This window comes from Gobius niger (genome assembly GCF_951799975.1).
Source record: "Gobius niger genome assembly, chromosome: 18".
Taxonomy (NCBI): Eukaryota; Metazoa; Chordata; class Actinopteri; order Gobiiformes; family Gobiidae; genus Gobius; species Gobius niger.
This window is the reverse complement of record NC_136869.1, coordinates 27,233,185-27,298,306: the sequence shown is the minus strand read 5'-3', so window position 1 is coordinate 27,298,306 and position 65,122 is coordinate 27,233,185. Positions and strand designations below refer to the sequence as shown.

Below are 65,122 nucleotides of genomic sequence, written 5' to 3'. Positions count from 1 at the left end.
CTTCTACAAATCTCATTAGCGAGGCTTGTGTGGGTGTAAGAACAGGGTCTCTGCCCTTGACAGTGACCCTGGACCTGGACATGAGCCGGGTCGACTGCTCCTGCTTTAACGGATCTTTGTTCTGCTGAACTGACTCGTTGGTGCTTTGTTTTCCCCTCATCAAAAACAAGTGTTTCCTTGATCTAGCATATATTAGTCAGCCTTCTTTAGCAGAGTCCTAGTTACAGATCGATAATACACCTCTGGACAGGACACTGCCATGATAATCCATGGAGCTAATATCCTGCTTCAGTGGCAACGTCTGTCTTGTTTCCCTCTACTCACAAACTCAGGTCAGCGAATGAATGCGAGTCGTACGATTGTGATTTTCCTTAATTTAATTTGATAATTGACTTTTGTTTCAAGGTTCTGTATTTTCATGATGATTTTGTTCTTTCTTTTATTTCCTTGCCTTTTCTCCACTGTTCCATGTAGTATTTCTGTGGAATGAAAACGTGGGATAGAATTCCTTGGCAGGAGTACTGTTTGGAAGAAGTCTCCTTGGATGTTTCTTAAGCAGCTGTGGTGTGTATCATTGTCTCACTCGTTGACACTTTGGCCGGGGGCCCATGCAAGGGCCAAAGGTGTGAATGTGATGTGGGAGATTTGGGCTTCATTGCAGTTTGAGCTCTTAGCTATGTTGTAATGTTGTTTTCTCATGAAAAACATACCTGGACTTGTTCTGTATGTTAAGGCTAAGGTGGACGTCCACACACATTGCACCAGCCCCTATGGCTCGTCCTGCAGGTGGTGGGTCCACAGAAGGACGGCCTCACGATTCTAACGGGACTGTTGGTCTCTCATAAGGGACTTCTGAACCGCTCTATGTCTGACCCGTCACTTAGGACCTGTTTGCCATGGGAGACCCTACCAGGGGCACCAAGCCCCCGACAACAGAGCTCCAGGATGATTCGGGCGCTCAAACCCCTCCACCACGTTAAGGTGGCGGATCCAGGAGGAGGCTGAGGTGGACTTCATTGTCCCCATAGAGATATTGGCCCTCAACGTTTGACCCAACGTCTTAAAACATAAAAAATGGACAACAGTTTACGATGCTAAATTAAATGTGATCAGCTTCTCCAGAACTCAAATGTCTCTGTTCCACCTACTGATGTCACGAGGTGGCTCCCCCTTCAGGAGGGGAGGGGTAATAGAAATCATTCAAAGTCATTGGGTCATTTGTACCAAAAAATAATGCCTTAAATGTCATTTATAATCAATGATGTTTTATGTGGATGAACAATATGTGGACTGAACGATATTTTTCTTTTTCCCATGTCATTTTAATACATAAAAACCTTAATTTCCAGATCAGTCCAAAGTGATTAGATAAAGCCTAAATAATGCACAGTATGAGACCTTCAAACCAGAGCAGTTATGTTAGCTGCTCTGATCTAATGCCCGAGCCCACGCTCCTGTGGACCATAACCCTCATATTTGTCTCTGTGACCTCATGTTGGAGCTGCCGGGGCTTGCCTGGCTGTCGCCCTCTCTTCCCCCTCGTCCTGGTAATAACAGGTTGAGTGGAGGAGGCCGTCATGTAGACTGGCTGATGTCATGGTGCTGGTTGAGTCATATGAACATGAGGGTGAGAACAGCCCCGAGGTGCATGGCTTAGGGCAACGCTTTGTTTTGTTTTTTGTGTTGTACTAAGAGTTTGAGCCCAAATACTGCGCCCAAGCAGAAACATCGTGTCTAGTCTAGGCCTGCACAGTTAACAGTCATCTCATCGATATTGAGGTTTTAGCTACAGTGGGATCCTAACTGCAAAAGGCTGAGGTGTCTGTCTGGGTTGTGCCTCTGCCGTTTGAGTGATGGACAGGTTCACCAATCAGACTTATCGAGTCCGGCTTTCTTTGGCTGCTGGCCAATCAAAAGTGGCTACAGGAGAATAATGTTTGTCTACTCTGCAGTGCACTATAAACAAACACCATGTGTGTCTCGCGCTGTGCAAACTATTCTCAGCACTAGAAGCAAACGACGTCATGGAATGCTCATTTCATGGCAGTCAAAAAGCTGCGCCCCGCCTCTGATCGCTGTATGCATGTATTACGCCACATCTAATTGCAGCGTCTCTTGTAATCATGCAGCCCTACATCTAGGGCTGTGCAATTAATCGAAATTCGATTACGATTTTGATTACAACAGTAAACGATTACAAAATTAGCATAATCGCAAAAAATTGATTATAATTTTTATTTTATAAAAAAAAAAAAAAAAAAAAATCCTTTTTTTTTTTTTGCAAAGCAGAGCATTATTTCAGGTCGCTGGGATTATTTTCCCTTCGCTTTTCACGTGCCGTGGCTCATGCTTTTGCCTGACATAAAAACAAACGGCGCTGTGTGATGATCTCATCAGGCCGCGCTGCTCAGTTTGCTTGCGCAGGTGTGAGGGCTGGCCAGCAGGGGGCAAGTGTGAAACAGGGACCTCTCCTTAATCAAGGCGTACTTGAAATCATTTGTACTTTTATGACTGTTCAGAAAACAGAAAATGTAGTGTAGTGTTTTGATTAATAAATAAATAAAATAAAGATAGACTTTTTTTTTAAAGGCAACAAATAATCGTTTGAATAATCGTGATGTCAATTATGACACAAATAATCGTGATTATTATTTTTTCAATAATCGAGCAGCCCTACCGACATCTGTGCATACTTTCTGATATGCACTGGCCATAGATTTGTCCACCATTGTAGTATGTGGTTACATAGCCCTGGGATCATGGCTCAGGTCAGGCTAGTTTTGTAGCATTTTTGTGAAAGTGACCCTGCAAGTTTATATGTGACTATAAACTCGTCCTTGTGGAGAGACGGGATCCTACAAGTAAGTGAGGAGAGTTGGGAATGGGACCAAAGCTGACATTTTAATTTCTCGTTCTTTGATTGTAATCAGAAAGTCAGGTGTAGGGCCTTTAAGGTGAGGTTCACTGTCCCTGCAGAGAAGAAGGGCCTCTACACTTCTGGTTCTGGTTCGGCTGTGCAGAACATGTAACACCAAGGCCTGTTCTGTGGTGAAGCGTTGTGACCTTGGAAGTGCAGCATGTAGCTGTGACTGAAGAGCTAATCTGAGGTGTCCTGATTTAGCAGCAGTGAGTGGGGTCTGCTTCATGTCCCTGTGGGGGTGGGCTCGTCCTGGTGCTGTGGTCCGATAAGATACAGCCTCTGCATCTCACAGTCCTCAGCCTCGCAGAGATAACACTCTCCTTCTGCGACGTGGATGATGTTGGAAATCTGCTGATGGCAGGTGGACGCATGTCATTAGCTTTTCACAACGTTTCAACCGAAACTTTTCATACACAAAAAGCACAGTTTTTGAGTAATCCTGTTCAGGCTCAGGTGCCCAAAAGAAAATGACACAAATATATTACACTATTTCCCCCTCTCATATTTATGTCATTAATATGCAGCAATAGTCTGAACTTGATAACTAATTTATCAAGAACAAAGAAAAATAGCAAGTGCAAGCTAAAAAATAAAATTGGCTATTTGGTGGCAGGGTTTCCGCAGGGCATTAAAATAAATAAATACAAATTCATTTTCATCAATTAAAATAAATTTTGACCAAAATCAAGGCCCTAAAGGGACTATACGGGGTTTAAAAATGGTGAAACTAAGTATTTTCCTCCCCCTACATGTTCCAGCCATGCCTTAATGTGTAGAGTGAGCTCTGACCTGTTCACCACAACTGCCTCTAAAATCCTGCACTGTCACTCAGAAAGGTGTTACTTCGGGTCTGAAGTGCCGTCATGCACGAGCTTAATATAGTAGCTGCAGTTACACGTATGACCTGAGGTGGCAGTAGTGAGCATAATATGACCAACTTGTATCTAGTCTCTTTAAATGTGATTAAAAAGTAGAGGTCGATTGATAAATCGGGCCGATATTTTGGGATTTTACAATATTAGCTATCGGCCGATCTAGCACCGATTTAAAGCCGATATCTCCAGGACCAAAAGTGATAGAGACTCTGTTCATTGCATTAGAAAGAGCAAATTCAGGGCTTGAAAACGAGTCCTCCCACAGCTCCCTCAGAGAAACATGGTGATGAAAACTGGTTGGCTACAACTAAACCTCAGTCGATATGGACAAGCTGTGTGTCATTTTGAAGCTCAGAACCTCGAGAATCCAATCACTGAGTTAGTTTTAACCTCCACAATTATATATTTATTGCCATGCAAAATGCAACGACTAGCAACAGTAGGCTAATGCTAACGGCAGCATGCTAATGCTAACGGAAATATTCAAAGCTGGGACAGAAACTATGACTGAATCACCTAAAATAATAGGCCACTGCCAAGTATTTGTTTTGATTATAGACCAGACATTTGGAAAAATGAAAAAATTGGCCAAAAATATCGGCCGAGCACATCGGCATTGGCCAATAAAAATCCACAAAAATCGGCATTGGCTTAAAAAAAAAAACCTATATTGGTCGACCTCTATTAAAAAGCATTACACTGGATTCAAACTGGCATTAAATCTAAGTCTAAAACAGTTTCAGGTGCAGTTTTGGCTGAAATTGAGCACATTCTTCTGCTAATATGTTGCCTGTTTTGTCCAATTCTCTCTTCTCTGAGGAAATGTTTGAAAATCCTAAATGAAATACAGTATGTGTTGATCTTTTTTTCTGCATCTCATTTCTAGCATTAAAATATAGTATGTGGGTGTTCAAAACTGCATAAAAAGTGTAATGACGCATGAGTGAAAAAAAAACTTGACATGAGAAAAGACTTGGTAATTGACCCCCCATAATGAATGTGTTTTTTCCCATTCACCTGCAGCGTCTCCCCTTTAAAAGCTCCCAAAGTTAAATGTAGCAGTTTGTGGGACGGTTGAGCTTGAAATGCGCCTCTCTGCTCCTGACAGCAGTGAGGTAACAGTAAAAAGTTGGTAACTGCCTGGCGTGTCATGTGCCGGGCCCCTCCCTCTGCCTCTGTCCCGCTCCCTGTGCTCCTCCTCTGGGCTGAGATGAGTGGAATTTCTCATCTGGCCGACAGACTCTGAAGCCCTCTCCTCCTCCTCCTCCTCCTCCTCCTCCTCCTCCTCCTCGTCTCTCTCTCCTCTGCACCCCTGGCATCCCCTCTCCAGAGTGCGTGCAGCGGGTACAGGGGACAGCAGCAGCAGCAGCAGCTCCGCGGGACACTCCTCCTCTCCCTGCACCTCTCTCCGCTCGGGACGGGGCCTCGTTCGGATAATGAGCTTAGCCAGGACTTAGCAGCTTTTAGCCCCACAGTTTGGTTGTTGCTGTGATTAGCCTTTAGCACATAGCCTGGGACTGTACACGGGACTTGGCTGCTGAGAGAGAGCACTGCGGCTGAGGGGGGACTCCTGCCTTTGCTTTGCTCCCCTCCCTCCTCCTTTCCTCTGCACTCGGGGCGCTGACAAACCGCTTTTCCGGCTGCATCACCTCTGCGTCTGTCCCGTTGCGGAATTCCTCGGCAAAATGTATCAGAACCCGTGGATTTCCAGCTACCTGAGCCATGTGAAGTTGTGTGGCCAAGGTAAGGGCGTAGTGTCGGGGCAGAGGTGAGGGAGGGCACGCACCCAAAGCAATGACTAGGAAAGTTTTCTTCAATGTTCACTGCACAAAGGTCTCCTTGGGTTGCACCAATGGCTCGAAACTAATGAAACATGTTTTATAAATCTTCTGAAATGAAACATGGCATTAAAAATGGAGTGTTTGAGCTGTGACTTGCCGCTGCCTCTGCAAAGCCTGGTCCCAGTGCCTGCGTTGACTTTAGGGTTGTCTGCATATGCACTTTCACATACATCAGTTTCCCGATTGGGGTCCGAGTGGGGTCTTCCTGTAAGGTCCCAAGTAAGATTAAGATTAACCTTAACCTTAATCTCTCTGCACGGTCAAACAAAATTCCTGGACGACTGACAGAATACACACACGTCCGATTCTAGGTGATCTTCAGAAGACTCTTGGTACGTGTCCCGCTTGTGGGCTTCTTCAGAGGTTACTCAATGTTGCATTAATTTTGATTTGAGATCATTTCATCGATGCTTGATCTTGATCTAGTGCTTTGACGGTCAAACATTGCATGCGGCGGCACGTTGCTGATGAATGCGTCTGAACATCTGCAGGGTAGTGGCATGTGTACAGTTGCCTATCTACTGAGTGTTGACACTTATGGCAATCACAGTCCAAAGGTCCAATGTGGGACCTGACCTCTGCACCAGTCCTCAGCCACGGTCGGCGATTTCGCATCAAGCGGTTCACGGGAACAGGTCCTGAACCCCCGTCTCCTCGGCTTGTGTTCCGACAGTCGCCGGACAGAGGCGCAGGGGCTCAGTGACGTCATCAAACAAACCTAGTAGCATGTGTAGGCTCCAGATCGCACTTTTCATCACAGAAAATCCTAAATAGATGAGTGTGCAATGAGCAGCTTTAGGAGTTTACAGAAAACAAGGATTCACAGCGTTATGTCGCTTCTTTTCGTGATGCAGACAAAGCAAAGAGGAGCTTGCTGACCCAGTCTCAGTTCTCCCCTGACGAAAGGGGGGCTGGTGTGTCAAAGCACCAGGAACTGCAAAAGGCTCCTGCGCCTACTGTGGAGTAAGACAATAACTCCTGGTTTAAGGTTCTCTTTTAGCTTACATTTTATAGCAGTATTGCCAAAAACTGTGATTTGTGATGGGTTTAAAATGGATGTTGAGTTCAGAACCATTGGGATAGAATGCTACCTGTTGCAGTTTGTGGGAACTCCATTATTGACAATGTAGAGTTGTGAGGTGTGTGGGGGTGTCCCATCTGTCCACAGCCTAAAGCCCCCGCAGTGACACCGGTGTGTGTGTGTGTGTGTGTGTGTGTGTGTGTGTGTGTGTGAGGCAACTTTGTCAGTGACACACTTTAGTCTAATCCAAGACTCTGCTAATCCAGTTGGTCTGCGTGGACAGGTCTGCACATGCCTGTAGCGCTGACAGACTCGGCCACGACCGCTTCACTACAAGGCTCTGGATGGGAGTGATCTCTGTGTGAGTGTGTGTCTGTGCGGGAGTGTCTTCCTGCCGCTTGAAGCTGGCGCTGAGGTTCAAACTGAGTCTGGGGTGAATAGTGACTGCAGCAGGAGTAGGGCTGGGCACCGGTACATTTTTTCTTGATACCGGTACTTTAACAATACTTGTTTTTTTGATACGGATACATGAACAATGCCTATACTAAAATATTTGTCATCTAGAACCAGAAAACAGAACAATAATGAGTGGAAGATCTGCAAATGTTCAATCTTGGGTTCTTGTCTAATGTGTGTTGAACAATGGAGAAATTGTGGCAAAAATAAGGAATCAATTGGGGGGAAAAATGGGGGGAAATATGGAAAACATTAGTACTGGTAAAAAAAATTAGGCCAAATAATTGGGAAAACGAGAAGAAATTAGGGCAAAAATAAGACTAATTGCGTTTAAAAGAATGGGACAAACATATATTGGAGGAAATGTATAATTGAGCTGAAACAACCAAGTTATTTTTTGTCGGTCCCTGCTTCGGATGCTTTCATTTTTTGACACCAGTAGAACCTAAACTTTTTTCTGATCCCAGACTGGTATCATTTAATGTGACAAATATTTGAAATTAAAGGGTTTGCCCCGGGGCAGCCTTGGCTACCGCAGTGACCTTCTCCTTATTACTTCATGGTGGTGGGCTTCCCAGTTTCCCAGTGTGACTGTAGTTTCTACAGAGTTGCCAAGGTGCCGTGACATAATGTTGTTCCTTGTTTACCCGCGGCCTGCTGAGTTTACGGCCTCATTATGTGTGTCTCAGAGAGCAGGAATTCTCTTACTGTACCTCAGCAGAGGTCCAGGACAGAGAGGGCACTGAGGTCAGGCTTGTTCAGCCGTGACGCTCACATATTTACTGCTTCATACTAAACAAGTGAATGGAGATGAACTTCCCAAATGAAAAAGCCTCAATATCCAACACTAGGACTGCAAAATATGAGGGAACATCACAACCATCTGGATCTGGAGTGATCTCCTGCTGGTCCCAGAGTCAGGGCTAAACTCTGTGAAGCTGTCCAAAAGGTTGAGGAGAGTTGACTCCGTTTATGGATTAGTTTATGCTCTTTTCATCTGGTTATTTTGCTTTTCCTGTATGACAAAAATGAAAGTGAAATACCCTCCAGGGCCCACAGCCATTGGCACTGAGCTGTATAATGTAATAAACTCGCAGCAGCTGATTGAATTTCTTTCTTGAAGGTCGAGGCTAAATGTTTTTGTTTTTTTGTTTTGTTTTTTCTTCGGTGCAGGTCTTGGCAGTGATCCACACATCAGACTTGGCAACCACAGACTGCTGCAGAAGAGGGCTCTGAGGTGAAATGGCTGACCGCTACCCTTTTCCCTCTCAACAAGACTATCATTTTACTGTGCACATCTTCACTACTCAATCACATTTCGGTCTGAACAGTTAATCACCAAATGTTATTTTTTTTGCGATATTAGCTGATGCGAACCGTGTCAAAGCAGCCACGATATAAAGAAGCTACATCACTGAGGTCTACCGTCATTTTCATCCGTCATTTTCCAAATTTAGATCTATGTTAGTTCGGTTTGTAACGTTTTTAACTGATTTAGAAGATTTTGGCAACAAGGAACGTGAACATGACATCCAGTATCTGAGTGAAATCTGGGTTTTGTGCTACATAGATTTTTTTCCAATCACGATTTCGATTTTTCTGTCTTTCTGTTAAAACCAGCCCCAGCCTAGGGGCCACTTTACACTACATTTGTCATATTTTTTGGCATTTCTAAGAAGTACTCTTGTGTATAAATAATAAAAGTGCCAAGTCACGGAGCTGAACCAGATAAGGGATGAGGCTGTTTGGCTAATAAACACATTCATTTCTAGGATTATGCAAATAACTGCACACACCCTCCCTAACCACGCCCAAATCCTTCTGCATCTGTGTTCATGACCTTTTCTCAACTCCCGCCCCCCCCGCTCGAGAGTACAACACGTGACCTTGTGTACTGTGTATTTCCCATGTCTTGATGTTTTTGTGTATGTACTTTGCCTTAACTTTAAAGGGGCTAGATGCAAGTTTACCATTTTATACTCACTACTGCCACCTCAGGTCATATGTGTAACTGCACCTTCTATATTAAGCTCGTGCATGACGGCACTTCGGACCCGAATTAACACCTTTTTAAGTGACAATTCAGGTCAGAGCTCATTCTACACATTAGGACATGGCTGGAACATGTAGGGGAGGAAAATACTGAATTTTAAAATTTTTAAACTGTATAGTCCCTTTAGCCTGATTGTAATCTTGCATATCTTCGTGTTGTGAGTTGCCTTGTATGTGAAATGTGCGGTATAAATAAACTGGCCTTGCCTGTATATCACGTTTATAAATCATCACCAACACACGCTCGTTTGTAAGCACAGCTGACTGTGATTTTACATTCAGCACATTAAAATGGTCCTAAATCAGCTCCCAAAATACCAAATTTGTTGTTTACCAATGTTATTACACACATTTGCACCAAGGAGGGTGACTGGGCACTTGTAGTAGACCTGTCTGAATGTATTTAACTCCATGTATCTCAATGCAAACTCACTCAGTTCTAGAAGAGTATGGGAGGGGCTTTACCTGCAACACCTGCCTGGACTCTGGGCTGTCCCACATGTGTGCCTGACTTACAGATCTAAATATCAAACTTTTTCTGATTTAGTGATTTAGTTTTTTTTGTAATTTAGCTTAAACAGAATTACGAATAAACTCTTTGATTATCTTTATTTCCGATTTAGTAAAAACGTTAAAAACAATGATGGTAGCGTGTTGTCCCTTGTCCGCAGCCAGGTGTTTCTCACACACTCTGTTGTCTGTCCCTCAGCTTCCATCGAGAGTTCGGCTGTGAGGAGAAGGAGGCGGTGGTCAGGAGCCTCACGGATATCGACGTCAGTGTACTTGCCGCTCTGCCTAAAGGTCAGCCTCTGATCTCTGCATGTGCACAATAAAGTGGACTGACTGGCTTGAATTGGACTGAAGAAACGGCGCGTCTAAGGGAGGCGTCCCGGTGTGGGTTGGTCTGTGGTTTATCCTGAGGACGACCCGGCTGTTTTGGCGAACGATAGATTCAATTCCGGAAAAGCTACATCCAGAACATCGCTTATGGGGATCGTTTTCTAAATGGCCTGCCCCTGATATTGTGGATTGAACTCTTTGAATGTTAGCAGTGCTGTTTCCCAGGACTTTAGGGAGTTGTGTAAGAGGTGTGTTGGTGTCCAAAAGTCTCCAGCCTCCTGCACACTGGCTGCATCTGCTGCATTCCTCTGCGTCAGTGTGACTTACGGCTCCTCCTGCTGCTGGCTGTGGATGTGGCTAGGTTTTATAATAAATGAAAAAGTCGTCTTGGTTCTGCACAGCTAATTACAATCTGTTTCTTTGTGGTGGTGTAGTTTCCGAGCTGAGGAAACGCTTTGAAGGGATCCACACGAGTGTCAGTGACTGGGACATGAACAGGTACGGGCTCATTCACGTGAATGTTTCCTCACGTGCCAAGTCTGAGAGTGAGAATCTTTGCGCTGTGTTGCAGGAAGGAGCGAATCGCCCGGCGGCTGGAGGGGATCGAGAGTGTGGAGGTGCCCCCCGCCCTGCTGCCCAACCTGGTGGCCCACAGGCTGCTGGAGGAGGACACGCCCCGCTACACCCGCAGCTCCGAGGACAGCCCCCGCTACACCCGGACGTCTGACGGCACCACGCACTACAGCAAGGCTCCAGAGGACACGCCGCGCTACATGAGGATATCAGAGGACACTCCCGGACACATCGGCATGTCTGCCGACCCGCCAGAGGACACTCCTCACTACATCAGGACCTCCAGGGTCAGCAGCGCCCCAGAGGACACGCTCCACCACACCAGGACATCGGAGGAGACGTCCCGCTACAGCAGGGGTTCAGCGCCCCGGGAGCACAGTGCAGGTGAGGGGCAGTGTGGTGAACCGAAGGTAGTTAGAGACACCTCTGTGACCAGGCTGGTGAGATAGGCCCTTTGTGACGTCCCCTGGAGATAAGGAGAGTGTACGGGGGCACAGAGGAAACTAACATTTTCAATATCGGCGGAGACTGCGCAGAGACTTTTCCAGTCTTTTTTGTTGTCCCCAACTTGTGAGACGTTTCAGTGACATCCCTGCAATGTCTCAGAGACCTGACGGACACCACGGAGATCTTAGTCAGGGAGACCTCTCCGCAACTGAGAGAGACCCAGAGATGTCGCGGTGACATAATTTAGTGAGCCTGCAAGCAATCCGAGTCGCATTGAGGTCGCTGCGACTGCCACAAAGGTCTCCTCCAGTGAGATAGGCCCTTTAGGTAACTTTGGATCTTTGTAGCCTGTGTCTTGATCTACATCTGTTTCCATTGGTTACTGAAGTAAAGCAATAAAATACATACAAGTTTCCTACTAAATTATGGCCAACCAGGAGAATTTTGGCTGAAGTGTTGCATCTAAATTTTGAACTAACATGACATAAAACAACTGGTGGGTGTCAAGAGGTTTGTGACTGCAGGGTGCAGCAGAGCGAGGTCAGCCTACTGACAGGTCCAGCTGACTGAAGAACAGCTTCATTCACTGTGCTAACCTGTACACTCTGCAGGCTCCTCCCTGAAGACAGTGCAGTCAAGGCCTTCCCACACTGCAGTTTATGTTAAAGCCACACTGCGTAGAATTTTACCCAATAAAAACAAACGTGCTTTTGCTGTGAGCGGCTCAACTCTCCTAAGACATGACTATAACTTTACCGGGAGTGGGGACGTCTCCAACTCGTCTCCATGGAGATGTCGACTAAAGTTAGCAGAATTCGAGATTTAAAGGTTAGGTCCTCATCCAAATCCATTCTTTGATTACCCACTGCAGTAATGTCTGGAGCTGGTCCATTAGGAGCATGTTTTTTACTGATGGCAACAGTATAATCTAAAATGTTACGTGGTGTCCCTTTTAAAGTGGACACATAATGAAAAAAAAAAAAAGCTTTAAACCATGTTCTATTGTTATCCCCTTGTCAAAAACATACAGTACCTGGGGTAGTGTTTCACTCCATTCTCACTGTTTTGCATATAGTCCGATATTGTGTTTTAAAAGCCTGACCATACCCGTCTTCTGTTCCCCGTTCTGTCAGTGACTTTGCAGCGGTACAGCCAGGATCAGGATGGCCTGCAGCCGTCTGATCGGTCCCAGGCCCAGCCCCTGTCAGCCCCGTTGCACGCTCCCTCTGCGGGTCCCGAGCTGGAGTCCAAGGCCCAGCGCATCGCCCGATACAAGGCCGAGAGGAGGAGGCAGCTGGCAGAGCGCTACGGCATCTCCCTGGACCTGGATACTGAGACGGACTATACATCCCGCTACAGCCGCCGGAGAGAGGAGAGACCCAGCCAACCAACCCCCACCAGCCCCCAGGCAGGACGCACCGCCCCCCAGCTCAGCCACACACTCCCAGGTGGGATTAATCAATCAATCAATCAATGGTTTTGTACAGCCCAACATCACAACAGGAGTTGCCTCATAGAGCTTTAAGGCAATAAAAAGAACAATACGTGAATAATGAAGTATCCAGGCAAACATGATGTCCAAATAATTAGCAGCAGGTGGCGATGAGCGACGTGGGTGTCCCCGTCCTTAGACTCTCCTTGCACTCGTCCTTGATTACTGTTCAGGGCTGTGCGGCAGTGGCCATGTTCTCTCAACAATCAACTTCAGGTTTATGTATTAGACAGGAAATGCACAGTTTCCCGTCTGACATTTATCCTTCTCAGCCTCTGACATTCAGATTATCATCGTATCAATAGTGTGGTCCATGTCAGAGCACTACATTGGGGTGTCCATAGGTGGTCTCCACATCATTCACATAAAAAGTAGTGCATTGCGGAACTGTTTGTGCCGTAAATAATGAATTAACCCTCGTGTCGCCTTCGCGGGTCTTTTTGACCCGCTGTTATGTTCCGGGCATTTAGATGCAAGGTGACACAAGGGGGCGCTCTTCCAACCTTCTCAGTGTAAACGTGAGTTGACTTTCTTCAGACTTAGACTTTAGGTCAGACACCACGAGTGACAGTAACATGAGGCTAAATACAGTGAGCTCTTTGTTTCCAGTAAAAAGGCTGAGGCCTCATTGCTCTTCAGTCGCAGACTGAGAAGTGAAGAAGGAAGTCACGGAGATTCTGCTTTAGACAGAACTTCAGACTTCATCTGCATGTCATCTGCATATCATATCAAATGTTGTAATCTGTAAAGCACTTTGTGATACCTTTCGGTATGAAAAGCGCTTTACAAAGATTGATTGATTGATCATATTCTGAAACTCAAATCTGTAGTAAAAACATAATATATGGAAAATAGTTATTACAATTACAAAAAGAAAAAATATTTGAAAATCCTGTATCTAATCAAAAAATTACTTTTTTATTTTATTTACTCTCATTCTAAAAAATAAAACCCAAACAAACCCTAACCATTAGTATCTGCTGTAAAGTCATGTTTGTCCCAGTTCCTCTGAGTCGTGGTGGGTCCTGGTGGACCATGACTGATGTGGACAGGACTGTGGTAGATCTACTTTTACTTTGGAGAAAATAGTTACTATAGAAACTGTTGAAGAAATGAACCTCATGAGCTTTTTCAGTAACATCTGTCCACATCAGTCCTGCTGCACCACGACTCAGAGGAACTGGGTCAAACATGACTCTACAGCAGATACAAATGACCTGGCTTAGTTTTTTTCTTTGTTTTTTATAATGAGAGTAAATTTAAAAAAACTAATTTTTTGATTAGATACAGGATTTTCAAATGTTTTTCTTTTTGTAATTGTAATAATAATTTTCCATATATTATGTTTTTACTACATATTTGAGTTTCAGAAAATGATATGACTCTTACATGCAGCAGAGTCTGAAGTTCTGTCTAAAGCAGAAGCTCCGTGACTTCCTTCTTCACTTCTCAGTCTGTGACTGAAGAGCAATGAGGCCTCAGACTTTGTACTGGAAACAAAGAGCTCACTGTATTTAGCCTCATGTTACTGTCACTCATGGTGTCTGACCTAAAGTCTCACTCTGAAGAAAGTCAACTCACATTTACACTGAGAAGGTTGGAAGAGCGCCCCCTTGTGTCACCTTGCATCCAAATGCCCGGAACATGACAGCGGGTCAAAAAGACCCGCGAAGGCGACACAAGGGTTAAAAAACTTTATTAGTGTGTGACACTTTCAGTTAACTCCGCCCCCTCTCTCCGCCCATTCAATATTAACAGTAAAAGAAATATTAATATCACAGCAATAAGTGAAGTTACTTCACAATACACACGCTAACTAGCGTGCTAACACACACGCTAACACACATGCTAACATCGTGTGTTTACATTAGGGGACTCGCGTTGGTTACAGGTTATAATCCACTTTGGTTCTGGCCAAGGTTCACCAAACATCCATCAAGAGACGGTCACAGACACTGTGAGAGTCGCTGAATCCCGGAGAGAAATTCCATCTTCTGGCGAGTGGCCGCTTCTTTAGGAAGGTTGAATAAAGTCTGTCCTCTTGCAGACAAATGCGTTTTTCTCTGTGACACTATCATTAGGTAAGAAAAAAGAACAGGTGTCCAGAGTAGGTTAGGAAGAGCTCCTCCTTCACAACTTGCTGTGCAAACGTGACATCTGTTCAGACAGGGTTTTTTTTTTTTTTTTTAACAACAGAAATAATAAAATAGCTGTTCATAATGGATCTTTTGATGCTTTGGAGTTTGGAAAGCCACATCTCAATCCTCCCATGTCTATTTTTTTTAAAAATAGGGCAAGGAACAAATGTAAAGCAATCCTTCAGGGCTTTAATAAAGTCACCACCGACCAACATGCACTGGACGGGCACGCGCTTGTCCGACACATGCTTGTCCGACACGCGCTTGTCCGACACATGCTTGTCCGACACATGCTTGTCCGACACATGCTTGTCCGACACATGCTTGTCCGACACATGCTTGTCCGACACATGCTTGTCCGACACATGCTTGTCCGACACATGCTTGTCCGACACATGCTTGTCCGACACATGCTTGTCTGACACATGCTTGTCCGACACATGCTTGTCCGACACATGCTTGTCCGACACATGTTTGTCCGACACATGCTTGTCCGACACATGTTTGTCCGACACATGCTTGTCCGACACATGTTTGTCCGACACATGCTTGTCCGACACATGCTTGTCCGACACATGCTTGTCCGACACATGCTTGTCCGACACATGCTTGTCCGACACATGCTTGTCCGACACATGCTTGTCCGACACATGTTTGTCCGACACATGCTTGTCCGACACATGCTTGTCCGACACGCGCTTGTCCGACACGCGCTTGTCCGACACGCGCTTGTCCGACACGCGCTTGTCCGACACGCGCTTGTCCGACACGCGCTTGTCCGACACACGCTTGTCCGACACACGCTTGTCCGACACACGCTTGTCCGACACACGCTTGTCCGACACACGCTTGTCCGACACACGCTTGTCCGACACACGCTTGTCCGACACACGCTTGTCCGACACACGCTTGTCCGACACATGCTTGTCCGACACATGCTTGTCCGATAAGTTTTGCAGAAATGTAATGTTTTTCTTTCTGATTGCATTACTTTCACAGAGCCCACACTGACCCGAGTGGACTCCTCTGAGCAGGACAGACTAACCCGAGTGGACTCCTCTGAGCGGGACAGACTGACCCGAGTGGACTCCTCTGAGCGGGACAGACTGACCCGAGTGGATTCCTCTGAGCGGGACAGACTGACCCGAGTTGACTCCTCTGAGTGGGACAGACTGACCCGAGTGGACTCCTCTGAGTGGGACAGACTGACCCGAGTGGACTCCTCTGAGCGGGACAGACTGACCCGAGTGGACTCCTCTGAGCGGGACAGACTGACCCGAGTGGAGTCCTCTGAGCGGGACAGACTGACCCGAGTGGACTATGAGTGGGACAGACTAACCCGAGTGGACACCTCTGAGCGGGAGAGGCTTCTGAACCTTGAGAACCAGCGTCGTAAAGCCCCTATGGAGCAGACCTCCGCGTACATGGAAGTGACACTCAGCACAGCGCCCCCTGCAGAGCCCAGCCTGACCAACTCCCTAGGCCTCACCCACCACCCCTCCCTGTCCTCCCCTAAACACGCAGCCACTCCTGGAGACATCTTCATTGAGCAGCCGGCCCACAGCGTCCTCAGCAGACAGGGGTATGCAAGTTTTAACCTTTTCTGTTTCACTTTTCTGAACTAGCTGCCAAATGTAGTACGTGTTGTTCGCTGTGGAGAAGTAGAAATGTGCAGAACCTTTTAATTCATGGTTTGGCCCTGTTAAAGACTTGGTTTGGATCTGGTAGTTCTCAGAAAGCCAAATATTTCTTCTAGAAGGTAATTTGTGTAAAAGGCTTTAGAAACACTGGATTAGGTAATCGTGGATGTGGTTTCTCACTCATCCATTGCAGCTTTGTTGTTATTCTTCTTCTTCTTCTTTTTCTTCTTCTAACAAGAAATGGGCTTGAGTTACAGAAAACTGCAATGCAACTGCACAACCATTTTTATAAACCCACTTTATGGTCCCTAGGGTTAGATTTGTCATACAATACCACAGTCTACCTGTCAACTCTAGACGAATGCACGCTAACAAGACCTGGATTAATGAGTGAACAAAGTTATGGTTGGCTTCTAAAAAACAAAGACATAAATTAGTGTCACCAAGTTCAAACTGGACAAAAGTACTCGCACAGGGAACGGGAAGGCCCACCACCACCAGACCAGACTCATTAAAGTAAGTGATTATATAAGTGATTGTCGGAATAAATATACTGTGCTCCAAATAAGTCAAAATAAATCAATAAATAAACACAAAAATAATCCATTAGTAAATATATCTCCATAATGGCAAATAATTATTAAAGTGCCACTACTTAATTCTGTTCGCTCACAGCAAATGCAAATGAAGGGGGCGGTCTTCAAATAGTTTATTTGATCTTTGTTTAACCAGGAAAATCCCACAGAGATTAAGAATCTCTTTTTCAGGGGAGTCAGGGCTCCAGAGGGGAACCTATTGTACATATTTTAGTGGTAAGGAAAACCGGAGTACCCAGAGGAAACCTATGAAGACACGGGGAGAACATGCAAACTCCACACAGAACGGCCCTATCCAGGTCGGAATCAAACCCAGGACTTTCTTCTGCAGAGATGAGATCCTGAGTTTCCCAAAGTGGACCCCCTCCGGTCCATGGCTGCGCCTAAAAATTCTGCCCGTAAAAGTAATGAACAGAAGCGGTGCCAAAGGGCAGCCCTGATGGAAACCAATACGCACTGGAACCAGGTCCGACTTACTGCCGGAATGAGCCAAGCTCCTGCTGCGGTCATATAGGGCAGAGGTTCCCACCCTTTTTTCCTTGCCCCCCCACCCCCCCTTCGCATGCTGCAGTCAGGACGAGTCCAAAACTGTGGCCCCAGAAATGTATCAACATGAAAATAACGGGCAATGAGCATTCATTCCAAACACATGTATGTTTATGTACATGTACTCCCTTCACATTCATATTCGGTGATCTTTAACCATTTTTGTTTAAACAATATCATTTATGACACCCCCCCCCACACACACACACACACACACTGATATAGGGAACAGACCGCGCTTAAGGGCTTAACCCTAAAATGACCTGTTTAATATAAAAAATGCATTTTTATATTTCAGCATTTGAAGTGGTACTTTAGTAATCTGCCAATTTAGACATTTATCAAATTCTATAATGAATGAAATGTATTATTATGAGTATTTTGGAGCCCAATCTACTATCAAAGTTTGACTTGATACTTGTTGACTGAGGGTAACTACAAGTTGTACCTGCTGTAAATAAATTTATTTAAAAAAATAATAATAAAAAGGGCCATAGCCTGGGTTCACACAAGTCTGCCATTGGCTCTTCACACTACAGTGCAGGGTCCAAGCTGAGCTCTGATTGGCTGATGCAGACAGACGCTGAGGGCGAAACCCACTCGCTCATCAACTGGCCATCGAGGTATCCCCTGTCCCCCACCCATCAGGCGTAACCCCTCCCATTCTCCCCCCTCCATCCTTCTGCTTTCATCTGACAGTGCTTCAAAGGAGTCGGTCTCCAAGTTCAAGTTCTGGGCTACTAGTGTTGGAGCAAGTCATCCTCGTCGTCATCATCGAATTGTAAATGAGCTTCAAATAAATGAAATGCAGCAAAACTGACCTGATAAAAAAAGCGATGAAGCTTTCGAGGAGCTTGGCTTAGCTTTTTACCATGTAACAATGGTGTCCTCTCATCAGAAACTTGCTCAGCCACTCGCGCATCTTTGAATCATTTTTGGATCTTGTGTTCATTAGCAGAAACGTCCACCGAAACTAATTTGAATTCTTTGTTGCCATGATCACTATGCTCCTGAGACGGCTTTATTTATTATTTCCACCCGTCTGAATTATCCGGTATATTTACCACTTTTAGCCCAGAACTCGAGGGTGGACTTGAAGATTTCATTTGCCCCCCAGCTGACCTCCATTTGACCCCTCAGCCCTGGTTTCTGGAGTGGTTTCCCCCACACTAACTGTGTTTTCACCCGTGCTGTGTGACGCTAGCACTGACCGCAGCCAACGGTTCATCTTTAAAGGAGACATATTATGCTGCTGCTTTTTTTCTGGCATTGTGTGGAAAGGTCTCCCTCAAAGCACAAAAAGCGGCAGCTCAACCAGTCGCCGTGAATGTAAAACATAATGGAAACATGGTGATTAAAGCACGGCCCTGTTCCATGAGGAGAGTTTTGTAGTGATGGTGTTTCTGAGAGATGTAAAGTTAGTGCCACAGTCAGGCTTGGTGTATTTATATTATGAGAAGTAGATATTGGAGCCTCTGGCTTCTATCAATATCTCTGGTTGGGAGACAGATGAGTGCTATAGCACATTTAAGGCGAGACACTGCAGGTGAACAGGGAAAAAATGTATATTTACAGATATCAATTTGAAACTTTTGCTGTAGATCACTGGCATAAATGTGAGAAAAAAATACATTGCAAGTTTTCTGTCATTTTATCTTTTCATATAAGAACAAGGTGTTTATGCCTAAAAATGCCCCAAATTTCCCATCTTTTTGGCGACGAAATCTGAATAATAGATAGAGCTACATTCAAATTTATGGTTTCATTTTATTAATGAATTAGTTACCAAGACTTTCTCAGAGGGGATTTTGGATTTCTTGTTTAGTTTTAAAATAAGCTGTTTTTTAGTGGAAAATGTTGTAAAAATGTAATTTTCGCCTTGTTTTTTGATATTCAAAACTCAATAAATGGGGCCAAATATTGTTCAGTCCAAGGCTGTATAATGTGAAGTCTTTACGTCCGACTGACGTGGACATAGTGTCGCCACAATGACAGAAAAATGTCTTTTGAGAAAAAGGCCCTTGAAATTGCATTCTCCCATATAAGTCTATGGGGGAACATTGAATCAGCGCAATATTTAAACATGTTCTTGTGAAGATTAGGTATATTTTCTGTTTCCGGGTGAAAGCTTATATGTTCAGAGACCAATTTGACCCAAAACCTGAAAACTGAAAAAATTGAGTTTTGCCTGTAGTGTCTCCCCTTAAACATTACTTACGTGAGAGCAGATCTGTGCTCTTCCTGGGTAGGCGTGGACGTTAGACTGGAGCAAACAGAAATTCCCAGAGACAGACCACAATAAAGGCAGAGCCTAAACAAACACTCCAAGTCTTAACTACAGGAAAACCAACGTAACCTACTTAAAAGATCGCAAAAGTCCAGTTTGCATAATATGTCACCCTTAAAGAATTCTAGAGCCTGGTGGTTTTGGATGGAAATGGAAAGCGTAACTAAACGCTGCTTTGGAGGTTGCTACGAGGGACGCAACACTTCTCCTTCCATTTACAGCTTTTTAGAAAATGGTTGAATCCTGATCTGCTAATCAGCGCTTTGTCTCCTGAAGAATCCGCACTAGAGAGCGACTGGCTCGGGTAGAGGGCCACCCCAGAGGTCGCCATCTTGCCCAAAACTCTGACCCCCCGGTGGCCCACAGACTGGCCCACCCCTCCGGCCGTCCCCATCCCGAACTGGCCCCGGTTCAGCACCCTGCTCCGGCGACCGCCCCGGACCTCTGCTCCTCCTGCCCCACCTACCTCTCCATGTCCTCGGGCCCCGCCGTCACTGCAGCCGCACCCCAGGAGCACGGACCCGACGGGGGGGAGGAGGGGCGGACACGGGGCCTTCTCCGGGGCAGGACGTTGCTGACGGAGACGCTGCGCCGCGAGAAGAGCAGCGAGGATGTCAGACGAGGACATACTGAGGAGCACCTAGGGATGAGGTGTGTTCATGTGAAAGCCGTTCAAACGCAGCACTTCCACTGGTGTAATCAAACCACATTTGGTCATAAAGCATTTGTAACTACACTCCATTCAGCTGGAATAAAAGAGTTCTTTCCTTCAGTTCATCGTAAAAGCACACATTTGTGAGAAGACCTTTGTGCGCTGAGGTTCTGATTCTACTGCTGTTTGTGGATGATGAACTGGCAGCTCATTGTTAGTGTTATTGTGACAGTGTTGCTCCCTAGTTGTGAAATGTGTTCATAAACTCATCCCTGTGAAGAGTTGACATGTTAGATAGGAGATATGGCCTAAAAAACAACGGACAAACTACTTCAAAATTCCAGCTATTTGGAAGATTAATGTTTTTTTTAGGGCCCATGCTACTTTCCTCGCAAATATGATCGACTCAAGCAATTTACTTCCTTCATTTTATAGATAAGCGATACGTTATAGCCCACCCCTAGTTTCGACCCCTATTGTTTGTAAGCCATTTTTCTTGCTTTAATTCAGGCACTGACTGGGCCTTTAATTATTCTTAAGCCATAATATAGATCTGATAGTGGCGGTTCCTCTTTCATTTTACACCTCCAGCCCAACAAAGCTGATGTAACTGTTTAGATCTGGGGCTGCTGCTTTGTCAGGTCTAGATTCAGTGACACTATGTGCCCAAAGAATCAGCCGATGACCTGGACATCCTGAATGACCAGGTTATTCCCAAATCAAACCAAATACTAGAACGTGGCAGTTTTTTCTGGTTTGTTTTCATGTAAGCATCTGCTGCCTAAATTCATCCCTATTGGAGATGAAGTCTATAATTGATAAAGCCAGGTTTCTGTTTTTCTTTTTTTAGATTTTTGTCTATTTGGTCGGGACAGCATATTAATGAACATACATGGATACAGATTTAAAATAGAGCCGTCGTACGACCAAAGATGAGCTACGACTGCAGTGTCTGATACTTTGGAACTCTATTCGCAGAGTGAGCCTCGTCTCGCTGCAGAGAGGATCTCTGTCGCGATCTCTCACGCCGCTCCAGGGTCAAAGCACAGAGGCCAGGCATTTTGATTTGACAGGACTTTCCCTGCACTTTTCCACGAAATTAAACCCTGCTAGCATGCGGCACTTGCCTCAGCTAAACACACGCCTTCTGGAGCCTGATATTCACTATGATAAACTTTGGTCATAGCTACAATTCTCTCTTTGAACCATCACAGTGGAGACGACCGCAGCTCACGATTTTACAATCTCCACGTTGTGCACTGTGACATCTAAAAATCTTATAAGATAAAAAAAAAAATCACACTATGTACACCAGGCATTAGGCAAATGACATATTAGTTACAAAGATTTGCTCGGAGGCAATTTTAGAGTTTTTAAATAGTTATTGGTGGGGAACGATCTGTAAATTGGATTTATTAGATTGAACTCAATAAAGCAAGCAGAAATTGGAGCCTTGAAAATCTCCAGCCTTGTGCTTAACATTTTGGTGCCTGCAGAGGCTACTGAAGTGGAGATGCTGGTGCAAGAGTGTAAGACGTATGTGTTTGGAGAAAACAGCCTTTGAAGCAAATTGCCATGGCGTAATGTTGAAATTCAGTGCACAAATCATGCATTTAAACAACCAGTTATGAATGTCCATATGTGGTTTTATTACACACTGAGGTGAAAGTGAAATGACACTTGAACTGTTTGAAATAATGTAGCGTTATTCCAAAATGCGGCTCCACAAGGTTTCACAGTGAGGATGTGGAGGAAGGATACGAGCCAAGAGCGTACCACTCGTCCAGAGGGAGGGAGCTCCTCTACCACAGCGCCCCGTGTATCGCCGACATCTCCCAAGACCCCCAGGTGTCAGTGGCCCAGCTGCGGCACTCTTACATGGAGAGCGCCACCACCAGCACGCCTCCGAGCAGCCGCAGAGCACCCACGTACGTCCCCGCTGCCTCTGGGCGAATGCTGACTCGCTGCCAACACGAAGCCTGGCCTGAAACTAACAGCCACTAATCTGCCGAAGCATCCACAAGCGTGCAGCTTAACTCACTAAGCCACTAACGCCGTGCTCCGTTTGGGCACATGTACAGTGTTCGCTGCTGCATGCTGCTGCTTATGAGGCCATTGAAGTGGGATTTGTTTAGCTTTGCAGATAGGAAAGCACTTCATATTAGCTCTCATGTATCCTGAGCCCTCTCTATACCACTGTATTTCCTGTGAGTGACCGGGGCCTTCATGAGGAGTTTGCATGCTTTACTGGGTTTCTGTGGAGCATTATAAAGCATGATTACATGTTTTCATTTTGCTTTTAAAATGTTTTCTTAAAACGTTTCCTGTGTCCGTTTATTTTAAATATCAAGATGTCCTTCACTCTTCTCTTTAGGGGAATTAAGAATCTTTTGAAATGTCAAATGCATAGATTTGTTGTGTTTTGGTCACAATAATTACTTTATCGACTTATCGTTCAATGAATGGCAGATCAACAATACTTTTTTGGGGTCAGTAATTATTGCCGGATTTATTTACATTTTTATTATCTTGTGTCTTGTTTTTGTAACACTTGAACAATTTAACTGTAGTAAATTGGGTTTCATTGAGTTCCATGTTAATTGCAACTCATATGCTGATAGTTAGTTTTGCATTATTTTCCTGCCTCTATTCTGTATATCAAACTTCAAATTCTGTTATCGTGACAGGCCTATGGGTGGCATTAGAAAATAATGTATCTGTGCCTTAAAATGGCATTAAACATAATTAAATGTGGCGTGCTGCTCCCTGCGCAAACGCTGGTTTTCCCTTCGTCTGCAAAGGTTTCACTAAAAACATGTGCCAGGACTCTCCTGTAAAGAGCTGCTGCATCCCAGTGACTTTGAAAGTGAAATAAAATGTGTAGAGATGGTTCTCTTGAGGTCTGGGGGAAGCAGCTCAAACTCAGTTGTGCTGAGCTCCTCACTGACTGCACGGCTGAGAATGTGCCATCACATTCTGTCTTTTCACATGCATGAACAGTGTCCTCATACCGTATCTGATACTGACTGACAAAGTGTCATTATAGAAGATGTGCGCATACAAAACGTAGTATACAGTATTAGACTTTGAAGGCAATACCCTATAAAGAAATTGTTTTGTTTTAATACCATGGTCAGTGAGGATTCTAGTGCTATTTGGCCTGCGTTATTTTGTATAACCGTAAACATTCTCCGGCATGTTCCATCACTGTTCTATCACTCAAGTCCAAGTCACTTTTCTCCCCCTCCATATCGATAGTGCAGCATTCCTCTGCCTGCCTTTGCCCCGTCTAACCACATTACCACGGGCTCCTCTCGCTGAGCGGCCCGGTCTCTGATTGGTTGGACTCGGTCTTGTCATGTGATCACATTGAGTGCATGAATTGGCCTTTGTTTGTCCATGAAACGTCTTAATGCCGTCTTAATTCTGCCGCTGCAACGAACGCTCTCATTTCCAGCAGACCTGGAACGCCTCGCTCTGCTGTATGTCCCTGAGCCGCCTCACTAGCACCTGACCATGTCCGCACACGTACTTTACTCACGCTGTTTTCTGCCTCTTCAGGTCCTACGCCAGCTCGGACTTCAACTCCACAGAAGGTAAGCACTTTACAGCACTGCGGATACTAAGGTGACCGTTTGCAGCTTTTTACAGAGGAACTATCATGTTTATTTATCTTCTTATGTTTTTTGTGGCTCATAGGCTTTATCTATCTCATATAACAGAAATACCTGCAGTATTTTTTCATTTAACAAGTCTGGCCTGGCCTTGTGTGCTTTTCAGCAGGTTCCGACTGTGCAGCACACAAAACAAATCAGGCATTTACAGTTGGATACGAATAGAAATCCCTGCATCCAGGTTTCCTAACGTTAAAATGGTTAAATGATTGTCTGGCAGCCACCCATGCAAGGACCCCGAATGTGGTTCTATTTTTGGATGAATAGATGACTTATTGCATGGGGATGGTCATTTATATACATGACAAATAGCAGGGGACACTAAATGCTGCCTTGAGGAGCTCCCATTGAGCAGACCACTGGTTCTGATACTATTGCTGAATTAACTTTTCACTTTTTTTCTTTATTCACGCAGTTTTGGTTTCCCCGTTTACTTTCTTTTTTTTTCTACTGCTGTAGTATTTTTATTCTTCTAGTTTTTTTTTGTATTAGCAAGAACCCAGAAGTGTCATCTGCAATTAAGTCCATCGTCAAATTGGCTCCTCAAACTGTAAATTATTGGTTAATTTACATAAACATTGTTCTTAAATTATAAAACGTGAAGCTTTAATGCTTTTAGTGCCTGAAAGACACTAGGCCCAATCTTTTGTTTCAATAGCGGAACATTTTGCGCTTCTTAAGAGCGCACCTTGTGACCTTTTCACTCCAGACTTACCACATTTAAGTGGGAAGTATGTAGGGTACACTCTATTTCCTCCAACCAGATCGACTCCGCGGCCGGAAGGGGAGGGAGAGGGGTTGAGGGGGAGTGGGGGGTAAACATGTGCATTTGTTTTGTTTCACGTTTACAGCCAAGCGAGGGCTGATCCGTGCCACAGCTGACGGCTGCAGCTCTTTCTCTCGAAACATGTTTAGCTCATGATGAGTTAATACAGTTTTTACTTTGACCTGTGAGAGCCAGCGTGATGAAAACGAGGAAATGAATGTCAGTGGTGCTCCCATCAGAGCAGTCGCCTCCTCTTGTGACGCCCTCTCACAAGTGGTGAAGGCCCATAGCTCCGTCACTCACACATTTGATGGCCGAGTGCTCAGGACAGTCCAAAGTTTGGATCAAAAAGCTAATTTCTCGCATGCGCTCCTCAAATGCCTCTGCCAGTGTAGCTTTGACATCGCTAATATGAAGTGTCTGTGCTGCAGCCAAGTCCAAATCAACAAAGTGTGACTTTTATTGAGGAGACGGACAACAGACTGGTTCTATTGCGGTAAAGTGGACAGACATCTGAGGCATAGCTCCGCTGATGGCTCCCATAAGTCCCGAAGGCTAATTTTAGACATGAAAGTGATGCTGTTCATATGATAAATCAATTGGCTTTTGAGACTGTGCTAAAACAGGGCTGTGTGATTCAGAAAAACACACGAGTGTAAAGTGTATATGACAAGCCTTTTGTTTTATTGAGGTTATCTATTATACCTTAAATAAATGGTAAATATGAATTGGTTGGGGTTGTTAGCCAAGATGGTTGGTTAATTTGTCTAGGCTGCACTGTACAGAAGTCCTCTACAGGGGGAGACCGGAGGAACAACCATGTGAAGCCGACTGTCAGTGTGTTATACACGCAGCCGCAGTTTCTGTTAGCGATGCGTAAGCTGCAAGTTGAATGTACTCAATAGCGACGTTTATCACAAGATCAAGAAACCGTAAATGTAGTCTACTCATCTCACACTCTGACACTTTTTATTTCACAACCATCAGCCTTATATTTATGGTCAGGAGTTCTGGTAAAAGGTTTGTCTTTAGTGTAGTCTCGAGCCTCTGTGCCATCTCTACAGTTTAAGCAGCAGAGGGACTGAGGGGGCCTCACTCAGAAGCACTAACACAGGATTCTGACGGTGAATACATTAAAAAAATAGATTATAAAAGACTAACTTTTAAATGTTTTTATAATAAACAATGGTTTATTAGTTTTTTTTAATGTTTTATGTCAAGTTAGAGAAAAGTAATCATAATAAGTAGTATAATGTAGACAGTGTTCTGATTTTTATCACGCTGATGTATTTTAGTCAGCCTTATTACAGATTGCACTTAATTAAATCTGTTTGATTGAACATTTCCATGGGGAGGACCTCCCAACCCCATTTGTTGTACTACTACATACATTATCATGTATCAAAATGGGTTGAAAGCATTGTGGAACACCTTTATGTACATAGACATAACAATCTATATCTCGTATATAGAAGTGTTTTATCCTTGAATTGAATGGCCCTCTTCCCTGTGTCTGTGTGCAGCAGATGAGGAGAAGCTGGACGAGCGAGCCAAGCTGAGTGTGGCAGCCAAGCGCTCACTGTTCAGAGTAAGTCCCGTCCAAGTATCTCTGTGTCTCCATGAGGTCTTGATACGTCTGCCATGTTGAAGTGTCTGGACTGTTTCTGGTGCAGGAGTTGGAGAAGAGCTTTGACGGTGCGGCTCCGAAGTCTCGCTCCCGGAATGCTGCGGTGGACCGAAGGCTGAGGCGAGGCCAGGACCGCTCCAGAACGCAGCCGGTCACCACGGAGGAGGTGGTCATCGCTGCCACGTGAGTCGGTCTGTGGGCGCTAATACAGGTGGAGAAGGGATGGGAGAATGTTAGGCTTTAGTCTGCACTTTTGTGAGAAGAAATATTGGAATTTACAACTATACTGTAGGATTAAAAATAAAATAGATTAAAGGACACTTTTGAGCTTTTTACCATGTTATAATGTCTTCTACTGCTGAAGTGTTCCCATCTCTAACTCCTGGATTGTGTCCCTATATAGCATTGCACCATTACATTATAGCTACTGGATTTAAACGGAAACTCTAAAGCTTTGAGAATGAAGCGGCAGTGTTGTCTCACGACCAGCAGAACAGTGCTGTGTATAGCTCCGCTTCAGGAAGCACTCTGGTGTTATTTGCCCATCACTGATTGTGTAGCATGTACATAATGTGGGTTTGGACAAGCACAGAAGAACTTGATGTTGGCTCTGGGGGTGATGCAGGTTTGCAGTAATGCAGTAATTTAACAGAACTCAAGTATTTCTTTTGCTTGTGCCTTAATGTGCAAACGTCAAACGATTTACAATATTTCCAGTCTGTAGAAATCCAAAGGTTTAGTTAAGGATTTCAAACCTCAGTTCTAGAGCAGCTCTTGGGTTTGGTTTAGTTTAGCATTTGTTCTGTGACAAACAAAGCTGTTCACAACCGACTTCAATAATATAACACAGTCCAGCTTTAAGTCAAAACAAAAATAATGCTAAGCTGGCAACCAAAGTCAAAATTCATGGAAATCAACCTTTTTCGCAGGCCTCAAGTCACCCGTCTCCTCATATCTGAGCGATGTTACTGCCTGCAACAGTCTTGCGAGTGCACACATATGGAATAAACATTACATACATAATTATATAATTGGATGTGGGCTAAGTTTCTCATAAAGTATTTTCAGATGGAGATCAGGGGGAAAAAGTGTTTTTTTAAAAGCCCCAAATTGCATTGTGCACAAATCTGGTATTAGTGAAAAGAGGAAAGTTTAATTCAACACAATAGACCCATCTCTCTCAAATGTTGTTCACAAATCTATCGAAATCTGTGTCAGGGAGCACTTCTCCTTCCCCCTCACAGCTGTGGGATATCCAGATGCTGATGCTTGAATATTGCACAGGTGTCTTAGGCTGTCTACAATAAAAGGACACTCTGAACTGTTCAGTTTTACATACAATGCCACCATTTCGAGGAAGAGAGCTAGTGACGTTCTGACAAAACAACAACAACTTTATTTTATTTATTCATCTGTTGTTTATGTATATAAAAAAACTATGCAGAATATTTTCTTTGGACATTTAAAGAAAAGCCCAAATTGTCTCACCAGCCCCCTGCTGGCCAGCCCTCACACCTGCCCAAGTAAACCAAGCGTGTGTGTTTATGTCGGACCAAAGCATTTGCCACTAGCACGTGAAATGGAACAGAAACAATCATCACAGCGTCATGAAATAATCCGAGTTTGCTTTGAGCTCCGCTGAGATCTGCTCCTGATGAAGAGTTTTGGATCAAATCACACCGAGTCGTCAAACTTCCTGAATCCTGACCCCTCCTCTCTCGCCCCGTCCTGCCGCAGGGTCCCATCTCACGTGTCACAGCCAGGGGGCGCTCTCACAGCCATACCCCGAGCCCCCAGCCCCACTGTGGCCTCCTGCTGTCTGCCCCGGCTCAGGTACAGCACGGCTCTGGGTGGAGTGGTGCATGACGGATTCACACTGACTGGTCTGCACGAGAAGAATCTTCCAGTCTGGCTTTGTGTGGCCTGGTTGATGGAGCTTTTTATTAACCGTTATGTTAGTTGTGGTGTGAGTTGTTGGTGTTTTTGCATGTACAGCTAATCACGTTCAGGACTCAAGATTGGGAGTTGCCCGCTGCTCCTCGTTCTAATCTTTATTTAACTCCCACTTGAGCCTAATTCACACAGGATTATCATGACCTGGGGACGTCGGTGAAACTGATATTTCCCCGAGACGTCGGACATTTTTTTATGGGCATTCCACGACATCAGCCATGTCAGTAATCCACACATTTTACAGACTTTTTTCCCCCCGGAAATGACAAATAGATAGTGTAATGTCATTGAATGGTGATAACAAGTCTGTTGTTCATCCGTGTTGAAGCACTAACTATCAGGTTTGTTGGTATGTGCTTTGCTTTAACGACAACAGCCATTTCTTAAACATGCTTAAACACATGATGTTTATGTCCCCAGACATAAGCATCATGTCTGGGGAATTTTGCTCTACTCATAAAACAGATGGCAGATTCACACAGACGCAGACACTCTGAGGACGTGAGCCATTTCTACTTTATACCTGAGGCCCTGGGTCATTCTCAGCCCATGGAAATAGGGGTGAGCTCAGTGAGCTCATACTACTTTTCCACTGCAGCATATTTGCCCGAGCGTACAGTTTACTATACTGTCTCTATCATTTCTCCAGTCATTAGTCTTCAAGTGTATTTCACTAGTTTGGAGTCAAGTAAATAAGCCCCCGTTGCTTTCCACAGTCATTGCTTTTAGTTTTTGTCGCCTTTGATGACAAAGACTGGTTCTAACTCTTTATCCATTTTTTTCCGCTCCGGGTTAGAAGTCTGAGCAGAGTCGATCAGTTTACTCACCAGCTCTGGAACTCTAAAAGAAAGAAACTTAACATCACAATACAATTGATTTGGTAACAAGTGTCCGACTCCCTCTGCAACCCTCCACAGAAGCTCCCCAAAGGATTTCTACATTTCTACATTTCTACATACGCTTCATGAGTCTTATTTGATCAGTGTCTTGGCAAAACAACTTGTCCATCACATGTATAGATGTATTTAATTATTATAGTCTTTATCGCAAATTGAGCCAGAATCTTCCCAAACCCGGCAGTGTACTAAGCCAAAGTAAGCAAATAGCCTATTTTGACCACATGAACGCGCTCATACACTCCTCTGATACGGCAAAGTTGACCAGCGGCTCTTCCTCTCTGGGAGCAGGAACATGGCACACCTTTAGAAGTAATCTATAAGGAGAAAACTCAATTCTTCCTCCGTTTTGGTTCTGTGGTCAAAGGTCCCATAGTGAAAGGATCAGCAGCTCTCTGGCATCATTACTTTGTCCAAGTACTGACTGATGAAGTATACTGAACTCAACTGTGTAGGTCCTAACCCTCCTCTCTCCTCCTAGCCTGCAGGCGTCCTCCCAGCGCAGCGCTCCAGTCAGAGAGGCCCCCTTGATGCAGGAGGTCCAAGCGGCCCCCGTCCCCCGACGGGACCCCCCGGTGGAGAACCCGCCTCCTCCCAGCCAGGAGAGCCAGGAGGAGCCCGACTTGTGCACCCTGAGCCTGGCTGAGAAGATGGCCCTGTTCAACCGCCTGGCCCAGCCCCCCACACGGGTCACCAGGAGCAGGGGGGGCCTCCGCAACCGGCGGGCCAGCGCACGCTTCCAGACACAGCCCGTCACCCTGGAGGACATGCAGCAGGTAAGGGCCCCCGGGCAAGGCGTTGCCCCCCCCCCCTCATTTGTTTAGTTGATCTTACACTTCCAGAAGAAAAGGACTAAAAGTACCAGATTTTTTTGTTTTGTTTTTGTTTTTCTTGTAGTGAAATGAAACTAGTTTTCTCTTCTTTCAGTGTATTGAATATGCAGTGGTTTGTGAAAAAACTGCTAATGTAAGTAATTATTTAACTTGCAGGCTAGTTTTTGTTAGCATCAATGTTACAGTGACCCTGAAAGGTCACCTGGAAAGTTTAAGAAACCCCAAAATCAGGTATGCGGCCTTTAAAGTGCTTCAGGTGCCATCTCTTCCCCCCTTTTGAGCATGAAAGCTGAATGCTCAAAAATAGCGGCGTCTTCCCTAATCCCCAAAGAAACGGTCTCTGCGCCTTAGCCCCCCCCGGTTTGTTTCTCCAGGACTCTTCGGGGTCTGAGTGTGAGGAGCTGGACTTGTGGGACTGTCCTGTAGAGCATCTCCACGTAAGGATCTGGGTCTGCGTCAGTGTCTGTGTGTGAGCTCAGCATGGTGCCCCCCCGTGTGTCCTACAGGCTGGAGGCTGTGGTGGTGGTGGTGGAAACGGACTTCGGCTGTTTTTGCTTACGCTGCCGTTCAAAAGTTTGGGGTCGCTTAAAATGAGTAAATGAATCAGAAATACAGTTGAGACGTTGTTAATTCTAGCTGGAAACGTGTGATTTTTAACAGAATGCCTACATAGATGTACAAAACTGTTGTGCTGATCAGAGAAGCTATAAAACAGTCTTTCCTTTAAGCGAGGCACCTTTATACTCAAAGGTCAGAAGAATGACTTTTCTTGTGAAACTCCACAGTTTATTCTTGTTTTCAGAAATGAAGTCTGTTCCATATGAGATTTCATGGAAAACAACATTGTCTGCGTGACCCCAAACTTTTGAGCAATTGGGTATGATTAGTGCTCGTTATCGGTGTCAAAACAAAACAAAAAATATCTGCAGACAATTGGTTGCGTCCATGTTCTAGAACATGAGGATGACATAATATCAGATGGAGGGCAGGGGCCAATGTGCCTCTACAGAGGGTATGTGTGTTATCACAACATTGCAACAGCATGGCAGTTTGCAGCAATTATTGGACTATGGGATGGATAAAATCCTCCCAAAAAAACACTAGTGCTGAACCTGATCAGGGTTTGGATCCACAAACCGGCCACATTCATCCTTTAGTATGAAGTTGTTTCTTCTCTTTGAGCCAGTGTTTCTTTCCTGTGGATAGGCCCAGGAATTGGAGATATTAACTTTAAACCTGGTCAGCATAGAAATAAAAAGGAGAAGCCGGCGTTCGAGCCTAACGGTTAGTCCGGGAAACTTTTCAGTGTTTATTAGCTTGTTCAATGTATTTTCAAACATCTCAAATAATGATCGATCCAGATGTTTTTAGCTTTTGTCAACCAATCAACCACATTTGGCTGAAATCATAAATGAATGTACATTTTGAGATTTTACTTATTTTTTCATTCCATTTTTTAAAATTTGTTTCAAAATATATACATAAGTCAGTATATATACAGTGAATGAAAAGGAGCAGAGAGAAGAGCAATCTCATGATATCTGCCCATTTACTTTTGATACAAATTAGCGTATAAACGTGTCTGAGCTAAATGCTAAATAAAGTTTCTGCTTTTTCTAGGGTCACATCAATGGCCGCAGGTAGCACTGTTTCATGACCACCTTGCAAAGGGCTGCCATTGCTGCAATACCTCCATCTAGTTCTGCACTAGAAAACGCTTTCTCTTTCCACACGTTTTAAACGACTGTAAAGGCTGGTTTATGTTAAACTTTTTGCAGCTGGATGTTCCTCCTGTGATGACACTGGGTTAGGTGTAATTAAAGAAACCAGGCGGGTTTTCGTAAGGTACATTTTAGAATTCTTGTATATTAATGAGGGCCAGACTTTAGTTGACAGGCTGTTAGCATCAAAGCTAATGGTGCAGGCACGACCAACTACACGCCCCCCGAGAGGGCCGGGTCTACTGTGACGATCCCGCCCTTTTTAGAAGCAGGGTCAGAGGAGTCTCTAAGTCCATCATGGACTACCCCTCGAATGACTGGCATTAGTGTAAACAGGTTTGAGCAGAAGGAGTCTATCTTATTATGTCTATGGATCAGATAATCATCCAAAGGCCACTAAACATGATCTTCTTCTCCATTCAATTATATGAGGATAGGACGCTCAGTTCAAACAGGTCCATTAAACCAAATGGGGAAAAAATGGACTCATTTGTAGGGACTGGCTCAGAAAGCTACAGGCGTTTCCATGATTGCAATGGTTCTTACTTGCCCAACGCATCAGTTTTAAACTATAGGCTCTTAGAATGTTGTGAGGTCACGTGTACACATGTACACGACCGAATTTACATGGGAATGAAATGTGCAAAAGCTGTGGTTGTGTAGATATTTTTAACATCCTCAGTAAAGAACCATACAAACCCCGTGACACATTGATATAGAGCATTTCCTGATCCTGTGTTTGTGCACTGAGTGGCGCTGACAGGAGGCTGAACACCCTGTCCGGACATATCAGAGTGCATTACATACTTACTGGGCCCGTCTGAAGTATGTGAGGAAGTTCTCGCAGTGTGGTAGCAGTGTGGTAGCAGTGTGGTAGCAGTGTGGTAGCAGTGTGGTGGCAGTGTGGTAGCAGTGTGGTGGCAGCGTGGTGGCAGTGTGGTAGCAGTGTGGTGGCAGTGTGGTAGCAGTGTGGTGGCAGTGTGGTAGCAGTGTGGTGGCAGCGTGGTGGCAGTGTGGTAGCAGTGTGGTGGCAGTGTGGTAGCAGTGTGGTGGCAGTGTGGTGGCAGTGTGGTAGCAGTGTGGTGGCAGTGTGGTAGCAGTGTGGTGGCAGCGTGGTGGCAGTGTGGTAGCAGTGTGGTGGCAGCGTGGTGGCTGCGTGGTAGCAGCGTGGTAGCAGCGTGGTGGCAGCGTGGTACCAGCGTGGTACCAGCGTGGTAGCAGCGTGGTACCAGCGTGGTAGCAGCGTGGTACCAGTGTGGTGGCAGTGTGGTGGCAGTGTGGTGGCAGTGTGGTGGCAGCGTGGTAGCAGCGTGGTAGCAGCGTGGTGGCAGTGTGGTAGCAGCGTGGTAGCAGCGTGGTAGCAGCGTGGTGGCAGTGTGGTAGCAGCGTGGTAGCAGTGTGGTACCAGCGTGGTAGCAGTGTGGCAGCAGTGTGGTGGCATGGCTTCAGTGGCATTGACCACACTCTGTGATGATGTCAGTCGAGCAGCGGCGCAGCAGTGATGAGTGAGCGTGTTCCTGTGCTGTGTCTGTCTGACTCTCACTCAACCTTCACCTCCCTCTCTCCCCGCTCTCCTCAGCTCCAGCACAGATCGGCTCCGGAGCAGCCGCCCTGCTCCTCTTCTACCGGGACGGTGGCTACGTCCCGGGCCGGAGACCTCCACACCAGCACCAGCAGCAGAGGACAGGACGGGCCTGGTGCACTGGCAGCAGCAGGGGGCAAGAGGAAGCTGGCCTCTCCAGAGGGAGGGGCGCGTCAGCCGGCTCTGCCCCAGCCCAGCGCAGGGGCCGAGGGGTGGGGAGAGGAGGAGCTCAGGACGATCAGGGGTGCGGCGGAGAGAGACGGGCTCAATACAGCTGTGACACAGGAGAGGCACCCGGGCATGGAGACTCACTCTGGAGGTAAGGACCATAAAAACATCTTTCTTTTTCAGAATCAATCCAAGATCAGGGCTTTTTTGATTGGCAGAAAGTTTTACAAATAGGGCGCAGCATTGTCAAAACCGTATTCTCCACTTTAAAAAATGTCATTATTTTCACATAAAAGGTCCTGATGATGCGAGGCTGCTGTGGCCTCGGTGCTTGACTGGAGATGATGGTTTATCAGTTTAGGAGCATACAGGATGTGATTGAGACACTAATCTGCCTCATAAGGTTACATCAGTGCTTCAGGCGCCAGGCCCAGAGTGAGATCCATTTGAGAGCACATGCACTGTCCCGTGGGTTGGGTGGGACTGAATATTTCCGTAAGTTGCACCGATGTGACCAGTCACTGCAAACACTCATCAGTAGAAGTGGCCACATCATTTTAATTGAAATTATTCTGGATCGATTCAATTGATTCAATTGATCAGAATTTAAAAGGCTAAATCAAGTTTAACCGTTTTAGGCGAGACGCTGCAGGTGAAAAGGGAAACTTTTTAAATATAGAGATATCAATTTGAAACTTCTGCTGTAGATTTCTGAAATTAATATGAGAAAAAAATGTATTGCAAGTTTTCATTCATTTTAAAATGAGGCCTTTTGGGCCTGAAAATGCTAAAAATGTCCCGTATTATAAACGGATGGAGCCAGGTTTGGTTTTATGGTTTTAGTTTGTGACATATAAGTAACAAAGACTTTTACAGAAGAGCTTTTGGATCTTGTTTAGTTTTAAAATAAGCAGATCATTAGTGGAATAATTAGTATAAAAAAAAGTTTCATTTCACTTTGTTATTGGAAATTCAAAACTCAATAAATCAGGCAGGAATTACTTATTAACTTTTGCCACTTTGATGCTTTTTGGTTTTTGTTGCTTTTTTCATCCTCATTTATGTCTCGTTTTCATCTCTATTTTGGCGTTTTTGTCAGGAAACATTTAGATTTAAGTAATGCCTGGATGCCTGGATATAAAACTGGAGAAAAATTGCTTGTGTTGCTGGGGGTAAGAGGTTAAAATATCCCTTTGAAAAAAAACCTTGTTTGTTCAGTCCAAGTCTGTATGTGTTACTTTTGTGGAGATAGTGTTGCCAAAATGTGAGAAAAATGCATTTTGAGAAAATGATTGTTGAAATGAGAATTTGACAAATAAATTTATGGAGTAACATTGAGTCAGTGAATATTTTTAAACATGTTATTGTGAAAATTAGGGTGTTTTTTTTGGTTATAGGTGAGTGTTTACATGTTAAGAGACCAATTTGGCCCAAAGCCTTTTGCCCGCAGGGTCCCCTTAAAAGAGAAACAGATCTGACATAATATAATTTAGTTAATACATTCATTGTACATTTTGCATTTTTTCCTCACTTCCTAATTAGGTTATTGTCATTCATTTGAACTGACTGCCAATAACTTGTCAAAGATACTAAAATCTAATAGTTAATTCATAAAAGTGCATGCACATTGTTATGTTAATATGGAGTGAAATTATCGCCCCATGTCGCCTCCAATGTTTTTAAGCCTTAAATAAAGTGGTGTGTGGATGTGTGTGTGTTGCAGGCTTGTTGGAGTCCAGTCAGCCGCTCTCTATGGCAGTCCCTCTTCCTGACAGCAGGGGGCAGTGCTCTGAAGTGGACAGTGTGGTACCGTCCGAGAGAGACGAGCTGAGCGACGCGATGAGTGCGCGACATATGTCCATCAAAGAGAGGTGTGTGTCTGCAGGTTTCACCACTTGAATCTGCCGTTTTCAAACTAAACCACTCAGCCGCCGCAGTGAGCTGCAGTTTGAACTGGACTTGACCTCACTCGTCAGGCTAGAGTTCACTTTAACATCCAGTCCCTGCCGCTAACTGTATTGAATTCCTTTGGCTATTGCATAACTTAACCCCAGAGCGCGGCCAGAGTCACACGACCAATCCATGTGTGGCATAACCGCTCTACTGGGTCTGAACCATGTGGTCATTCAGTCGGTGTCCAACCAAATGACTCAAGCGTCCAGGTTATTTCTACAACGGTTACCATCACTACAAACCCCACTACAAGTAGAGATGTCACAGACTCATCAAGTTTTTATTCGACCATTAGAAATCTGCACAGGCAGTCATTCCCAAAGTCCATCACATTGTGGCTCCAAATAACCTCCCAACTACTTTCCAACGCCAGAGCAAAAAAATGTTGTCCAATCTTTTTTGTCTTCTTTATTTGTTTGTAATTAAAAGACTGAAAAAAAAAAAAGTTTTCATTTTGAAGTCCAACACAGTGAACAACGGCATACATGTGAAAGTGAACCTTGATGGCAAAGTTAATCCCCCAAAAATATGAGTTTAACATCCAAAAACTGTCCATCATCACTTTGGTTTTGCTTTGTAGGAATGATACGTCCAGAAGTAATTCCTTTTGGAAACAGAGGAACGTCTTGGACGTTTTGCTCTTGCATCTTGGTCTGCGACACCTTGATGCATGTGTTTCCTCCAGCAATCTCTGGAAGATGGATGGACCATAGTGTGTCAGAGCTTCATTTGACTCAGCTGACATGGGGGGGGGGGGTGTCGTCATCTTCATCCACCTCCGTAGTTACTGCTCCATCAAAATGGACCAAATGACGACAAATGTCATGACATGATTTAAATACACGCACAATTAAATACTACGTTAAAATAAGTCATGCTATGAATGAATGTGTTGGTGGTATAAAATATGCAAACAACATTTCAATTTGCTCAAAAAGTTTTATGCACTTACTTTTCTTCTTCCCATAAAATGTGCTCACATTGATGCTCACCATTTTCCTTGATGAAAAAAGAAAGCTCCCAAAGCCCCTTCACACTTGGTCTCATTGATCAGCTCTAAATGTCCTCTGTAGAGGCCAAAGGCGTTAATTCAGTAGGATGAGATATTCAGTTTTAGAAATGTCCTCCACAGAGGACAAATCTGCGTTGCTGGTTTTCAGAAGTTTAGAGCCAATAAGAATTCACGCAGAGAATTTGTGATGTTTTGCCTCAAACATTTCTTGGCATAAGACAAGGTTTCTTTCTCCCTGTTTCCAAGATGTGTAACTTTTCCAGTGCCCTCTGAACCCTCTGAACCCATGAACGATCGGGAGATGGAAGCGGTTTCTAAACACGTTTCACACCTTTCAGTTCATGATTATGTTTAAAGTAATTAGCCTATTAGCTAGCCAGCGACTACAGCCTACGTAGCCCGAATGTGCTGTAGATCTGATCAATAAAGACTTCTCTTCTCTTAAATGCTAGAGAATACAACACACTTTATGGGGCTAAAAAATAGTTCACTTCACTATGGATTTAGAAAATAATGATTGCAGCCCTTTTAAGAAAACCCATTACAAAACTCCCGAAGAAGCACTTCTCTCAAATTAAACAAGACGATATGAATATTGTTTTGGAGATTTCATCCCAGAAGTCTTTATCTTAACAAACCATGTTTATTATTGACCATAATAATAAACACTGGTTTATTATTCCATCTCAATAATAATTATAGATTCAGTGTAAAATACTGGATACTCCAACCCATGAAACATATAATAATAAACCCATTAAACTGAAAACAAGGTCAAAAGAACTTGCCACAAGTCACTTTAGACTTTTCCTGTAGGGCATTAAAAGTCATTGGATTAAGTGTGCCAGATTAAGGCCTTAAATACCATTACAAAACATTCAATCGGATTCAGACTGGGATTAAATCTACATTTCTTAGAAAATAATGACATTGCTCGAGTATTATTTGTCATGTTTGTCAAAAATACAGAAATGATGGTTCAAACGCAGCCCACTGCAGTTTTAGCTGAAACTACACCGTTTATTGTTCCAAAGTAACCAGTTGAGTCTGATTTGCATTTGAACATTGAGATTCCCCATCTTTCTGCTGTTTGATAGAATGTTTGCAAATCCTGAAGAATTAATACGTGGAAATGTTTTTTCTTTGGCACTACAAACACATGAACAAACACATATTGATATTGTGCACATGGATAATGGTGCATAATGAGAGTGTTGTGTGCTGTCGCCAGGGTGGCTCTGCTGAAGAGGAGCGGTGAGGAGGACTGGCGGAGCAGGATACACAGGAAGCAGGAAGTGGGGCAGGTTGCCGGGGGCGACGCTCCACTGGTGGACGCAGAGCATGGCGTCAGCAACAAGGTATGGCTTTGCTGGAAAAGTGTCGTCCAAGGCAGAGGTAGTCATCTGTCCTGGGCTATTTGGAAACAATTACCATTCGAGTGAAATGTGGGTTCAGTGACTACATGTTTGGGCTGGGAGCTCAAAGTCTTGTCCTGTGGCTTAATAAATGATTTTTTTCTTACAATATTGAATATCCTAATATTGAGATGTTTCTCATCCACTGCACTGCACATTTTTCCTCATTTTCAACGTTTAAAACAAATGACTTGTTGTAAAAGCTATTGATGATCATCACAGTGAAGTTTTTTGCACCTTGTGACACACTTACTTACATACACTCATACGTACATTTCAATTTGAAAAGGTCTACTACTATTGATCCAAAAGCAAGTTTATATGCCACAATTATGCATGATACTTTAAGATAGTCCTGTTTCGTATATTCCCGTGTTGTATATTTCCTGTTTGGAAGGTACATGGCAGAAAGGACTTTTGGATGAACTACATTCATATCTGAACACTTAGGCTTTGGTGCTCCTCTGCTAACCGCATGGCCCTCCTTAAACCTCTCATCATGTCCATCCTCATTTGTCCTTTGTCCTTTCTTCATCTCCTGTCGTGGTCCAAGGTGGTGCCCTCTCCTGGAGCGGCTCCGGCGGATGACCCACACCCATGGAGACGCAAGGTTAGCTGTCCCTGTCCACTGTGGCCACAACATCAGTCAACACTCACCATGTCTGCCATAGCGGGGTTTGTGTGGCTCTATGTTTGAATGGTTTTGCACTAACTCCATGTTTTCCTACGTCGTAAATTGGTAGTTTCTCATTTTCGAAATACTTGCTTGGTCATTGCTGAGTCAAGTTGCAACTGCACAAATGCAGTAGACAAAGCGGATGCTGGGACATAAACATCAAATGTGTCAAAACTGTAGAAATATTTGATGGACAGGGGAATTACAGTCTAAAAGCATCGTAAAGTCGAGTGGACAAACGTTAGTCGAAGCAGCGGAGAAGAGACTGAGGAACACTCTCACAAAGCAGAGAAGAAAGCTAAGGCCTGTTTGTTGGTTGTTGGGAAGTGTTGGAAAGTCCTGTGTTTGTGTATAAGTCCTGTGGTTGTTGGAAAGTGTGAGAAGGTCCTGTGATTGTTGGAAAGTCCTGTGGTTGTTGGAAAGTGTGAGAAGGTCCTGTGGTTGTTGGAAAGTGTGGGAAGGTCCTGTGATTGTTGGAAAGTCCTGTGGTTGTTGGAAAGTGTGGGAAGGTCCTGTGATTGTTGGAAAGTCCTGTGATTGATGGAAAGTGTGGGAAGGTCCTGTGATTGTTGGAAAGTCCTGTGGTTGATGGAAAGTGTGGGAAGGTCCTGTGGTTGTTGGAAAGTCCTGTGGTTGTTGGAAAGTCCTGTGGTTGTTGGAAAGTGTGGGAAGGTCCTGTGGTTGTTGGAAAGTGTGGGAAGGTCCTGTGATTGTTGGAAAGTCCTGTGGTTGTTGGAAAGTGTGAGAAGGTCCTGTGATTGTTGGAAAGTCCTGTGGTTGCTGGAGAGTGTGGGAAGGTCCTGTGATTGTTGGAAAGTCCTGTGGTTGTTGGAAAGTGTGAGAAGGTCCTGTGGTTGTTGGAAAGTGTGGGAAGGTCCTGTGATTGTTGGAAAGTCCTGTGGTTGTTGGAAAGTGTGGGAAGGTCCTGTGATTGTTGGAAAGTCCTGTGATTGATGGAAAGTGTGGGAAGGTCCTGTGATTGTTGGAAAGTCCTGTGGTTGCTGGAGAGTGTGGGAAGGTCCTGTGATTGTTGGAAAGTCCTGTGTTTGTTGGAAAGTCCTGTGATTGTTGGAAATTGTGCGAAGGTCCTGTGATTGTTGGAAAGTGTGGGAAGGTCCTGTGATTGTTGGAAAGTCCTGTGATTGTTGGAAAGTCCTGTGTTTGCTGGAGAGTGTGGGAAGGTCCTGTGATTGTTGGAAAGTCCTGTGGTTGCTGGAGAGTGTGGGAAGGTCCTGTGATTGTTGGAAAGTCCTGTGGTTGTTGGAGAGTGTGGGAAGGTCCTGTGATTGTTGGAAAGTGTGGGAAGGTCCTGTGATTGTTGGAAAGTCCTGTGGTTGTTGGAAAGTGTGGGAAGGTCCTGTGGTTGTTGGAAAGTCCTGTGGTTGTTGGAAAGTTCTGTGGTTGCTGGAGAGTGTTGGAAAGTCCTGTGGTTGCTGGAGAGTGTGGGAAGGTCCTGTGATTGTTGGAAGGTCCTGTGGTTGCTGGAGAGTGTGGGAAGGTCTTGTGGTTGTTGTTGGATGTAACCATTCTGCCTGACTGACTGTGCGGCTGCTGTTGTGTGTTGACCAGAGGGGAGTGGAGGTGGATGCAGAGAGCCAGCAGACGGAGATGTCCATCCAGGAGAGGAAGCAGCTGATCTGTGCTCGAGAGGAGGCCTGGAAGAGCATGGGCCACGGGGCAGCCAACGACTCCACCCAGTTCACCGTGGCCGCACGCATGCTCAAGAAAGGTACTCTGAAAACAACAGGGCTTCTTTAGGGCTCATGGACCTATCCTAAGTGTGCAATCTAATGGATGTCACAAGCATTTGCTAACTAGATGAGACGCGAAACGTTCATCTCTCGAACTACCAAGTACTAATTACGGCTTAAGAAATTCCTTGTTTAGAATGGAGGCTTTCCGCTGGGCATTACATAGTGTTAAAAGTCATTATGAGTTATTATTAAAAGTAATTCAAAAGCATTAAATTTAAATGAATTTGTCCAACAAAGAGTTTGCTCATGTATTTTAGTAAAAAGCTTATTTGCACACAGCGGATGGGCTCCATACATCACAGTCTGGATGTTCTGTTCTTTATCCTGTCACTTAACAGTTTTTGTCTGCTCAGGTCTGGCGCCTCCCTCTGCGCTCCCGTCTGCAGCGCCCCCCAAACCCAAGAACAACTGTGTGTCCATCTCCAAACCACAGGACGGTAAATGCACAACAATAACGTGATGCTATTTGGAATGGGCATTCTGTTGCCTACCGTAATTGAGCTGATCCCAAAACAAACTTAAATTGAACTAGTTTGATCATTGTTTCTTCTTCTGGATTACACTGTGATTTTTTTTCAAATTGTGAAACATTATTATAGCTGAGGGACCCAACAGGATTCTTTTAGGCCTCCATTATGTGGATGTGGAATATATGTCTGTCTGAAACTTGTCTAGAGCAGAGAGAGTAAGAAGTGTGTGTCTGACAGAGATCAAGGCTGTCCCCGACCTCCACCTGGAGTCTGACGAGAAGCTGGACAAACTGGAGACTTTCCTGGAGAAACTCAACAGCAAAGGTCTGTCCTGGTCCACGTTTCCTCTTTTGTTGTTGATGAAAGTTCCATTGGTCGCTGGAACAGTCGCAGTGTTTGTTGTTGATTTTGTCGACAAACACAGTGAGTAGCTTCTATAAAGAAAAAACATAACCTAGACCTTGCTCAGAGACCAAGAGCCGAACGTTTTGAACTTAATCCTGTGACGAGCCACAAAGGCACTGACCGTTCGTGTTGTCCAGCTCAGGCATCACATTATATTTAATCTTAATAAACTACAGTAAATGCCCCTGCACAAAGTTCGCAAACTTCAATCAGGAGCCTCTGGAGGACTTTTGAGCTTCAGTTTATTGTAGTATTTATATATTATGTCAAATCATGTGCTTTGTTTAAGCTCATATTTATTTCATTCATTAATTTTGATCTTTTTCTGTGAATATGAAGCTAATGACTTGAGAAGCACAGAAGCTGTTCTCACTGTGACTATTGTCACTGACGCTGCTGCCTCTTGCATCAGGAAGGAAACACTCAAGTGTTTAGAGGAAGGGGAAACAGGGTCTGTAGGACTAGAAATGGATTTTTGATGGAGATTCCTCACGGGATTTACAGTTAATGGGAAAATGTTCCAAATCTGATCCAAAAAACGTCATTGTATCAAACGTGCTGTTCAACAAAGGGCCACACTCACATCTAATTTGTTGTGATTGTGTAATCAATGCAGACTTTAGGAGTGAAAGGGATGTAGCATCCAGCTGCACCGCAATGAAAATCAAGCAATGTCTAAAGAGTATTGTACAAAAATAGTTATTTCCTTGAAGTAGTTTATAAATACTATCTAACAAGTCTTTCCTGTGGAGTTGAATGCTTTGACTGAGACTCCTGATGTCTCCTCCAGGGTCAGCGGGGGAGAGCACGGTCTCCGTGACGCAGCTCAAAGTCAAAGAGGTGATGAGTCTGGAGGATGAGACCTTCTCTAAGTTCTACCGCCGCGTGGACGAGCTTCCGTCTTCCAACAACATGGAGCTCCTGCAGGACTTCGACCACATCTTCGGGCCTCAGCAGCCCAAGTAGGCCCTGGGAAAGTGTGTCTAAGGGGATGCTTGGTCCCAGTGCATGAACCCTGACAGTGGCAGTGTTTGTTTCCCAGGTTGACGTCTGAGATGGTGCAGCACAAGCGCTCGGTGCGTCCGGCGAGGAACGTGCCCTCCTCCAGGAACCCTCTGAAGACCCTGGCCTCCAGACAGGACATCAGGCACGAGTACACGGAGACCAGGCTCAACGTGGGCCTGCTGGAGAGCCGGAGGATCAAGGAGGAGAAGGGTGAGGACCCGTGCACCAAACTACAGGGGCAGCAAACACAGCGGTGCAGTTGATATAATATGTCTTGTTTTGGAAATGTTAGTGTTTAGAAGTAGCCAAGTGCATTACATAAACAAAACAATAAAATCAGGTGAAGTTTGACCCACATTCATTTATTGGTTTCCTGTCATTATCCAGAGTGACTCCTGCCCCTTCCTAACGCCCGCCTCCCCCTGTGTTCACAGTGACTAAGAGCTCGGGCCTGTCGGACGTGGCCCTGGCCGGGTTAGCCAGCACCGAGAGCTTCAGCAACGTCAACCTGCGCAGCGTCAACATCTCCGAACACGTGTCCAACAACAGCGCCGTGCCCTACAAGAAGCTCATGCTGCTGCAGGTCAAAGGTCAGCACTGCTGGGGGATGAATGGAAAGTGCCAACAGTAGATGTTTTGTTGAAGTATTGACTTTGAGCCGTTTTGAGGATGAGACTGTGAACCGGCCTGTCTGGTCCAATCAGGAGGGGTTTACTTTTGAAGGTTTTCTCTATCTCCTCATTTTGCAAACTTGGAGTGGTTTTCTGGTCCAATTACGAGGGAAGAAACGGAGCTTTATTTTCAAATTTCACTCACACTCTCACCTTACTTGATGATCTTACAGACTGTACTCGGGGCACATCATACAAAGCTCCCCTTTTTAGTTGTATTAATCTTGAACCACTGGAGACTGTCCCACATAAACCTCATGATATAAATCACATGTGTGTGTTTACTCCGCCTGGTCCTGTGTATCTGAGGTCCAACAGAACATGGCACAGACCTCGTTTAGCACCATGTCGGAGTTTTAACCCGGCTGTTACGGCGTGACCTTAATAATATTTTCTCTCCGCTAACTGGATCAAAGGGGCCGTCTGCAGGCCTGTTATGGACTGGAACAGCAGATGCCACTGTGAGCTTCAGAGGAAATCTAAAGCGGGACACAACAGAGGGCTATTCTCGGGACGTCCCCTTCAGGAGCCCGGCAGCTGTGGCCCTAAATCACCGCTCTGATCACCCCCCCACAATCTCACTGCACTGCCGCGGTGGGATGCTCTGAGACCAGACGTTAACCCGTGCTCTGCTTGAGACGGGATGGACAGGAAGAATCTGGTACAAGGTCAGATATGGGACGACTGGTCGGACCGAGCGTAAAGGAACTGCTCCAAGTCTGTTGCCAGACACACACAGGGACTGCACTGAACAGGTGTGAGGGATTTTGTTAGGCATACCCATCCCTCTCTTCATTCCTCCAATTGTCCGACTGTTCTGAATGCCGGAGCACCTTCAGAGCGCTTCTTCGTTTAGCCCTGATGTCCACGCGGGCGCGAACAGACTCACGTTGTTTTGGTTGGTGGTATTGGTGCAGGTGTAACCTACAACTACTGATGGGCGAGTGAAACGCTTCAAGGCATAAAAGTCTTGTAAGATCTGAAGTTTCTGAGAGTTTGTTTGAACACTGACCTTTTGTCAGATCATTCTTTTTTTCTTTTTTGAACCACAGCTCAAAAAAGATAAAAAGAATGATCTGAAGAAGGCTCTGCCCGAAAGGTGATTTTTAATCAAGTCTTTGGACATCGACTACTTAAGTGTGCGATTCTGCTTTTTGATTTTTGATCTGATCATTCACACATCTGTATTGGGCTTCTCTTGCCCGTGTTGGTGCTTCACTCATGTTTAGAAGTCCCAATAATAAAGTTTGTCTGCACCTCTGAGAAAAGAGGAGTCATGCACACCAAATGATATCAGTCAGATCTATCATTGGCCAATAAATAAGTTCTGAGTCATTTTCTTTGTAACGTGGGTCTGTGCTTCACGGAGCTCCAGTGGGCGGGGCCTCAGTTACCTGCTGCTCTGAGGCAGGATGACTGTATTATACAGGGCGGGACATCAATGTGTCATCTTTATTATTTCATTCAGTCAGAGCTATTTGTTGTAGATGCACTTCTTACGTTTCCCACGCCAGCCCATCCTTCCACATGTGCTTTTGTATCTCTTCAAAAGCAGGACTTTGTAAAGAATAGGAAAAGCTTTTGTTCTGACTGGCCCACAGCGGCGCACATACCTTTCCCCACATGAACGCGGTTACATGGGAAATGGGGAAATGCAGCCCATTTATTTATCACTGATTATTTCCAACACTATAGTATGGACCAGAAAACATCTGTGGTTGTTTAGCGCCTCTCCGCTCGAAGCTGTCCAAGGCAGCGCAGTGAAATGCTGAGTCGATGACCCGCTTTGAGGCATCGCTACCTATTACGTAAGCAGAACCATATGGACCCACGGCGATGTGCAGCTTGGGCTGTAACTTTGCAAAAGCGGAGCCTTTAATTTGGGTAATGAGAGGTGCGTGGATCTGCTGTTGTGGGTCTTTGTAATAGGATTCTGATGGTTTAAACGGAGTCAATATGTTGTGATGCATTGTTTCTCTACCTCTCATGCCGCCCTGAGCGACTGCCCATGTCGCCCATATCAAACAGCGCCACTGCTTTTACCCTTTAACTCACTTCTTTGTGGTTAAATTACAGATGTAGGAGGTGGTAGGAAGTGTTAAACAGTGAGCTGAGGCGTTCATATACAACATGTACAACATGTACAACAGGTCTCCAATAGATCCAATATTGCAGTGACCAGATGCTTTTTCATCTCAGTAAAATAGCCCAGATCTATAGAGCCAACATTGACATTTGTAAAGCTTCAAATATTGTTTTCAATCATTGTCAAGATTGTAAAGTTCATGCTTTAAAAAACCCACAAAGAGCACATCCTCCAAACCTGACCTTTGACCTACACTGCCCCCTGTCTGCCCTCCAGGTCGGCGGCATGTGCAGACCCGGCTGGTGGAGCCCAGAGCCTCGTCCCTGAACAGCGGGGACTGCTTCCTGCTGCTCACGCCTCACCAGTGCTTCGTGTGGATCGGAGAGTTCGCCAACGTCATCGAGAAGAACAAGGTACAGACGACACTTCCACGTCCAGCTTCAGCTGACCGCCGTGCAGGAGGTCCAGCTGCACTAGAAGAGGACTATATGACAGCCGTCGTCAATGTTACAATAACAATGGTGTTTTGAAACCATTTCAAGGCAGTGCGTTTCATTAAATTGAAGTATGAAATCATGTGGCAGTTTTTAGTTGTTGCAGGTCTTTACATGTGCCATCTGTGGCCTTTTGGCGACATCTAGTGGAGACATTGTTCCATGAGATTTGAATGTACAATGAACAAAAATAAACACTTGTTTTTGCTCCCATTTTAATGCGCTGAACTAAGATGCTGATGAAAGCACATTAATATTGCACCACATGAATATTGCACAGGTGCCTTTGGCTGTCTGCAATAAAAGGACACTCTGAATTGTTCGGTTTTGCTTTATTGGTGTCAGTCTGGTCTGACACCCTTTGTCTAACAGTGCAGCACATCTCCTTCATAGAGTGGATCAGGTTGTTGACTGGGACCTGTGAATGTTGGTCCCCTCCTCTCCAATGACTGTGTGAAGGAACTGGAACACGCTGTCGTATACGCTGATCCAGAGCATCCCAAAGCACAGATCCTTACATCCTGGGGAGTAACATGAGGAGAGGGCGGTGGATAATGGCACAACAGGCCTCAGGATCTCGTCAGTGTATCTAATAAAATGCACCTGTGTTCCTTGTCCATCAACAACCTGATCCACTCTTTGTGCTACACTGTGGGAGGCAAATGGTGTCACATCAGCTAAAAATAAAGCTGACCATTTCAGAGTGTCCTTTTATTGTAGACAGCCTGAGGCACCTGTGCAAACTCATGCGGTTTAATCAGCATCTGGATATGCCACAGCTGTGAGGGGGATGGAGAAGTGCTCACCAACACAGACTTAGACAGATTTGTGAGCAATATTGGAGAGAAATTGGTTTATTGTGTAGAAAAAAATGGGGGCAAAAACGAGAGTGGTCTTCACTCTTGAAGTGTCTTTTCCTTATTTTAAGTTCTAAACCCTGAAATATCAGTCCTGAGGCTCTAAAAGCAGGTTTCTAAGCACTTTGACGTCAAACCACTTATATTCACCCACGGAACTATCCTGTCATTCCCCATTTGTTCTCCCAGGCGTCCGAGCTGGCCAATTTTATCCAGAGTAAGAGAGACCTGGGCTGCAGAGCCAACCACGTGCAGGTGATGGAAGAGGGCTCCAGTCTCCACAGCCACTCAGCCAAGGAGTTCTGGAGGACACTGGGCGGACAGGCGCCTTACCAGGGTGAGGGCACTCTGGGCTCATGTCTGTGCACTTCACACAGATGCTCCAGGCAGATCGGGCACGTCTTTATTCCCCTAAAGCCTGCTTGACCCTTGAGGATGTCCTAAGCTAGGTCATGCCTGCTCCCTATGAGAAAATCACGCCACGTTTCATAACTGCCTCAAATACTGCAACAACTTTATTACTGCAAATGTTTTAATCAACCATTTCAACTTGGTTCTTTTATTAAGATTAGAAAAAAAAAACTCTCAGTCCGATGACAGACCTCAAAACATGACATGGCTAAGTATTTGTAGTTAAAATGACAACAATGGACACTTTCTCCAGTCCTTTTAAAAAAACTTTAAACTCTTCTCTTTGGCTTAACTGAATAATTCCACTGCTCTTATCCAGCAGCCTCCCACTGTACTGTACTTTATACTGTATGAAGTTAGTCTTTTGGAGGTGCTCCGCTTCATGCAGTGCTGTATGTACAGTGGATGTTATGTTCATGTGATGGTATAGAGCATGTTCATGAAGCCTTTTGACCTTATCTCCTTGTGCTGTCAGGGACGGGGACTCCCGATGAGGACGAGCTGTACGAGGCGGCCATAGTGGAGACCAACTGTATTTACCGGCTGACGGACGACAGGCTGGTGCCCGACGACGACTTCTGGGCCAAGATGCCCCGCTGCTGCTTACTGCACCCCAAAGAGGTCACACTCCCTGAGGGATACCTCACTCACACAGGGCTTTTATTTGGGCTTTTTAATACGGGCATTAATATATTGACCTTACAAACTGATGATTTGTTTAAGGTTAAGGATGTATGAACTTTTCAATAGCACACTTTCATTTGCATGCTACAGCTGATTCTGACATTCTGAAAGATTTGTGTCATCTCTGTAATGCCTTCATTTAGCCTACAGAGGACTACAAAACTGGTTAGACAGACAGGTTTAATTCAGAGTGAAGGCTTCTCTGGACCGCAGCTAAGAGTCGGATAATAAGGCGGAAAGCAACTGAATGGTTTAGGTACTTTCCTGTGGTGTCATTTATATCTCCAATTATATCTGTGTATTAATAATGGTTTACTATTAGTGAATGTTTTATGAAATGCTAATGTGTAACAGTTGTGGCCCTTCGTGCCTCGTGCAGGTCCTGGTGTTCGACTTTGGCAGCGAGATGTACATCTGGCACGGGAAGGAGGTGACGCTGGCCCAGAGGAAAGTGGCCTTCCAGCTGGCCAAGCACCTGTGGAACGGCACCTTCGACTACTCCAACTGTGACATCAACCCGCTGGACCCGGGCGAGTGCAACAGCCTCATCCCCAAGTGAGCACCCAGCACATCCAACCACACTCCTCCCTAAGCGAGCACCCCCACTTCCTACCACACTCGTCCCCAAGTGAGCACCCAACACATCCAAACACACTCCTCCCTAAGCGAGCACCCCCACATCCTACCACACTCGTCCCCAAGTGAGCACCCCCACATCCTACCACACTCCTCCCTAAGTGAGCACCCCTACATCCTACCACACTCGTCCCTAAGCGAGCACCCAACACATCCAACCACACTCCTCCCTAAGCGAGCACCCCCACATCCTACCACACTCGTCCCCAAGTGAGCACCCCCACATCCTACCACACTCCTCCCTAAGTGAGCACCCCTACATCCTACCACACTCGTCCCTAAGCGAGCACCCCCACATCCTACCACACTCGTTCCCAAGTGAGCACCCCCACATCCTACCACACTCCTCCCTAAGTGAGCACCCCTACATCCTACCACACTCGTCCCTAAGTGAGCACCCCCACATCCTACCACACTCGTTCCCAAGTGAGCACCCCCACATCCTACCACACTCCTCCCTAAGTGAGCACCCCTACATCCTACCACACTCGTCCCTAAGCGAGCACCCCCACATCCTACCACACTCCTCCCTAAGTGAGCACCCCTACATCCTACCACACTCGTCAATAAGTGAGCACGCCCCACGTCCTACCACACTCATCCCCAAGTGAGCACCCAACACATCCAACCACACTCGTCCCCAAGTGAGCACCCAACACATCCAACCACACTCCTCCCTAAGCGAGCACCCCCACATCCTACCACACTCCTCCCTAAGCGAGCACCCAACACATCCTACCACACTCGTCCCTAAGCGAGCACCCCCACAACCTACCACACTCGTCCCCAAGTGAGCACCCAACACATCCAACCACACTCATCCCTAAGCGAGCACCCAACACATCCAACCACACTCCTCCCTAAGCGAGCACCCCCACATCCTACCACACTCTTCCAAAAGGGAGCACCCAACACATCCTACCACACTCATCCCCAAGTGAGCACCCAACACATCCTACCACACTCGTCCCTAAGCGAGCACGCCCCACATCCTACCACACTCATCCCCAAGGGAGCACCCGACACATCCTACCACACTCGTCCCCAAGTCCTCACTTAAAACATCCTACCACACTCTTCCCCACACTCACCCTCCTGATGTGTGTGCATCTGCAGGAAAGGCCAGGGCCGGCCTGACTGGGCAGTGTTCGGACGCCTGACGCAGCACAATGAGACCACTCTGTTCAAGGAGAAGTTCTCTGACTGGAGCGAGGCCAGGAACCCCAGCCCCACCACCAACAACAACCGCAACCTCCACAGACACAAGGTGCAGCAGCGCCCACATGTTACTCTCCCTGGGGAAGGAATCTCTTTCTTCAATAAGTCACGTTCACGTTCTAGAATGTGACCATGTCATAATGGCAGATGGAGGGCAGGGACCAACATAACTCTACAGGAGAAATCTCCAAAAAGAAAATTGACAAATGTTGTACCTCATCAAAGTGTTTTATTTTTATGACACAAATTCCTTTCCTCTGGCTAATATCACGCTCATTAAATAACATCTAAACTATTGGACCTTCATTTGTACGTGCTGACAGAGAGGACACTGAACTATGAGACAGCTTTAGTTTCATGTGGATTGAAATGTTAAAAACCTCTCTGTCATGTTTGCCCCTCAGCAGGAGTTGCCTCTCTCCTCGCCGCCGCAGGCCTACAGTGCGGCCCGCATGCTGCCCCCCCACCGGGCGCCGGTCTGCACGGTGCTGGACGGCTTTAACGTGGGGCGGGGCTACGGCCTGGTGGAGGGAGAGGACTGCAGGAGCTATCAGCTCAGCACACTGGGGTTGGAGGTGTGGCACATCCTGGAGTTCGACTACAGCCGCCTGCCCCAGCAGAGCATCGGCCAGTTCCACGAGGGAGACACCTACGTGGTCAAGTGGAAGTACATGGTCAGCACCACAGGTCTGTACTCTGCAGAGCCACTACAGCTGTGGAACCATCGCGCTGGCTCGAGTTGGTGATGACTGGTGTGTTGCAGTGGGGCGATGGCAGAGCCTGGAGCCGGTGAGGACGGCTGGTCCTGGGAAAGAGAAGTGCGCCTACTTCTTCTGGCAGGGCCGCAGCTCCACTGTGAGTGAGAAGGGCACGTCTGCTCTCATGACTGTGGAGCTGGACCAGGAGAGAGGAGCACAGGTCAGTGCACGGAGGAACATGCAGTACATGTTTTAGCACAGTGGAAGAACATGCTGGTAATGCTTGTGTTTGGTGTGCGGCAGGTCCAGGTGCAGCAGGGCAAAGAGCCGCCCTGTTTCCTGCAGTGCTTTAAAGGGGGCATGGTGGTGCACTCTGGGAGGAGAGAGGAGGACGAGGACACTGCGCACAGTGAGTCTGCACCGTCAGCATTCAGGATCTACTCAACATCTACAGAATATCACCACTTTACAATGTCACTGGAGTCAATTTACATATACGACCAAAGCTTCATTTTCCCTCTTCTGAAAGGCAAGCAACTTTGCAGTTCAGGACCTGAGTAAATATTACATGCACTGGAATTTAAGGCGAGACGGCAGGTTGAAAGTTCTGACTTCTCCTGCAGGGGTCGATGTTGAGATTTTGAGCTAGTTTTCTTTCTTAACATCTTTGTCGCTACTGGAAGTAACTACTATGTCGCTAATGACAGTATAATGACAGATTTTACATCCACGTGTCCTGAAGGCTCCTGGAGATGGTGCTATAATCCAAATATGGTATTTTTCTTTCTGGGTACTGAAGAGCAGAGAAAACTTCACTTCTGCTTTTCTCAAAAAAGAATTTGCTCCAATCATACAACAAAATACCCACTTTAGCAGCTCCTACAGACTCCAAACTTTCAAGACTTGAACTAAACAATATATTGGAAGTTTTGTTTCAGTGGAATTTTTTTACATCCAGCCTGATTAATTCAGTTTTGAACCCAAAAAACAAGGTTTTTACAGATTGTATTGAAAAACTAAACAAGATTCAAAATCAATCTGAAAAAATCTAATATGTCAACAATATATCTAAAGTGTCGACAAAATAAAACCATGAATTTAATTCTGGGTCTATCCATTTTTAATTTATTTTTTCACTTAAAATATTGGCCATTTTGGCAAAAATAAGGCATGAAAACATAAAATGACTTTATTTTTGTTTTTTTCTCTATTTACCTGCGGCTCGTCTTAAGGCCTGTAGTTGATCCCTTTTTCCTTCTTCCAAATGAGTAAATGGAGCAATGTTTGAATCTTTTAGTTGGTTAAAAAAATGGAAATGACAAGTTCCATGGAGGCCAGAGTTGGCTACAAAACATATTCACTTCTTAACAATATTAATGTTTCCTCGACAGACTCCTGGGGATGGCTTTAAAGAGTGTAATGGCAAAAAGCGTGAATTAAAGGTGCATTATTATGAAGTGAATATCGATGCATGTTTGACATGGTCCCTTATCTTCAATTGTTTTTTTTAGAGTTTCTGGTTCTAGGACCCCAAAATAAACATGAAATAGAACTGATCCTGGAGCACCATTGAGGCCGCTGGGATGGAAAGCAACAGCATAATATCAACTTTTTTATGCATAAAAAAATAATAAATGCAGTCTCTTTGCTATGATTGACCCTGTTGTTATTAAAGGATTATCTTTTTCTTATTGTTGAGTGATTTCTCCATGTTCTTTCTGACCGACTGTCCTTGTGTTCAGACTCGTGGCGTCTGTACTGCGTTCGTGGGGAGGCGGTGGAGGAGGGCCACCTGCTGGAGGTGACGTGTCACTGCAGCAGCCTGCGCTCTCGGGTCTCCATGCTCCTGCTCAGCGTCAGCCAGTCGCTCATCTATCTGTGGCACGGCTGCAAGTCCCAGGTGCACACGCGAGAGGTGTCCAGGAGCGCCGCCAACTGCATCAAAGAACAGTGAGTGTCTCACAGGGTCTGAAGGTGGTGTCCCCGACTGTCTGTGTGCTCTGTTGAAGCTCCATAAAGTCTATTGAAAGAAAGGATGTGTAGGACACGCTGCTTTGAAAATGCCACACCAACTGCAGCTTGGTTTAAACTGTGCTTGAAGCTTTTTTGGTGTCCATTTTTTTCCACTATGTGGCCCTAGAGTTACATGATGGTTTCCATCCCTTCCTTGTCCGTTGCCGGGTCGTGGGGGCCGCTGCTGGAGCTGCCCAAATCACATTGCACCAGCCCCTATGCCTCCTCCTGCAGGTGGTGGGTCCACAGAAGGACGGCCTCATGATTCTAACCAGGCCTGGTGGTCTCTCATAAGGGGCTTCTGAACCGCTCTTTGTCTGACCCATGGGAGACCCTACCAGTGGCACGAAGCCCCGGACAACAGAGCTCCCAGGATCATTCGGGTGCTCAAACCCCTCCACCACGTCAAGATGGCGGTTCCAGGAGGGGACATGATGGTTTAAAAGATAAAACGGGGAGGACCTCCTAAGCCCCTGTGACGGAGCAGCTGTCAGCTAACGTGGGGAGGCCACGACACTAACACACCTGTATACACGCACACACACACACTCACTCAGACCAACTTTCCCTTACCATGTAGACTGTTTACCGCTGTCCTCTGGGTTCTTCTCAGTCACCACAGCCGCCATGGGTGCACACTTGGCCGCTGCTCAAACCTTTTTCCATCCATAGATTATTCCGAGTTGCAAACACTTCTCCAGTACACACGCACACCCTCACTCAGCCAACCCGAGTGATGGCGTCTTCCGCATGATGTTGCGTGATACGCAGGGCGCTTCCGGGTGACGTCACGGGACATCACGTGACTTCCCGTTTTATGGCTGTTAGTATACAGATTATTGTCTTTAGCTATTTTGGGGAATTTTCCAAATTAATTACTTTGTGATTTTGTTTCTGTATGTAGAGAAACCGTTGGTTTTCTCAGTTAATTGTGTTGTGGGAGGGGCTTCATACTATATGAGGGGGCCTTCAGCACCACAGGAGGAGTGTGTGTGTATGAAGGGGAGCTGAGTGCAACGCAGGTACCAGCTCCAGGAAAGCTGAAAAGGCCGGACTACAAACTTGTAAATTTGTATAGCACTGCACGTGGATCTGAAACCTGGTATAACTATTATTTTTGCACTTTTTGGGGCGGACCAGCACAATAAAGTCACCCGACACAAATCTGACTAAGCCATATCATTTGTGTTGAGGTGGAACCCCGCTGAGGGTCACATAGGTGTGGCCCCTGAGCGCAGGTCACTCACACTGATCCAAGGCACTGCTCAGTCTGTGTGTTTTCTCAGACACATGAAACATTGAAGATCATTTATCTGCCTGTGCTGAAATCAAGTATTGTTGTTTGTGTGCAGCTGCCCCCTGGAGACGGGCCTCCACAGCAGCAGCAGGGTCAACGTGCTGGAGTGCGAGGAGGGAGCGGAGCCCGGGGGATTCTGGGAGGCCCTGGGCCGCAGGGACAGGAAGGCCTACGACTGCATGCTCCAGGGTGAGGCCCCGCTCTGCATGAGGGACCTCTGCTCTGCATGAGGGACCTCTGCTCTGAGGCATTGAGAAGCCTCCAGACATGAGTGAATACAGCACCAAGTTATCATTACAATATCAGCTGACCCAACATCCACATCCAAAGATCCCACAGTGTATTGCAAAATATAGTCTGATAGTCTAAAACTAAATAACAGGGCAACGTTTTTTGCCATTTTGTTATTTTTTCTTCACTTTTTCATACTCAACTGTCAAACTGAGAGGCTGTAGGATGGAAGTGTCCCGAGTGTTTGTAATGAGAGGACGTGTGGCCTAAGTAGGTTCACACTCGTCTCACACGACATCTGAAAAACTCTGAAAAGTCAAGTTGTTAAAAGCTGGTCAGAGGAATGGAGCTACATTGGGACGGGACACACACCAGCTGTCATAAGAAGTGAGATGACAAGAAAAGTAAATGTCAAAGACTGAAGAAAACCCAAGTATAAAGCATCAGGAAGTTACTTTCAGCAGCTGTAACCGACCTGAAGTGTCCAGAAGTATGAAGTATTCAATACTGAGAGACAGAAAAGTATGAGAAGTATTGATCAAAACAAATGAGCTAAAACAAATGTTTAGACGGGGTCAGGAATGATCTAAAGACTGATGAAAGCAGTCACTCAGATCTTTCAAAGGTTTTCTGTAACTGTTGTGACCAAACTTCCTCTCATTAGAAACATTGCCCTCACCAGGGACGCTTCAGTCCAACTGTGGAGTTTTTAAACTTTTCAAATATGTTCAATAGGTCTGAACATTTTTGAGGCAATTCTCTCTCTGTAAAGTCCTTTTAGTTGTTTTGAAGCGATTAGTTCTAATGTGATATCTTTACCTGACTGTCCTCAGACCCCGGCAAGTTCAACTTCACTCCGCGACTGTTCCACCTCAGCTCCAGCTCGGGGGACTTCACGGCCGTGGAGCTGCTGTACCCAGGCAGAGAGCCACAGCTGGTCAACTCCATGCCCTTCCACCAGGAGGAGCTGTACACCGGCCAGCAGCCCGGTGAGTGTGTGGGGGGGTTGAGAGGATTGCGGCGAGGGGGTGTGTGACGCTGCTCTGTGCCCCTCCTCAGCCCTGTTCCTGGTGGATAACCATCACGAGGTGTACCTGTGGCAGGGCTGGTGGCCTCTGGACTGTGAGACGGGCTCGGCTCGGATCCGCTGGGACTCGGACCGCAAGTGCGCCATGGAGACGGTGCTGCTCTACTGCAAAGGTCACACACGGGCGCCGCCGCCATTTTACACACTTGTGTTCATTGACATGTTTAACCGGCCTCGACTGAAAAACGCTGCAAGACTTTCATTCAGTGGCAATTTGGAGATTTGTGGCTACTTTTGTCCCTTAATGTCTAAAAAACCTCCCTATGCAACAACATCTCCACGTCAGTCGCTCCTACAGACTCTTAAAGGTGCATTATGGAACTTTTTATTTGTGTGTATTTGACCTTTACTTGACCCAGTGGTCAGCATGGCGCCTTTACTTTCCATCATGGTGGCTTCTATGATGCTCCAGGATGAATAGTTTTTTAGAGTTTCTAGTAGGTAGTTTTCTCTGCTCTCACCTCTGGAGCGTTGTAGAGACCACTGTGAGGAAAAGTCCCGGCTGCATGCTGATCTCTCATACATCGGGTCACAAAAAGGTCAGTTATGCTCAAATATCAAGTTTGTGTTTTCACATAAAAAGTTGCATAATGCACTTTTAAAGCTCCTATACCTGTTTTTTATGTTTACACATAATGACAGAGGGAGCAAGTAAATGAAATGGTCCAAACTCATTCCTAACTTTCCTAACACATTCCTATTGGATGATTTTAATGCAGGGGTCACCGACCTTTCTTCAGTCGAGGGCGACTTAAAGAGCATGAAGTTGTTGGAGAGCTACCAGTTAAAAACAAATCCTAAAGACTTAGACGCACACTGTTCCTTATATGTTGTGTCTATTATGGAGTCAATATCATATCAGAGTCACAAGAACAGAAATAACTGTATTAAAAGAATCCAATTCAAGAAAGTTAAGTCATTTACACATTAGAAAAAGTCTCGAGGGCTGCTGGCCTGTTTAAAGGCACTGTTCACAATTTGCAAGGACACTTCTCAGGGTCACATCACAGAAATGCAAATTAACTCGCCTGCAGTTTCATGAAATTGATGCAAATGCTTTATAATGAGCTATATATACTGAGGACAAAACAAATGTTGCACTAATATTAATAATAAAACAAATCCGGCATTGGGCTTTTTGTCAAAAAATAAATCAATATCTAATTCTAGCCTGATTTTTTTGAGAATTTTGATTATTTATTTATTTATTACTGATTTTTGTCAGTAAAAAAAACTGACAAAAATCTTTTATTTTTGAAAGAAAAAAAAAAAGATCCAAATCTTTGTAACTAATATGTCACAAAATAAAACCATACATTTAAACCTGGCTTTGACCATTATTTAGATTTTGCCAGTTTTAGGGGGGGGGGGAAAACAATATTTAAAAAATGTCTTATCATAAAGTATTAATGGCAGTAATCTCCACTGAAGGAAATGGAGAAAGAAAAGTGTGCTGTTTGCGTTGCAGGTAAGAATGAGAAGAAGCCCCCGAAGGCCTACCTGATCCACGCGGGGCTGGAGCCGCTGACCTTCACCAACATGTTCCCCAGCTGGGAGCACCGCGAGGACATCGCCGAGATCACGGAGCGGGTGAGCCCACACGAACCCTTCATATCCAGAAGAGATACCTGGAGGTCATGTGCTTGGTTAAAGTGGGGGTGAAGAGGTTTTAAGGCACTTTTAACTCTACTTTTCAGAATCTGTATCAAATATCTTTTCACTTTTTGTACTTGAAGTTTTTAAAGGTACATTTAAAAGGTGTCACATTTATATTAAAGTAGAATGTTTTGCTCCTGCAGCAGGACTTTGACTAAAGCAGATGAGTTAGTGACCTCTGGTGGATGATCATCGTCACTGCACCTTTTCTCATACACTACAGCCATCAAACCAGGGCTGACAGAAAAAACTGTCCCTCTGCATCCACCTCCTTAAAAGATATAAGGCTTGAAGATAAAATGATTGATATATGCTATTTTATGGAATATAGACTATTACTTATATTAATATTACCACCATTAATTCCCATAAATCAGTGCTTTTGTACTATTAATACTTTAATATTGCACAATAGCTCAGTATCAACTGAGTTGTGGAGCAACTATTAAAAATCAAACAATACAAGCTACAAACCACAGGACTAGAGCTGCAGGTCATTTCTGCTGAATGTAAGTGAACACCTCAGAGAATCACTCCTTTAATGTAGTGCTTTACGACTCGGTGGAACATTTGGTGATGGGGAGGGGCTGATGGACCAGTGCTCACTTGTTTATATGGTTATTTTAGAAATACACTCACTAGGTATAACAAAACATGTGTTTAAATAAGTAAAGTCTTCCTAAAAGAACCTTATGGACAAATGTTGAAACAGTGTTAATATTGTCCCGTCTCTCTTTAACGCTGCAGGAGGCGGAGGTGTGTAACCAGATCATCCTGGTGGAGGACGTCCTGGCCCGCCTTTGTCAGAGCACCTACCCACTGTCAGAGCTCCTGTCCCGGCCTCTGCCCGAGGGCGTGGACCCCCTCCGGCTGGAGCTGTACCTGAGCGACCACGACTTCCAGGTACCGGTTCTGATACAAGTCTGTTTCCGTGATCAATGGAGAGGTTTGTACTAGAGGTGTACAAATCCCCACTCAAAAGGCAGCTCTGATGAATAATACGGCCAAGAGTCACTCATAGGGCTGGGTGCGGGTACTTTAAGAATACTTGTTGTTTCCGATACCGGTACCTGAACAATACTTTCAATATATTTCAAGTATCATTCATTATGGAGACTTTGAGAGCCAAACAAGTTTCATAATGCTTGTGTGTAATGACAAATAAAGCATTCTATTCTATTCTATTCTATTCTATATTGTATTCTATTCAATATCTATACACAAGTATGTCTTCTCGAAGCAGACAATAGTCTTTTATATAAAGAATTAAAACATTTTCTTCTGCTTCTTTTCCATTTGTATGAACTTCCATTAAAGGCGCATTATGTAACTTTTTACGCATGAAAAAAAACAACATATTTGTGAGAAATTTACCACAAACTCAAAAGGAAAAAAACCCTGGAGCGTCATAGAGGCCACTGTGACGGAGAGTAAAGGTGCCCTGCTTAACCGCACACACAGCCATCAAGGTTTTTTTCCCACATAAAACTTTCCATAATGCACCTTTAATGCTGTCCCTGGACCAACTGTCTCTAAAGATCCATCCATTCCTCCAGCTGTTTTTGGGGGGAGCCCGTTGACACCAGGCCACAGAGACATAGTCCCTCAACCTGAACACCTCGCAAGAGAGGCGACCAGGAGGCATCCCAAACTGATGCCTGAGCCACCTCAGCTGGCTCCTTTATGGGATTGTTTAACCCCTTAACTCCCACCTGAACCGAGCACATTTTCTCCAGTTTGGCTTTACCCCAGTCCAAAAGCTTCACGAAAAAAGCTGTGGAAATAGTAACAAAACTGAGATGAAAACAATGATGGAAATGTGACAAAAAAAAGTGAGAAAACATTGACAAAAATGTGACAAAAAATTGATAAAAAACGGACGAAAAAATGACAAAAATGTGATAAAAAATTGACAAAAATATGACAAATGACAAAAATGTGACAAAAAATGACAAAAAGACAAAATGCTACAAAAAAATGACAAAAGTTTGACAAAAAAGTTACAAAAAATTACAAAAAATGTGACAAAATGCTACAAAAAAATTACAAAAATGTGATAAAAATTGGACAAAAAAATAACAAAAACTTGACAAAAAATGACAAAAATGTGACTAAAAATGACAAAAAAGTTACAAATATGAGTTGAATACCCAACAAAAAAAATGATGGAAAAAAATCTGACGTGAGGAAAAATATCCTCTCGGTTCAGCCGGGAGTTAAGAGTTTAAAGGGACTATACAGACTTTAAACATTTTTAAACCAAGTATTTTCCTCCAACTGCCTCTAAAATCCTGCACTGTCACTCAGAAAGTTGTTACTTCGGGTCTGAAGTGCCGTCATGCACGAGCTTAATATAGAGACTGCAGTTACATGTAAGACCTGAGGTGGCAGTAGTGAGCATAAAATGACCAGCTTGCATCTCGTCTGTAACGGTGCCCAGCCCTCGTCACTCAATAGCATCTGTGAAACATTGGTTTCGCCGCATTGGTAAATAAATGGACCAAAATTGTAACGAAATGGTTCACAAGTGACCGAACCGAACATACTGAACAGAAACGGTTCAACACTTTACATGTACCGTCACACCCCTGGTTTGTACCAACGGGACAGGTGGATCTGCTACCCCTGTTCCCCTGGTTCCCCATGGTGTAAATGCTCTAACATGCCGTTTGTTCCAGCGCGCCCTGGACATGAGCAGAGAGGAGTTCAACACTTTACCGAGCTGGAAGCAGGTCAACCTCAAGAAGAACAAAGGACTTTTCTAAAGAAATCCCACCAACTGAGCAGCGTGTCCCGTGTGAAGCAGCCCCCGCCCCGCGCGCATGACTCCCGTGTGTGTGTGTGTGGAATATGTAGCATACGCAGCCGATGTCCCGTTTGTGCACTGCAGATAACTATATGAAATGCATAGAGGTTTTAAAAGCAGAGGCGCTGTAATAAAATGTCATGTAAAAGAGCTTGTAAATGTGGATGCTGCCGCGGCTCATGAATGAACTGTGAAAAGTGAGCGAATGTGCCTTGTGTTAATGTGTACAGTTTCTACAGATTCTAGACTTTGATATAATAGAGAAATAAAGGTTTATTCAAGTAACATCTTGGCTGGTTTTTCACTGGTGTCCCTAAGTCGGAGGCTCTAATCATCTTTGTTTTTTCTGAGGACATTGGAATGTTGATTAATTACAATTATTACAATTACAAAAATCTGTACATGAAGTAAAGGTTTTGTTATTGTCCAGATCCTAAAAAAAAAGTAAAACGTAAACGTAAAAAATATTCTCATTACTCATGCTGGATTGTGGAAGTGACTTTAATGAGTTTGTTTGGCAGTAACTAAATACATGGATTTAGAATACTGAGTAAATGTATTCTGGTAAAGTTTCATTTGAGAGTATTTAGAATAGTTAGTTTCCAAACATCAAGGGAATACAATCATTACATTTTAGCATTTGTAAACTCACTTACCATTAACAATCAGTTATAATTACACAGTATACATAAATATAATGACAATCTGTGTAGAAGTATTGTTAAAGTAATCAAAGTGTTAATTCCCCTACCCTAGCAGAGCCGGGTTGTAGCAAAACCAAGATGTAAAAAGGGTAAATAAAGTAAAATTGTGATTTAATAAAATGTGATGTAATAGGTAAGGTTTAGCAAAAGCTAATAAAAGGTTTACAAAGGTTAACAAAAATTTAGCCTATACTAGTGTACAAAAAAAGGTTTCTAAAGCTTATCAAAACTAACAAGTGTCACAAAATAGGCCTACACAAAAACAAGTGACACAGAAAAAGCACACAAACAAGAGACACAACTTGTCACAATGTCTCTGAACACAAAAGTTAACTATGCCTGGAGCTGCATCACAAACATACAGATTAGACAAAGTAACGGAGTATGTTACTAAATACAATTTAAGGCAGGTATTCAGTAAGTAAATACAATTATAAAAGTATCACCATAACTGCCTCTAAAATGACTCAGGTGTTAATTCGGGTCTGAAGTGCCGTCATGCACGAGGCAGTTCTGCGTAAGGCCTGAGGTGGCAGTAGCAAGTACAGAGCCTTTCTTAAAAATTAGAATGTCATAAAAAGTTTATTTTCATAATTCCATTCAAAACATTAAACTTCCATCGATTATAGGTTCAGGGCACACAACTTAAACCATTTCAAGTGTTTCATTATTTGTACATAATTTGGGCTTCCAGCTTACAAAACCCACGAAAACAGGATTTCCAAAAATTAGAATGCTGTGAAGAAATCACCATTTACTTCTCAGTTTTTGCAGAAAAAAAAGAAATTCAAATTTTCAAAATGATCCGTCAACCTTCAATACTTTGTAGGGAATCCCTATTGGCACTGAGGCCTCAGCCCGTGGCAAACCAGGTTCTGGTGCTTCTGGCGGTATGGGCAGGGGCCAGGTCCTGCTGGAAGAGGAAATCTGCATCTCCATACAGATCCTCAGCAGAAGGAAACATGAAGTCCTCTAAAACATTCTGGTAGACTGATGTGATGACCTTGGATTTAAGAAAGCAGAGTTTACCAACACCTGCACTGGGCATTGCCCCAAATCACAACTGACTGGATGTTTCACACTGGACCTCAAGCAGCTTGGGTTCTGTTCCTCACCCGTCTTCCTCCAAACCCTTGGACCTTGATTCCTGAATGAAAGCCACACTTTACTTTCATGGGAAAAGAGGACCTTGGACCACTGGTCAACAGTCCAGTCCTTCTTCTCCTTGGCCCAGTTGAGGCTCACGCTCAGAAGCAGTTTGACCCGAGGAACCCGACAGTTGTGGCCCGTCTCCCGGATGTGTCTGAATGTGGTGTTTTTTGAAGTTGTGACTCTCTCCTCATTACACTCTTTCTGGATCTCTGCCACATTCATGAATCTTCTCGGTTTGATAATCTGCTGAAGCCCACAGTCAGCTCTTCTGCTCTGGTGGATCTTCTCCTGACACATTTTGCCCTTCCACTAGACTTTCCATTAATATGCTTGGACACAGCACTCTGTGAACAGCCATGAACTTTTGTGGCTGACCCATCCTATGAAGGGTCTCAATGATGGTCTTCTGGCCAGTTGTCAAATCTACTGTCTTCCCCATGTTGGTCTTAACTGAGACAATTCAATGACACCTGGGAAAAACCTGTGCCGGTGCTTTGTTTTTTTTAGTTCAGTAGATGAGTCGTGTGTGACACTCACTTAAGAACATTCGTGCCCTGTAAAGTTTGGGCAGATTTCTTCACAGTCCTGTTTTTTGTGGGTTTTGTGAGCTGGAAGCCCAAATTATGTACAAATAAACAACTAAATACTTGAAATGGTTTAAGTTGTGGGTCCTGAATCTACAATCTATGGAAGTTTAAGATTTTGAATGGAATTATGGAAATAAATCAACTTTTCCATGATATTACATTTTTTTGGAAAGGGTCTGTATAGTTCATTTATTGTTATTTAGGCTCTTCACTAACAGCCAGATGGCAAAACTGAATATGAAGAGGAAGGGGAAAAAGGACAAGAAGCCTTTCGAGAAGACTCATGTTTATGAAGGTAAGTCCATATAATGTTGAAAAAAGAGAAGTCAGCCCCTTTCCTGTTGAAGGAAAAAAAATGCAATGCCAACTGTTTACCATAGCCACCATTAACATTTGCTGTGATGTTTGTGTATTAATCCGACATGAGAGTGGATGTATTTTGCTTTCAAATATGGGGATGGTGTATTAGAGCATATTAGAGCAGATTGCTTCATATCACTTGTCTGAGAAGATGGTGAAAGACTGTTGTGGAGCAGAGGGAGCTGCAGGAGGAAGGAGGAGGTGTAGCCGACCTGTGCCGGACACCAAGCTCCGAAACGGGGACAAACCCAGGAGGCACTGCACGGTTTTAGAGGATCAAATGGAGACTGTAGGGTGTCCGGGTGCTACTGTTTCCCTGTCCTCCAAAAACATGCTGGTCAGGTTGGCCGACAGTGGTGGCACAGCTTAGGACAAACACCTGAACACAAATCGTTGTACGGTTGTACACTGACAAATTAAGCACTTACTTACTTACTTAATTCTTCAAGCCAGTTATCCATAGCTTTGACCAGTTGTTTGCAGGTTTGGACAGGACCTGTTTTGCCAGTGTTTTAATAAAAAAGATTATTGAATGGATATTGATATTGAATTGGGATTCATTCGTAAAGCGTGTATAGGAGCTCAGGATTCAATTTGCATAATACATTATTAGTATAATTTTGATCATTATCAGTCCAAATCCTTTTGGATCGTTTTGGCTTGGTTTCTTTTTAGCTGAGACATGGTTTCCACAGTGTTTGAAAAAGGTTAATACTGTCTTCTCAGATTAAACTATTACTGATTGATCTACAGTAAGACAGGTTTGTTTACCTGCTTTAACTAGTTTCCTTTCTGTCTTACTCTCAGAACAACCAGTAATGGTTCCCACCAGTCATGGAATTTCTATAGTCATTTCCAGACTTGGAGAGTAAGGGAATTTGATATTTGTGTAAAACAGTCAGGTAATATGGAATTTTGGTAATGGCATGTTGTTTCCACCTGAAGGTGTTATGCCAACCCTAAAATTGGACTCGAAACGTGATCCTGAACATGGAGATTGATTGGTTTAAAATGCCGTGTTTGTTGTTTGTTTTTTAGGTGAAAATGCATGTCGGCGGTATATTGTAGGTATTTGTAGAGAAGGTCATGGAAACTCTGCGTGTTACCTGCCACTGTCTGAAATGGCATCGCAGTTACGTAGAGAGCCTATACAGGACTATAAAAATGGACTGAAATAAGTGTAAAGTAACGTAGAGAAGACGTCGACAACGACCTAATTTGGACTAGAATTAGCCACAAAGACAGCCAAGCGGTACAGCCAACATACAGCCGAGCGGGACACCGACAAAGACAGCAAGAAAGAGAGCGGAGCAGGACAGCAAGGAAGACAGCCAAGCAGGAGGCCGAGCAGGACAGCCACCAAGACAAATGAGAAAGACAGCCAGCAAGACAGCCGAGCGGGACAGCCACCAAGACAGCTGAGGAGGACAGCAAACAAGACAGCCGAGCGGGACAGCCAAGCGGGACAGTCACCAAGACAGCCGAGCGGGACAGCCAAGCGGGACAGCCACCAAGACAGCCGAGCAGGACAGCCACCAAGACAGCCGAGCAGGACAGCCACCAAGACAGCCGAGCAGGACAGCCACCAAGACAGCCGAGCAGGACAGCCGAGTGGGACAGCCAACAATACAGCCGAGCGGGACAACCACCAAGACAGCCGAGCAGGACACCCACCAAGACAGCCAGCAAGACAGCCGAGCAGGACAGCCACCAAGACAGCCGAGTGGGACAGCCGGGATTCCTTTTTTGTAGATTTTTCGGTCCGTTTTTGTAAGTGATACACGATAATGACAATTTTAGCCGACAACCGATAACAGCCACCAAGAGTGCTGAGCAGGACACTCACCAAGACAGCCGAGAAGGACAGCCAGTAGGACAGCCGAGCAGGACAAACAACAAGATAGCCGAGCAGGACAGAAAGCAGGACAGCTGAGCAGGACAGCCACAAAGACAGCCGAGCAGAACAGCCACCAAGACAGCCGCAGGACAGCCACCAACAAAGGCCGAGCAGGACAGCCGAGCAGGAAAGCCACAAAGACGGCCACAAAGAAAGCCGAGAAGGCCAGCAAAGCAGGAAAACCAGCCGAGCAGGACAGCCAGCGAGAACGCCGAGCAGGACAGCCAGCAAGAACGCCGAGCAGGACAAACAGCAAGATAGCCGAGCAGGACAGAAAGCAAGACAGCCGAGCAAGACAGCCACACAGACAGCCGAGCGGAAAAGCCACCAAGACAGCCGAGCAGGACACCAGCAAAGAGCTGAAAAGGAAAGCCACGAGACAGCCGCAGGACAGCCAGCAATATAGGCCGAGCAGGCCAGCCAAGCAGGAAAACCAGCAAGACAGCCGAGCAGGACAGCTACTAAGAAAGCCGAGCAAGACAGCCAAGCATTATTGTTCTTTTTTTGTTGACGATTTTGGAGTTTTTTGCTTCTGTTTTTGTTTGTGATGCAAGATAATGCCAATTTTATCTGATAACCGATAACAGCCACAAAGACTGCCGAGCAAGAAAGCCACCAGGACAGCTGAGCAGGACAGCCACCAAGACAGCAAACAAGACAGCCTAGCAGGACAGGCAGCAGAACAGCTGAGCAGGACAGCCACCAAGACAGCCAGGCAGGACAGCTGCGCATTACTGTTCTGTTTTTTACGTTTTTTTGTTCCTTTGATGCTGCTTTTTTGTTCCATTTTTGACGCTTTCTGTAGAGAAACAAATACGGTTATTAGAGGTTTGTCTCAAGGACTTCAGAGTGAGGGGTATTATTAGCCCATTCTATAGCACGCTGGATGCAGATGGAGCTATAACTTCTTGTACAATTATTTGCTCAAAGATTTTCTGTTATTTCCCTGTTGCATTTGAATTTGTAATTTTCTCCTCATTAATTCATTTTACAGAATGTTTGCTAATGTTGACAATGTTTTGCGTTAAAGAGTGTTGGGTTTGACTTGCTGCCTGTTTAAACCCTGTTCAAAGACATGGGCCCAACTTCCGGTCTCTCTAAGCTCGACTCAGCATTGTCTGAGTTCTGGACAGCCAAACGATGCATGTTTTCCCTCTGTCTGTGACGTTTTCCTCCAGTTATCCCTTCCTTTTTCTTTTTTTTTACAATGCACACTTTATTGATTTTCAGTCAGCCAGTTGGTAAAAGCAGAAGGACAGTCATATTGATGTCGCTTCCCTTCCATTAATGC

The 65,122-nt window shown here is 44.9% G+C and overlaps 1 protein-coding gene across 4 annotated transcripts; it reads left to right on the top strand.

Moving 5' to 3' along the window:
• Window positions 1–5,018: 5,018 nt before the first annotated feature.
• Window positions 5,019–59,396, top strand: svila (supervillin a). Of its 4 annotated transcripts, XM_079575881.1 has the most exons (40): window positions 5,019–5,538; window positions 8,287–8,350; window positions 9,875–9,966; window positions 10,440–10,503; window positions 10,577–10,962; window positions 12,159–12,473; window positions 15,655–16,237; window positions 17,977–18,060; window positions 20,001–20,375; window positions 22,107–22,304; window positions 23,938–23,972; window positions 26,340–26,404; window positions 26,490–26,626; window positions 29,774–30,068; window positions 30,500–30,562; window positions 33,426–33,747; window positions 35,320–35,467; window positions 37,793–37,919; window positions 38,530–38,586; window positions 40,222–40,381; window positions 40,760–40,843; window positions 41,114–41,200; window positions 42,072–42,243; window positions 42,324–42,496; window positions 42,721–42,876; window positions 45,320–45,456; window positions 46,584–46,731; window positions 47,281–47,426; window positions 47,869–48,044; window positions 49,242–49,392; window positions 49,748–50,030; window positions 50,107–50,261; window positions 50,345–50,450; window positions 51,784–51,991; window positions 53,407–53,540; window positions 54,416–54,571; window positions 54,642–54,782; window positions 56,138–56,259; window positions 57,073–57,228; window positions 59,004–59,396. In XM_079575881.1, the coding sequence occupies exons 1-40, from the start codon at window positions 5,481–5,483 to the stop codon at window positions 59,088–59,090; spliced, it is 6,606 nt and encodes a 2,201-aa protein (XP_079432007.1). In that variant the 5' UTR covers window positions 5,019–5,480; the 3' UTR covers window positions 59,091–59,396. The 4 variants fall into 4 exon arrangements, with proteins under 4 accessions (XP_079432007.1, XP_079432009.1, XP_079432008.1 ...); XM_079575883.1 differs by lacking the exon at window positions 17,977–18,060 and having other exon boundaries at window positions 5,020–5,538; XM_079575882.1 differs by lacking the exon at window positions 30,500–30,562 and having other exon boundaries at window positions 5,020–5,538.
• Window positions 59,397–65,122: the final 5,726 nt, after the last annotated feature.

Excerpts from the sequence above, each read along its gene's own strand:
- svila (XM_079575881.1), top strand. The coding sequence starts at position 5,481 with ATGTATCAGAACCCGTGGATTTCCAGCTACCTGAGCCATGTGAAGTTG. Across the intron at positions 23,973-26,339 it reads GGACTTCAACTCCACAGAAG|CAGATGAGGAGAAGCTGGAC; the intron begins GTAAGCACTTTA and ends GTCTGTGTGCAG. Across the intron at positions 56,260-57,072 it reads TCGCCGAGATCACGGAGCGG|GAGGCGGAGGTGTGTAACCA; the intron begins GTGAGCCCACAC and ends TTAACGCTGCAG.